The sequence below is a fragment of the Microcaecilia unicolor genome, chromosome 5 (assembly GCF_901765095.1).
Source record: "Microcaecilia unicolor chromosome 5, aMicUni1.1, whole genome shotgun sequence".
NCBI lineage: Eukaryota > Metazoa > Chordata > Amphibia > Gymnophiona > Siphonopidae > Microcaecilia > Microcaecilia unicolor.
In genome coordinates, this window is record NC_044035.1 from 127,081,839 (window position 1) to 127,153,927 (window position 72,089).

A 72,089-nucleotide genomic window follows, 5' to 3' on the forward strand; every position below is an offset into this window, starting at 1 on the left:
AAACCGTATTATCGGAAAAAAGATGGACGCCCATTTTTTTCGATAATACGGTTTGTCCCGCCCCTTCACGTACCCGTTCTCGGAGATAGCCGCCCATGGAGATGGGCATTCGCATTCAATTATGCCCCTCCACCTGATCCCCATACATTGCATGCATTTCAGATTGACACCTTTGCTAGAACAGGCCCAAAAATAAACTACTGACCAAAGCTAATTTATTAAACTATTACATAGTAGTAGCACTCAGCATCTAATAGGAAAATTAATTGTTTTATTTGGCTAAAATCAGCAGGTCTGTGCTTTACATTATTAAAGTTTTAATTCAAACCTTTCTTTTCCATTGCTTGCTCCCTGTAAAGAAATGTTTCATGTATCAGAAATGGCTTCATGAGCTAAATGGATTCTATGGTTTGCACTTTCACTTTTATCAAGCTTTAGATTTTTTAAAGCTTTTTCATATAACAAACAACTTATGTTAAATATCATGAAGAAAAGCAGCAAAAATATATTAAAAAACAGTGACATCTTGAAAAAGATCTGCAAATGAATCCAAGTCTACAAATGAATCCAACATTACGCAATACAACTTGGAATGCAACATTTGTTCTGCATTAAAAAATGAATAATTGGAAACCTGAAATGATACAAAACATTTGTTCTGGACACTTCAAAGAGAATGTCTATATGGGGTGGATTCAGTGTGGGAGTATGTCTAAACAATTTAGCCCCACATCAGGGCTGGAGGTTAGGGGGTTACTGGACCACTGGAGTTTTGAAGTCCCCATGGAAGGGTCCAGGGTGACCCTCTTTAAACCATGTATGTCTCATATTGGGGTTGAAAAGAAGGGGAAGGGGAAGTAGATGAAAGGGCACTAGAGTACTACTGAACCTCTCCGCGTCCTGTGGGACTTTCTGGGTGGTTCAGGGTTGGACAGGAGGGTTGGGGGGGGGGGAAGGGAATTGAGGTTTTGCTACCACATCTCTAATAGCTGTAGAGAGAAGGGATGGATCCCTTTCCACTACATAGCAGTGGGGGAGGGGAGAGGGCTCTATTGCTGATACAAATTTTTTCTTTAATAAGATTGGGATAGATATTTTGATTACTTTCATTCATATTTCTCAGGTAGAACATTTCAAGTTTCTATTAATGGACAACTTTCTTCCATATCTCTGATTTCATTTGGGGTACCATAGGGCTCTGTTTGGGCACCAATCCTGTTTAATAACTTTATTTCACCTTTATCACTTTTTATCCAAGTTCTTAGAATGCATGCATGTTGTTATGCAGAATATATTCAGCTGGCAAAAGCACCCAAATCCTGGGACCCCTCATTTCAAAATGTCTTAAATCAGAAACATTGGACCAAATTAAGGACTGGATGGATGATCATAACCTATTTCTAAATCCTATAAAATGCCAGGCAGTGTGGGTCTCAGATCTGAAGACTCCACCATGTATGCCAATGATCATGTTAGATTGGTAAAGAAATAAATTAACCCTTAGAGAGTTCTGTGGGATATTCAGTATTCTTTTCTCTGTATATTTCAAAAATTATCTATATATTAAGAAACATTCTTTCTTGAAGGCATTTTCTCAATATAAAGGCAACAAAAATTTTACTACATTCAGGGATGTGAAGAATTGATTATTATAATTCCTTGTTAGCAGGATATCTTTTTATATTAGATTAAAAGGTTGCAATTGAAACAAAACACAGTTGTAAAATAAGATTAGACCATCAGATCATGTAACACCTTTACTTAAGGAACAACATTTGTTGCAAATTCTGGCTAGAATTATGTTAAGATCTTAAACTTATAGGACTTATAGGACTTTCTTCTCTGGGACTCCAATTTAAACACATTCATTATTACTTATCATCCAACTTGACCTTTGCACTTGTCCCAAGTAAATTATTTAACAGTTCTATCATACAAGAAAGCAGAGCTTGATATATCACAATATACTGCTTTTGGGCCTCTTTTATCAAGCTGCATATTTTTGGAGGTGTGGCACATCTGATTAGGGGGAGGTTGGGGTGCTCATTGGAAGAGGGGTTGCTCATAAGGGAGCTTGAGAGCATTGATGGCCCCTTTAAGATGTGGCCTGGAAGCATCGGGCCAAGGCTTTGAGGACTGATGCTTCCAGTACAATAAAATAACCCCAGCTTTTTGCTGAGGTTATTTTTCCAGCTATAACATGCTCCCCAGTATCTCTCCACACTCGTCCTTCCCTACACCCCTTCCCGTGCACTCCGCTCCATGGATAAATCCTTCTTATCTGTTCCCTTCTCCACTACTGCCAACTCCAGACTTCGCGCCTTCTGTCTCGCTGCACCCTACGCCTGGAATAAACTTCCTGAGCCCCTATGTCTTGCCCCATCCTTGGCCACCTTTAAATCTAGACTGAAAGCCCACCTCTTTAACATTGCTTTTGACTCGTAACCACTTGTAACCACTCGCCTCCACCTACCCTCCTCTCTTCCTTCCCATTCACATTAATTGATTTGATTTGCTTACTTTATTTATTTTTTGTCTATTAGATTGTAAGCTCTTTGAGCAGGGACTGTCTTTCTTTTATGTTTGTGCAGCGCTGTGTATGCCTTGTAGCGCTATAGAAATGCTAAATAGTAGTAGTAGTTTGTGGTATTCATTGAAAACCGCATTATGGCATTTGCATAGTAATAAGATATTTTGCACACATTTGCATGTTTTACATCTCATTACTGTTTACCCCACAGTGACTTCACCAGTGTTGTGTTACTGTGATATAACTCACATTAGTGCCCTTTAACACTCATTAAAGGGTAAATTACATGGGTTATTGCCATAACACAGCTTGACATCTCCCCATTCCTATTATTTTTGTAATAGCTCCAGGTGTGCTCAGTGAATGATTCTGTTTGGCTGACTGTCATGCCTCCATTCAATGGAAGAGTCATTTCTATTTGCCGCGACAATATCTTTTTTTATTTTAATCTTAAAAATTACCTACAAATATGAGTTCAGATAATAATACAGGAATATGTATTGGAGGAATTGTCTTTAAGTGGTACCTCACAAGCTTGATCCTAACTTACACAAACAATATATACAATTAGAGCAGTGGTTCTCAACAAGTATGTCGGGACACATTGGTGTGTCACCAAGAGCTGGGAGGTGTGTCACCAAAGTGCTTTCCTTAACAACTATGATTGATAACTTAACTAGTCCTTACTTCTGCCACCAGCCCCAAATGGAGTTGTTGAAGGCTTCCAGTCCTCCTCGTAGTCACCACCATTGCTTCTGAACTTTCCTTGTTTTATTGTTAGCAGCAATGAAATGATATATAGGAAGGGGGAGAGGGGTTAAAACATTTGTTCAGCTGTGAATTATAATGTTCAATGTGACATGCAGGTAGGCAATGTCTGTCAGGTGTGTCACAACAGAGGAAAGGATGTGTACCACTGAATTAGAGGAATGGCTTCCACATAATATTAATTTACAAATTTCTGTCAAAGAAGAAAATTATTCGAGATACCACTGGAGATATGCTGAATCCTGTGTAAACTACGGAGTTCCTATGGTGGATAGAACTTTGTGATCTCATAGTTGATGAGTTCATTGTGATGTCATCAATTTTTTTTCCAGCAAGCAGTGACTGATATTCCTCAGCTATGCACTTAAAACATTTTCAGTTACGGAGCAAACCAAGAAAGAACTTCCAAATTTAAGCATTGAAGCATGAGAATATAGAACCTTCACACATTCCCACGAGAGAAAGCTGCACGGCAAGAACTCCATTTAATTTTACAAGTATCTCACCAGAGGTGAATGAAGTTTATCAATATCTGTGTCTTGCGTCTTCCACAGTGAGCTGCTTCCTTGTATTAACTGCATATGTGAGCAACTAACTTCTGTTTAGTACAAATTACACTTGCTATTGATGCTGGCCAGGATAACATTTAAACTTATAAACTTAGTTTTTAAATACTTATATTAAGGATATCTGTCATATTTAGCAGGTCTTTTAGCTACATATAAGCTTGCTAAAGTGCTTGATTTGTCACAACAGGCTTTGTCAGTGCCGTTCTTTTCAGCAGTCTGTCTATCTAGAACTTGATACATGATTTTAGCTGTGTTGCACCGAGTTTATGGAATTAATTCCATTTGAACTCAAGACAGAGACTAACTGCTCGCGTTTTAGGAATTTGATAAAGATATGACTTTTTAGTCAGGCTCTTTAGGGCCCCTTTATTAAGCTGTAGTAAGTGCTAGTGTGTGCTTACCACATCTTAAAATGGTTTACCACAGGACGTAAAGCCAGAATCCAAGGATGAGGGGACAAAAGAAGAGGAATCCAAAGTTAGATCAAATTAATAAGTCTTCATTGTTTCCAAAGTACTGTAAGACTCGACACGGCTGTGTTTCAGCTGGCATGCCTTTGTCTGGAGCCTTAACAACCACAGAAACAGTATTGATATAATGTAATATTCATTGGACTAAAATATGTCGTGCAGCACCACCGAACATTAAACACTCAGGTGTCCTGTGATACGTTCCAAATCAGTGCGTGCTAATGTGGAGCCTAATAATGAAAAAACAATTTTGGTTGCAGTGAGTGTGTCAGGAGAGTGGATGCCCATGCATTAATCAATTAACCCAGATACATTACTGCATGCTGACTGTTTTGCACAGCATTAATAAATGTAAAACCTCTTTGGTTGTACCACAGAAAGGCGGAACACCAAATCCATGACCATTTTCTTACAGTATGAGCCCTTACCATCTCAAAATAGGTGTTGGTAAGTGATCAGGCAGTAAGATTTTTTAATGACCATGCACTAATGACAATGTTAGAGCATGACCATTAATAGAAAAAAATAGAAAATTGTCTATTTCATGTCTGCAATAAAAAAAAGGCCTTAGCGCATGGGAAGACCTGTGTAAGGGTACCCTAAGGCCAATTTGTACTGCAGCTTATTAAAAGGACCCCTTAATTTCTGGATTTTAGTTTTTTGACAATTACTACATCATTATTATGTAATTTTATTTGCAGTGCATGGAATTTTAATATTTTGTGTACACCTTGACGTTCTCTGGATGCAAGGTGAGTCACCAAACAATAAAAAATATTGTTTACACACATACACACTGAGAGGAAAGAACCAGGCACACCCATTAAAGGGGGGCCGACCACAACCGGGCTGAAGGCCAGCGAAGACAGAAGTGTGGGGGAGGGTACAGGGAGGGCCTAGCTAGAGAGCAGAGGTAGTAGTGGGAGGGAAACAAGGGGTAGCAAGGGGAGGGGGCAGGAAAGAAGGGGAGGAGCAAGGGAGGAGGAGAGAGGAATTTGAACTGCACTGGAAGTCCTTTTGAATTTGGAAGCAGGAGAAGAGCAACCCTGGGCAGCAGCTCCTGAAATTTTTGCAGGCACATGTTTTGTGTCTGCCCTGGGCAGAGCTTGTGCAGAGTACAGCCAAAGAAGCTGTTACAGCAGAGCACGATATTCCAGCAAATTGAGAACAAATTTTACGGTATGTAGACATTTAAAACTTTGTGCAGCTGCAAGGCATTTTAGCTTTCTCCTGCCGACCCCCATTTAGCTTTTCCAGGATGGCCGGCCATCTCGGGTTAGCTGCCTATCTCACGGCATTACGTGCACTAGGCTAGAGTCCCACATACGCTGCCCATGGCGCATGGCAGATGGGTTTGCCACAGCGCGGTTGCCGTTTGTGTACACCTTGACGTTCTCTGGATGCAAGGTGAGTCACCAAACAATAAAAAATATTGTTTACACACATACACACTGAGAGGAATGAATTGCTTCTCTTGCATCAACAACTACAAATCTTACAGAAACTTAACAATGATCTCATTTTATAGTAATTAATGCAGATCAGTACATTTTTACATTTTTCATCTGAGATTTCAAAACTACACACCAGTTTCTGCTTTAACAACTTTGAGGGTTTTAAAAAATAAAATTATTTTTGTTTTTCTTCCTAAATATTTGTAACTAAATTCATCTAAAGTAAGAAAAGAGAATGTTACTGGTACAACCCCAGTTTTCCCTGATTTGCATTTTAGATGCATGATTGGGAAGTCCTGCAGAACCTCAGCATGCTTTTCTCCAGCCAGCAGTATACTGGTTGTTAAGACACAAACCAAAAGGGTCTTCAATCTTGGAGCACCCAAGATCTGTACCAGGGAGATTTATGGCCTGGACGCTACTGGCAAAGATAAACCAGCAGCCTGGGGATCCAGTGCACAGAGAAGGGGCAGAGGGCATGTACAACAGGAATAAGTAAATAATGTAGACCAGGAGAATAGACACCACACAAATTTCTAATAAACTGTCAAAAACAAAACCCACAACAAGAACAGACTTGCATGTTGTTAAGGGCATTGATCAACAAAACAAACCATAGAAAAGGATTTTGCAAATTTTTCTCAGGGTCCCCAGAGTCTGCCATTTTTCAGGATACCTGCAATGAATATTAGGGATGGGCTGTCATTTGCTACTACTACTACTAACTATCATTTCTAAAGCACTACTAGCTATGTGCAGCACTGTACACACTATCCCCTGGTTTCTATATATTGCACTGAGATTTCTGTACAGAAATCGAAGCGTATTACATAGCAATGCGTATAACCTAATTGGTTAACAAGCCATCAGTGCTGATTATTGCCAATTAGTAACATTTATTGACACTAATTGGCATTAATTAGAATTTACACACATAACTGTCTAAGCGTATTTTATAATGTGCTGAGCGAAAACTCTAAGTCACATAGTTGAAAAAGGGGTGTGGCCATAGTCATGGAATGGGTTGATATTGGGTGTTTCTAAAATCTATGTGTATTGTTATAGAATACACCCAATCCGAGCTAAATTTAGGTCTCAGCATTTACACCTGGTTTTACTTGGTGTTACTGCCCATAACTAAATTTAGACCAGTGCTCAATGTATTCTATAAACTGCATGGAAATTTAGAATTATTCTATAAATCAAGGTATACTTTATAGAATGTGATTAGGCTCCCAATCAAATTATTGATGTTAATTGGTACCAATTAGAATTAACATGGACATCTGGCTGCATGCTATTCTAAAACATTGGACACCTAAATCCCATAGTATGCAACCCAATAGGAGGCATGGCCATGGCAGGGGAATGAGAGGGCCATTTATTTATTTATTGAATTATTTAGCCTGTCCTTCCAATAATGCCCAGAAGGGGTTACAAGGTTACATACATAGAGAGGCCCAAGTTTTCCTGAGGACGTCCTTGCGAAGGGGTGGGGAAACCTGTATTATCAAAACAAGATGGACGTCCATCTTTCTTTTCAATAATACAGTTGGGGATGCCCAAATCTCAGCATTTAGGTCATCCTTAGAGATGGTCATCCCCAGTTTTCAGCGATAATGGAAATCGAGGATGCCCATCTCAGAAATGACCAAATGCAAGCCCTTTGGTCATGGGAGGAGCCAGCATTTGTAGTGCACTGGTCCCCCTCACATGCCAGGACACCAACCGGGCACCCTAGGGGGCATTGCAGTGGACTTCATAAATTGCTCCCAGGTGCATAGCTCCCTTACCTTGTGTGCTGAGCCCCCCAACCCCCCAAACCCACTCCTCACAACTGTACACCACTACCATAGCCCTTATGGGTGAAGGGGGGCCCCTACATGTGGGTGCAGTGGGTTTCTGGTGGGTTTTGAATGGTTCACATTTACTACCACAAGTGTAGCAGGTAGGGGAGGGGGGTAGGCCTGGGTCTGCCTGCCTGAAATGCACTGCATCCACTAAAACTGCTCCAGGGACCTGCATACTGCTGTCAGGGAGCTGGGTATGACATTTGAGGCTGGCGTAGAGGCTGCCAAAAATATTTAAAAAGTTTTTTTTTAGTGTGGCAGGGGGTTAGTGACCACTGGGGGAGAAAGGGGAGGTCATCCCCGATTCCATCTGGTGGTCATCTAGTCAGTTCGGGCACCTTTTTGAGGCTTGGTCGCAAGAAAAAATGGACCAAGTAAAGTCGGCCAAGTGCTCATCAGGGATGCCTTTCTTTTTTCCATTATCGGCTGAGGACACCCATTTGTTAAGCTCGCCCTAGTCCCGCCTTTGCTATGCTTGCAACACGCCCCCATGAACTTTGGTCATCCCAGCAACGGAAAGCAGTTGAGGACGCCCAAAATTGGCTTTCGATTATGCCGATTTGGGAGACCTTGGGAGAAGGACTCCCATCTCCCGATTTATGTAGAAAGATGGTTGCCCTTCTCTTTCGAAAATAAGCCTGATAATAAAATAAGACATACAACATAAAGATCACAGGATAAATAATATAAAACTAAATAAAAATTCCAACTTGTCACGGATTGAGTATACAACTTATCAGAAAAATATTAATTAAACAAATAACTTTTACAGCTCTATGAAACCTTAGTACATCAATTGATCTTACAGAGAGAGGAACTTTTTCTATAGACAGGTTGTAGAATAAGAATATGCTCGAGAATGAGCACACTCAAGATGAAAAGACCTAGCAGAGGGCAAAAGAAAATGCCTTTCACTCTGAGAACACAGCAGTCATCCAGGAATGTAGCTTGAGAACTTATCTGAAACATATTTTGGTGCCATAAAAAACCTTAAATGCTAACACTAGCATTTTAAAGATACAATATTCTCAATTGGAATCCAATGTAAAGAGAAAAGAATTGGTGTAATGTGATCACGCAAACCCAAGTTCATCAAAAGTCAAGCAGCTACATTCTAAATACACTGAAGTTTCGTCAACCTCTTATGAGATAATTCAACAAACAATGCATTACAATAATTAATACATGGAATCAAATAGAGCAACTGAGTTCTGAATGGGAATGGTCTTAGGGTAACTAGAAATTGTTTCACACTTGCCTTTCCTTCTCTTAGACAGGTGAAAGCTTTTCATCCCCTCAAGTCTTCTTTTTCCTATCAAGCGTCAGCTTATTGGAATATGCTACCACTTCCTATTAGGCAACTGGAAAATTATAGTTTATTTAGAAAAATGTTGAAAACCTTGCTATTCAGGAAATCATCTGAGTTGATTATTGTTGCTATGGTTTGTTGAATATTGTGTATTATATGTATTTTCTTGAGGAATTCATCAATATCTTGATTGTAACCCACACTGAACTTGTTGGTAGTTGCAGGATATGTGACTGTAATAATAATAATAATAATAATAATAATAACAACAACAACAACAAAATCAGACACAGCAAAATAGGGGTGAATCCTATGGAGTTGTCCTTTCCTGAAAACAATGTACCAATTGATTTAAAGCTAAAGAAGATACATTTCCAGAATCAGTTACTTAAATCAATAAATCCAAAGTAGAATGGATTTTTTCAATCTTTTCATTAAAAAAAATCTGAAAAAGTTTCACAACTCAATTGAGTAGATAAATATTGTGAAGTACTTTGAAAAGCAGTAAGTTAATTCTTTGTCAGTGTAAAAACATTCCTAGATCTATTAGGAGCTTTCACCATCATCTGAGCAACATAAGTTTTTTTAGTCTCAAACAAATGGCACTTATACTCATCAGCTAATCATTTCCAGTCATATCTATCCTCAGAAGTTTATGATCTACTTCTCTCAGCCTCCCTCACCCCTCTCTTCAAAGCCCTAAGTTGATCATTCCAAAACGTTGTGCGCAGTGTTAAAGAGTAATGGTTAAAAGTGGCCTGCGCTAGTTTTGGTGCATAGAATTGGAATGTGTGCTGGGCCACTTTTATCGTGGCAGGAAAAGGACATTTTTAAAATGATTGTGCATGCACTAAAATTAGTGCAGCTATTTACTGCCTGAACCTAACCACGTGGCAATTGGGACAACATGTGGCAATGTGGCCGTGCTGCCCCCCTGTGGTAGAAAATAGAAAAATATTTTCTACCGAGGGAAACTGTGCGAGACAAATTCTGAACCACTGGGCTCCTGAGCTACTCCTGCAGTAGAGCCGATTTGAAGCATGCTACCCATATGATAGCCCTACTGCGCCTTTGTAAAAGGGCCCCTTAGTCTGTTACCCGGAACTGGAGATGGAAATTGGTGTTACGTGCTATTCTATAAAGGTCACATGCCCTGTATAGAATTGTGCTTAGTGCTGAACTTTTCTTATGCACATTCTTGAGTGACATTTATAGAATTCTGCCCTATGTGTAAAGAGGACATATTCTTCTCAAGGAGTGCACACTCCTCCCTGACATTGCACTGACTGTATGTGCAATGGTTCATGCATGCACGGGAACAAAAAAATCCTGGGAAATAAAGACACACTTTTTTTTTTGGCTGCTCATCACTACTGAACATGCATGTGATAAATTTGCATACACTGCATGCTGTGCATTTATAAATTGATATCATGCATATTCATTGTGGTTATCCCAAAAACTTGACTGGCTGTGAGGATCCTAGGACAATTTTGTGATGCCCTGCCATAGGAAGGCCACTGAGGCAGAAGATTATTATTATTATTTTATTATTAGAATCTTGTTTCCTTGGGGATTACAATCCACTGGTATGTCTTTCTGACATTCGTTCAAAATAACTTGTATTCATAACCATCTTTAAAGAATAGAAACACCCACAAATGTCAGAGGTTGCTCCCAACTTTAAAGTAAAGATACCTATAGAATGATATATAAGTGTTACCAGATGTAAAAATTCTAGAAGAATATATATAAAATTCAAATATTAAATATGTTAAATAAATGTTAAATATATTTCTTTTATTAACTGCATCTATCTTCAGATGCTTTGTTTGAAGTGTGGGTGTGGTGCCTGTGACTTCCCTATAAATTGTCAACATTTTTGTGGTTTTGCAAGTGTATAGCTAATAAGAATTGTGAAACAGTAAACAACGTGGTGTCTTTTGAATCAGAATATGAGCAGTAAAAGATTTTAGTAAACACCTCATAATGTTGCCCTCTTCTGTCAATTTTAGTCATCCTTTCAGTAACTTCAGGGAATGCTGCTTCCTTTAACAGAGACAGAGACAGGGCCAACATTCTAGTCCTTCTACAGCTCTGTCTCAAATCCACTGTCTGCAATAACCCTAATTCCTTCTAGGCTGGCCTTGGCTCTGAGATGTCACAGTCTAGAAGGAAACAGGTTTATTGCATAGAGTGGACTTGAAGCCACTCCCTTTTACCATTATTACATCACCTGGTAGATAATGTCACAGCTATTTGATGGTCAAGGGCTATAGAAGTGAGACTCCTGAGCACTGCCATTTCCATCTCTCTGCTGGATTAAAACGCACAAAAACATGATGCCTCGCAGAAGCGCAAGGATTAAAGCTTTGTCAACCTATCACAATTATACCAACATCAGCAGCAGCAACAGCAGTAGCAGCACTAGCATAAGTAGCACTTCACTACGAGCTATCGGCTACTCAGAGGCTTCTGGAAAAAGGTACGCCACCACTTTATTCTCCTCTATTTTGGGATTCACGTTTTCCCTACTTGTTCTTAATTTTTAAAAATGTTGGCAGCATTATTAAGTAGGGGTTGGGCATAAGGGTGATGGAATGGGAGGGCCTGAAAACATTAAAGATATATATTTTAAAAAGCAAGAACAAGAACAATCTCCAGCCACTTCCACTTTGCTGTACCTTCATCAAAAGTAGTGCTGGCAGACCAAATGTTCCTCTTTACCCCCAGGAACAGAGCCAGGGCTTCTGATGCCTTATACAAACTGAAATTGGCACCCCTCTCTCTCAGAGGAAGCAGCTGCCATGGCCTCTACCACCCTACCTCTACTATCAGTACAGGACGGAACTCACAAGTCTTCAACTTCGTGAGACTTGTGCCAGAGTTTCTTTCTGCACTGCATGGCTTAAAATAAAGGAGCTGATCCATATGTTTAGACAGGGCTAGCACAAGCAATCATAGAGCAGTGCTCATGGGGCAGGTTTCTGTGCCCATATATCAGCAACCTCCGCCATGTTTACTGAGCTTATCAAATGTGCTGGCCTCATTTTCCCCTCACAAGTAGGGCAAAGGGTAGCCTTGTGTCATTTTAGATGATGACACTATTGGGACAGGAGCCAATGAGAATTGGCCCAGCCCTTTTTCTATTTGGAAACTCTGCCAGTTAAAGGATGATTTGGTGGAGTGGAATGAGGACCCCAAAACATGAGAGAAGAGGTAATTGTTTGCATTTTGTCTTAGGTTTGTCAGCTTGGCTCACTATTTTCAGTTGGGGACAAGCTATGATATACATTTTGGAGAGGAGTATTTGATACAGTTGGGGGGCGTGTTTTTTAATGCATGAAAAGTCTAGAAGATTTGACTGCTTGCCTGTTAAGCATTACCAAGATGCTGGGTGGTATGTTCCTGCAGGCAGAAAGGCGTAGACATTATCATCACTGAAAACGATTGGTTGTTCTTGACTATGGGAACCAGTTATCTCAATATTTACTAACCTCCTTTACAGAATTACTATGGCCTAGTGAATATTGTAGGAATTAAACTACACTAAAACAAGGCCTTAAGATCTGTAACAAAGGGGCCCATCTACTGAACTGCAGTAAAATTTGCAATTATTGCATCTTAACTCAGGATTTTACCATATGATAGCTGCAAATTTAACACAGCACCTATTGAGGATATTCCCATTATTTTTTTAATGGGGAAATTCTGTATATGGTGCCGAACATTAGACACTTCTTCCATACCAAATTTTCAGAGCAGAAAAGTGTTCTAATGTGGATGCAAGTCCCTGAAATGGGGGCAGAAATGGCAGATCTGTACAAAAACACACTTACACGCCCATTTAAAGAATAGCACCAGTGTTTCCATGCAGATCTGCAAAGGGAGTGTGGCCATGGATGGGCCATGGGCATTCCCTTAAAATGTGTACAGTGTTATAGAACAGCGCACATCTGTGCTCAACTTGTGTGCCAAGATTTACACTTGGTTTCAGTCAGAGTAGATCCTCGCTTCCAAAGTTGGGCTCGGATCCCAGCGCTATACGCTATTGTATAGAAAACACTAATGTGGAACACCCATTATAGAATACCGTTCAGTGCCGATTTTTTTTTGCTGCTGAGTTTTCAGCACCACTTACTGAATCCAGCCCTAACTGTTTATGTTCATTTTATTAACTCTGCATAAAGTGCCCTTTTACAAAGCTGCAGTAAAAAATGGCCTGCAGTAGTGTGGGTGCATGAAAATTGCCATGCGCCCAGCAGGAATTTCCATTATTTTAGAAAATGGCCGTGTGCTAATAAAAATATTGGTATGTGGTGATTTCCTGCCTGAGCCCTTACCCCACCTCAGGCTCACACGCTTACGCGGTGATGGCCGATTACCGCCAGGCATGCCTACTGCCTGCCCACATGCTAGAAAATAGAAAAATATTTTCTGGCGAAGGAAATGCTGCACCGAAAACACAGAACTTGGTGTACCACACAGTAGTACTATTTTGCCATGCGCGATATAAATCTTATTTATTTAATTAAAAATGTATATGCCGCCTATGACTAAGCGGCTCACAGTAAAACATACACAATAGAGTAATACACAATAAAACATACACAATAAAATCAACTGTCTTAAGTGATTAAATAGGTATACTTTCCACAAAGGGGGATACATAAATGAATATGTATATATGTATAGATAGATAGACAGATATAGATATATTTTAGTTTTCAATTCTAGTCCTGAAGAACTAATAAATATAACATATGTGATGACTCTTGTTCTCTATTCCTATTGTATATAATTGTAGACATTTGGGGGTCCTTTTACTAAGCCGCGGTAAAACGTGGCCGACTGGAGTGTAGGTGTGTGTGTAGTGGGCGCGCGCCGGGCCAGTTTTTACCTCATTTACAAAAAATGACTTTTTTTAATGGGACAGGAAAAGGACTTATGGTAAAAATGAAACCAGCGTGCGCCCAAAACCATCCTGAGCCCTTAATGCTACCCATTGATCTGGTAGTAAAGGCTCACATGCTACACATGAAGTGACCAGTCGGTGCATGCCAAGTTTCGATTACCATCAGAACTGCCATGCATAGGCGGAAATAAATACAAGATTCATCCACGCATTATGGGCGAATGCCAAATCTGAAATTACCGCCAGGAGGATGCACTGGCCTGTTGGTAGTCTCATTTGAGTGCGCACTGCACGCGCGTAGAGCCTACTGCGGCTTACCCTTGGGAACATGTGTGCACATTAAGTCACAAAGAGATCCTTTTACTATGCTTCAGTAAGTACTTACTGTGGGACGCACTCAGGTATCCTGCTGTAAGGTTTGGATCTGCACCTTGCAAAACACGTGCTGAAAGATATTTTTCAATTTTTCTGGCAGAGGTCGTGTCTAAGGGCAGAGAAAGGGTGTTTCTGCACTAATCAGTTAGCACATCTACATTACCATACACTAAGGGGTCTTTTTACAAAGGCGCACTGAAAAATGGTTTGCGGTAATGTAGGTGCGAGTTTTGGGCGCGCGCCAATCCATTTTTTAGTGCACCTGTAAAAAAGGCCTCTTTCTTTTTTGCTGAAAATGGACGTGCGGCAAAATCAAAATTGCTGAGCGTCCATTTTGGGTCTGAGACCTTACCGCCAGCCATTGACCTAGCGGTAAAGAATCTGGGCGGTAATGACATACGTGCGTCAAATGCCACCTGGCGCACATCCATTACATGCACTAGAAAATAAAAAAATATTTTTCAGATGCGCGTAGCAGACGTGCGCCAAAATTGAAATTACCACAAGGACCACGCGGTAACCAGGTGATAAGTCCAATTTGGCGTGCATTCAGCACGCGTAGGTGCCTATGCGGCTTAGTAAGAGGGCCCCTAACTGATTATCGCAGGATTCATGTATGAGCCCATATCATCTATAAAATAGGTAGTGGTAGGTGCTCACATGCTAATCTTTGTTCATAACCGCATTCTAATAGCAAAATGACTGTATAGCCATTAATTGAAAAAATGGAAAATTTGCCATTTTACTGCAGCTGTAAAAATGGCCTTAGCGTGCGGGAAATACCCACATAATGTCATTTTTTACTGCAGGTTAGTAAAAGGACCCTGAATAATCCTGCCATTTAGATTTTTTAATAATAATATTTATGAAGTTTTATTCATGGCCTTTTTTTTATCTTTGTAGGAAGTTTGGAAAAAGACACAGATCTACTTCTATTACTGATCCTACAGAATTAATCTCGAGTAAGATATGACATCTATGTGGAAAGGAATCAGCTTCAATATCAAAGCTAATTTTTTACAAGTCAGATTGATAATTGTATTTTTGATTTCATTTATAAGGGTTGATCATTTATTTCTGGACAATAATAACTTGAGATGCATTCTTTTTCTAGGTGAGTAAGGGGCCCTTTTACTAAAGGGCATTAAGCCCTTAATGCGCAGTTAGCATACTCAAACACTCTGGGGCCCTTTTGCTAAGCCGCATAAGTGCCTATGCACGCTCAACATGCGTCAGTTTGGAGTTACTGCCCGGCTACCACGTGGCCCTTGCGGTAATTTCATTTCTGACTAATGTCCACTACGCACACTGGAAAATAATTTTTATTTTCTTGTGCGTGGCAGAAACCAGGCGGTAATCGTTATTCTATGTGCGTAGACGATTACAGCATGGTTAACACGTGAGACTTTACTGCTAAGTCAATGGCTGGCGGTAAGGTCTCAGAAGCAAAAAGGAAGTGCACCAATTTTGATTTTGCCGCACGTCCATTTTCGGCAAAAATAAAAAAAGGCATTTTTTGCAGACGCACTGAAAAATGGATTTGCGTGCACCCAAAACACGTGCCTACACAACCGCAGGCCATTTTCAGAGCACCTTAGTAAATGGGCCCCCTCTACCACAGAAATATTTTAAAGCATTTTGCGGTATTTGCCTGTTTGTGCGCAGTAACTCGTGAATTAAAATTTCAATACTTTTTTGAAATAGTTTTGAGAGGGGTCTCGTCATGGGTGGAGGAGTGGTCAAGGAAACATTAATCAGCTAGTGTATTATACTTAACCTACTCTAACTGGGTACCACAATGTTAACGCGGGGGCACTTACCTCCTGATTCTTTAAAGGTTGTCAAAAATTGCATGCACAAATTTAAGCGTGTTCTCAATTTATATGTACAATTTAGTAGAATAATGAGCCAATTAAATGCCAATATTTGGCATTTTAACAGTAATTATTGGCACTAATTAGATTTAATTGGGGCCTAACCATGTAAAGTTAGGCACGAGATCCATGCCTAAAATTTACATGTGGTCTAAAAATGAGGGTGCAGAAATTGGAGGTCATGGGCATTTTGGGGTGGATAGGGGGCATGATTTTGAGATACGTGCATAACTGTAGAAAAATGGTGCTTCATTTATAAGTTTAGGAGCAGGTATTTAAATGTGCCATATTTTCATTGGTGCATATGGCCATGTCTAAATTAACATGTGACCTCTCCATTTAAGCGTTAATTCAGTAAACTGCACTGAATTTTAGGTGTGGGATTTTCGGCACCATGTATAGAATCTAGTCCTTAACATTTCCTAAATAGGAGGCAGTAAGTGCTCTTGCATTAACTCTATGCGCATATCATGCGCTAAAAGCAATATTACCACACAATCTGCAATAAAATATATTTTAAAAATCCCCTACCAGTGCTGCATTAAATCTGGGCTTAGTGCATTAAGCCCAGATTCCAGCACATTTTAGAAAAACGCCCTTAAATGTTTAGAAAATAAATTCATTCTAAGATAATTCTATTTAATTTATAATGAGTTACATCCTTGATTCATAGGTGTGATTTAAGGGCTCTTTTACTAAGACGCGTTAAAGGATTTAGCACATACTAATGATTGACACGTGCTAAATCTGTTAGCACACCTTAGTAAAAGGACCCCTTAACCTGCAATGAATTTAACCCTGTTCTTGGAAAGAGTTCACTTTATTAGGACTTATCCTTAATTTTTTGAATCTGTAAGTTAAGGGTTTAGGGGTCCTTTTACAAAGGTGCACTAGTGTTTTTAGCGCACGCTAAAAATAAACATGCAATAAATATTAGAGACACCCATATATTTCTATGGGCATCTCTAGCATTTAATACATGCCCTTGGCCTGGATTGGTCATGGACAGGATGCTGGGCTTAATGGACCCTTGGTCTTTTCCCAGTGTGGCATTACTTATGTACTTATATACTTATGCTAATCATAAGCACACACTAAAACTGCTAGCATGCCTTTGTAGAAGACCCCCTAGGTAAGGTATTCCCTAGATTTGGCCCCAATTTGTATCTAAGGGCCCTGTTTACTAAGCAGTTTTAGAGGAGTGCTAACAGTTTTAGTCCACGCTAAACATTAGCATGCACTAACCAATTTTTAAACTTCACAAGCATTAATCTTGTTACAAGCAACATTAGACATATATGTGAGACATATAGTACAAATGTACTTCCTATAAAGAAAAGTCAAAAATCCAAATTAACTCACAATATGTCTACCTTAGACCACAATTTAAAGCAGAGGGGGGGGGGGGGGGGGGGGAGAGAGATATACAACCATTCAGGGAATCTAAATAAGAAATAAATATAAAGGAAAGGCTTAGAGCCCTAACATCCACCATCTTCATTTATAATTATACTGGTATCATGTCTTAACAATCTTTTTCAGGGTTATGAACTCTCTTAATTGATTTGGTACAAAAAACACATATTTTATGCCTAAATATTTTACAATACACTTGCATGGGTACGCTAGCAAAAAAGTTGCACCCAATGACCTCGTTTCCTCTCTCATTTCCAAAAACTGTTTCCTTCTCTCCTGTGTTATATTTGTTACATCCGGAAAAATCCATAATTTCTGTCCACAAAACGTTTGCTGAATATTTTTAAAGTATAACTTTAATACTACCTATAGTATTCTTATGGGTGCCTACATGGTTAGCACATGCTAATTCTTAGGGCGCACTAAAAACGGTAACACACCTTAGTAAACAGGACCCTAAATGATTTTGATACATGTTAGTGCTTAAAATTCTTTTGTACGAAGCTTGGTTTAATGAAATGCTTGAACTGCAAAAGTTATATTCATGCATTGGAAAAGCATAAGTGGGGATAAAACTATTTTGATCAGTGAAAAGAAACAGGATTAAAAGATTCATAGCTACAGGAAAAAAGTTTTGATAATTTTATAGAAGTTATAGGACACTTTTCTGTTTTAGACTAGGACAACATTTTAATCTGTTCATATTGGAGTCAGCCCAGTTGTAAGTACAGTGCATTGGCATGTGGAAAACCTGGGTATGATTCCTGGGCTAGACTGAGGTTCTGCTTCTGTGTCTTCTGCATTACAATATGCTGGAGAGTTCTTTGGGGGAGGGAATCTGAGGCACTGCTGAATTGCAACACCAGGTGGCAAGACTTTGGGTCCACATCATTAGCAGGCTTCGGAAGGATGTTATAGTTTGTGGCTCCTGGTCAAGGATTGACATTGAGATAGATGGAGATTTAAGAATAGAGGAGAAACCCAGGGTAACAGAAAATGAAAGCATGTGACACCGTGGCCCAATAGAGTGCTATTCCTATTGAGCCAGAAGGCTAAAGAAACAGAAGGAAAACTGTTGAACCAAAATCAAGGGAAAAGGAAATATCTACCAAAAAGATGCCCTAGCAAATTTTCCAACAGGCCAGTTTTGGAGCATAACTCTCATAGGGGTCCTTTTACTAAGCTGCCATTTCAACTTTTGTAGTGTTGGTGTGTACTCGGAGGTCGGTTAGTGCTGGGTTAGTGAGGGAGCCCTTACCACCACCTCAATGGGTGCGGTAAGTGCTCCCCCTGAAATGGCCATGTGGCAAGTGTTTCACTTGCCGCACGGCTATTACTTGAAAAAAACCTAAGACCTGCCTTTTACCCGCTGCGGTAAAATGGGGCCTCAGTGTGCATCAAAACACGCACCAATGCCAGCACAGGACCCCTTTTTCTGCAGCTTTGTAAAAGGACCCTTTAGGGATCCCTTTACTATGCTGCTGTAAAAAGGGGCCTTAATGTGCTCTTGTGCAAGTTTTTCCCACGCAGTAAGGCAATTTGTTATGCAACCATTAAAATGTTGCAATTAGCTCATGGCCATTTTAAAACATTAATGAGTGTGCACTTACTGCCACCCATATTGTAGGTGGTAAGGACTCATGCACTATTCCTGCGCTAACTAGTTATGACTAAATTCTGCACATGCGTCAAAAAATCAGCGCCAATAAAAATTACTGCTAAGAGCTATTTTATAAATGGTGCTCAGAGTTGGGAACCGTTTGTAGAATAGCATTTGGTGCCAGGATCCATGCTCAGTTTTGGCCATGAGGATTTATACCAGCTGAAACCTGGTGTAAATTCTCATGCCTAAATTAGGTGTGGATCTCCCTTATTCTGTAACACTGTGCGCAAATTACAGGAATGTCCATGATCCATCCATGCCCCTCCTATGGCCATTCCCCCTCTTCTGATCCACGTGTAAATTTTACACACAGATCCCGATGCCTAAAGATGCACATGTAAATTTAAATTAATGTCAATTAGCACCCAATAATCGGTGTTAATTGACTTATGTTTCAGTTAAACTGAATGTGCAAATTGAAGGGTCCTTTTACTAAGCCACGGCAAAAAGTGGCCTGCGGTAGTGTGAGTGCGTGTTTTTGGCACGTGCTGGACCAGTTTTTACTGCGTCTGTGAAAAAGGGCATTTTTCAATGGGCAGGGAAAAGGGCCTGCAGTAAAATTGAAAAAAACAAGTGCCTATTTATGACCTGAGCCCTTAATGCCACCCATTGATGTAGCAGTAAGGGCTCATGCACTATATAAGTGGTGACCGGTCAACGCGCGCCAACTGCCGATTAATGCCTGAAATGCTGCACATGGTAGGAAATAAAAAAATAATTTTGTCCTGGTGGTATGGTTGCACGCCAAATCCGAAATTACCACCAGGGGGGTGCGATAGCCTGGCAGTAGTCTCATTTTGGCATGCTCTGCACATGCTAAGATCCTACCATGCCTTTGTAAAAGAGTGTGTGCCCAAATTTGCAGGCACAATTTTGAGCTCCACATATAGAATTAGGCTGCAATTTTGCAGTAATGTATCTGTGCTAACTGATTAGTAACAGCAATGTCCACTCTGCACCCCCACCAGACACAGCCCCTCAAAAACCATTACAAATATTTTTTTAGCATGTGGTTAGCCTGCAGACATTTGGTACTTACCTCAGGATGCCTGTGTGCATCCTGCAGTATGCCATTTTAAACTGCATTAGGAGTACATTAGCACCTACAACAGCTTAGTAAAAGGGCCCTTAAGACATTGTCCAAGACTCTTGAGTAGTGCAGTCTCATAGAACTCAAGCCTATGACATTGCTCGTGTTGCCTTTATTGTTTTGAAGTTATTTTTACCAAAATGTTATTATTTTGTTCACTCTTTTTCTTGTTAGTAATTTAGATATCGATAGTAATCCTGATTCCTTCATAGAACTGTAAGCTTACCTTAATTCTTAAATGGAAAAAAATGTATATGTCAATCAACTTAGTCAGGATTGCTAAAATAACATTAAGGTTTGCTTCAATGAATTTATCTTGCCCTATTTCTAACCCCATATACATTAAAAAGAAATCCTGTTTCACTGATAGCAGTTAATTATCATTTATATTCACACTGTGGCAGCTATTTAATTCCTGGCTAATTAACTGCCATGTCTTGAGTAGATGTACCTAACACGAGCAGCAGCAGCAGCAGCAATACCACCAGCAGCAGCAGTATCAGTATTTGCATGGGCATCTGCAATCCGACAGACCTTTCAGATCTTGCAAAGCCCATAAATCATAGAGATCGGGCAGAGCACACTGGTAAGCAGAAACTTTCTCCCACTGATATAAAAAGACATTGAGCTCTAGTGCGGTAAATAGAAGAATGTTATTTGTTATAATCTATTACATGGATTATGATTGTATCATCATAAAAGTTATCTATCTGTAAACCTGGACAATACAACTAGGTTGTGCACATCTTAGAGCTGTAGTGCTGAAATTAAAAGAGGATGACATCTTCATGCCATCTAATGTTATATGCTAAAGAATAGATGTGTCATCATTATATAGCCAAAAACTACTAGACTGATTTTCAATAGGAAACTTAAGTCTAGCTTATCTATCTGTAACCCTGGACTATACAACTGGGTTGTGCACACCTTAGAGCTGAAATGCTAAAGTGAAAGGAGGATGACATTTTCATGCTATCTTATGTAAAGCATAGATGTGTCATCATTATATAGCCAAAACTACTAGACTGATTTTCAATAGGAAACTTAAGTCTAGATGAATACGTTTTAACCCACTAAATTTAGGAAAAGTGTCGGCCACAACCTAAATGGCCATATTTCTCTATTCTGCTGGGTAAGGTTTTCAAAGTGGCTGACCTACTCTAGTTGCCTAGCTCCATAATCATTATAGGAGGTCAATAGCAATGTCCAACATTTCAGTACATCCAAATAGCAAGGGGGGCATGTTCTGGGCATGATTTGGGCGGGACTAGGGAGGGCTTGAAATCTGGACGTCCAACAGCAATTACCAAAGGGGAAGAAATGTCCATGTCTAAAGAAGGACATCCTTATTTAGACCTGTTTCAGGACCGTTCAGGTTACAGAACGTTGCTCTGAATGAGCAGTTGCACACTTTAGGAATTAAGACATGACACCTCCTTAATCCCCAGTGGTTGCTGTCCCCCTCCCTCTCCCCTGAAAGTGAAACCAGAAGGGGATACCAGATGCACAGCTTCAGGTATTATGGGCATTCTTAACAGAGCAGGATGCAGGTCTGAGGAGTAGCCTAGTGGTTAGTACAGTGGACTGTAAACCAATGAACCCAGGTTTAAAGCCCTCCAGAAACAGAAAAATACCTTCTGTACTTAAATATATGACACCTGAAAGTCTGAAATCTATTGAAATGGTGTACATTCAGATACAATAATTTGTTTTTTTGATCCCTGAAGGGCTCACAGTTGCACAAAAAAATCACAAAGAGCTGAAGTGGGATTTGAATCAGTGTTCCCTGCTGCTCATCTAAACATTAGTCTACTCAGTTTATAAGATGGATGTTCCTATGCTGCCACAATGACATCCATGCCCCTTGTTTTGCCCAGTTCATAATTTGAACATTTCAGTTTATAAAATGAATAGCCATGTTGGATGTACCCAGCACATGGACATCCATTTCTCATGTATTTTAGAGCAGGATCTGCCCATATAGAGCCTGTTCTAAAATACGTCAGAGGAGGGCGGGCCCAGGAAGAACAGAGGGATGTTGGAGAAGGGAGCACTGATTGCCGATCAGCTGTTCTTGTCTGTGCAGCGTCTTCACATAGAGGAGAGAGGCGCTGCGTTGGGCCAGTAAAGCGGAGGGGGTGTCCAGTAGAGGGGGGGGAGTGGCGGCGACAAGCTCAGGGGGGCGGGGCACGGGGTGGAGGATGGCGGGAGGCGGAGCTGTGGGAGAAGGAGAAAAACAGAGAGAGGAAGGGAGGGGGACCGGGGCTGCTAAAATTTGTTTTTTGTTTTTATTTTTAATTTAATACAAGCGGAAGCGGGGAGCAGCGGCGACCTCGGGGGGGGGGGGGCAAGGGGTCCATACAGGACGCTCCTGACGAGAGCCTTTGCCCCTTTATTTTCAACGTGTTTTTTTTTTTTTTGTTTTGGGTTTTTGACGTTTGTGGCATGCGTAGAGCAGCCAGCATAACTCTTGCTGCACTGCGCATGCTTTCCGGGCAGATTAACGACGGAGATTACACTTCTGTAATGCATTCGACTTTCAAATACCGAACCGGACATGTGGGACTTCTGTTTTTAGTGCATTCTTCGTTTTTTCAACTTTGGTAAGGACTTTTACGTTTTTGATTTTTTAACGTATGGTTGATGCACTGGGCCATAGAGGTTTTAAATTTAGTCCTGTATGTACTGGTAACCAGTGAAGTTTTTGCAAAAATGGTGTCACGTCGTTTGCAACCTTCTATGAGTCTTGCTGAGCTGCATTATGAATCAACTGGAGTGGTGCAGACCCTTTGTAGTCAGACCATTGTATAGTGCATTGCAGTAATCCAGTCTTGATGTTATCATGGCTATGAACAACTGGGATAAGATTTACCTTCACAATGTAAGGAGAGAGGCAGCATAGCTGTCACAATTAATAGAAGCAGCTCTGAAGGTTGCTTGGATTTGGAGAATCAGAGTAAGTGTTGAATCTAACTGTATTCCAAGGTTCCTGACTTGTGATTTGAGGAGGAGTTCGCACTTCCCAAAGGGGGTTTTGATGTCAGGTATGTATCCACTTTTGTTAGGGAACCCAGAGAAGCTGGTTTTACTTGGGTTCAGACAAAGTTTGTTGTGTTTAGCCCATTCTTGAATTGATTTTAGACAGGTAATTGTTTATTGAAGGCTGTAGGTAAGCCAGGTTCAATGGGCATGAGTAGCTGCACATCATCCGCATAGATGTAGAACTGAGTGTCCATTGCCCGAATCAGCTCAGCTAGTGGCTTGAGGTAGATATTGAACAGAATAGGTGACAGTATTGATCCGTGTGGTACCCCGCAGGTCAGTGTCCGTCAATTTTGCAAGATATGGAACTCTTTCCCCAGTGCAAAACGCAAGTCTTTCAGGGAATTTTCTATTTTGTGAAGCATTGAAGACTTATGTCTTTAATAATACTTAAATGCTTGATTAGTAACTCTTTTTTTTTAATCTCTGTAAATTTCTTTCTTATGCATTGTTTCTTTGTTATGTATCCTATACTGTTTATTGTAAGCCACATTGAACTCAAATTTGGGATATAAATGTCACAAACAGACCAAACAATACATAATAAATAAAAGTGAGGAAGGATAATGAGATAAGGACTGAGGTAAATGACAGTCTCTTGTCTTAACTATGATCGCCCCCCTAATTATTAAAGAGAATGATGTCTAGATTTTGAGGATGATCTTAGAGTTGGAATTATACAGCCTTAGATTAATGATAAATAAAAGTTGATAGCTGTCAGTTATGAATTATTTATTATTGAGAGCTTATTTGATTCAAAAAGGGTTAGCACCGGGTGTGTCAAGCATTAGCAATGAGCCGTTTTGATTACATAAGTACATAAGTAATGCCACACTGGGAAAAGACCCAAAGGTCCATCGAGCCCTGCATCCTGTCCACGACAGCAGCCAATCCAGGCCAAGGCACCTGGCGAGCTTCCCAAATGTACAAACATTCTATACATGTTATTCCTGGAATTGTGGATTTTGTCCCAAGTCCATTTAGTAGTGGTTTATGGACTTGTCCTTTAGGAAACTGTCTAGCCCCCTTTTTAAACCTCTGCTAAGCTAACCGCCTTCACCCCGTTCTCTATACCATGTTATTCCTTGTAAAAGACTTAAAGAAATGTCTAACAATAGAATATGGCCTGTGCAATATTTACTGGACTGAGAATGTCTGATTTTAAATAATCATCATTGACTACAAGTAGTCAGAGGATAATTTTAAAGGTTTTTTTTTTTTTGTTTAAGTTGACCTTTACAGTGTTAGCACATGGTAAACAAACTTCTCTCAGGATTGTTATAGCTGTATGTGCTTTTTAGACAGCTTAGATTGACTCAAGATTTGCTTTTAGTAATTCCAATTTATGCAGAGTGAAAAACAGTTGAAACCTGGACACAATTAACGTTTTTCAGTTGTGTTCATCCTGCGGTTTATAGTACAATTCCTAAAGGACTGTTGCTTTGTGCAAGAATATATTTTAGGAAAAAGATGAAAAATTGGATGTTCAACTAAGGTATTTAAGAACTGATTTTATATTGTTTGTGTGCTAATTTTAAGATTTTCTATATATAAGTACACCACTTGAGTTCTTATTAAAAGATCAGCAACTTCTAACTAAAATCAATAAATATACAATATCATTGATAGAACTTGAAAGAGGTATTCCTCCAGCTTTGGGTTGGTGAGAGTTTTAGAGCTGCTTCAGGCATGATCTCTTGGAAAAAGTGAGACAATTTCAACGGTAGATGGTAAAAAATAGGAAAAAGTCCAAAATAAAGTTCTTGTCATAGGTGTGACACATTTTAGATTTTGAAGGTGTGGGGTGATATATGGAGTAGCACTGGTGCATTGGTTGCAGAGACGTGTGGAACAGCAGTCATGATGGCAGTGGGACTGTCAGAGTGAGAATGGTGTCAATGATAGAGATGGAAATACATGAGTTGTTGTGGGTTTGAAAACCTGGAACATCAGTGGTTAGAAAATCTGTGGAGTAGTACTGTAAGTAATGAGTATATGGAGGATTTGAGGCAGAGACAATGGAGATATTGGAGAAGTTGGAGCAACAGAAGTAGGGTAGTGGCAATGGAAGGGAATGTTTATAGGAGCTGGTAGGGTAGTGTGGAGTAATATGTGGAGGGCCTCTGCTAGCAGAGATGATGGTCTATGGAGGAGCTAATGGGGGAGCTATAGAACAGGGGTTCTCAACCCAGGCCTTGGGACACAACCTTCCCCAGTCAGGTTTTCTAGATATACACAATGAATACAAAACACAAAGCAGACTAGGAGTCCAGAAGATTTGTGTTAAATAGTCCCAATATTCTTTATTAAAAAGTCTCGACGTGGCCACGTTTTGCCAATACGGCTGCATCAGGCGGTATTACAGAAACACTCACCAGGGACTGAAAGAAAATTTCCCATATTCAGTGGCATACTGAGGGAGGGGTGGTGGGGGCAGTCTGCCCTGGGTGCATGCTGCAAGGTGGTGCGGGGAGCAGGCGCGTGGCTGTCAGCTCCACCTGTTCCCTGCTCTCTCTGATGTTACTTCCTGTTCTAGGGCAGGGAATTGGCAGAGCTGACAGTCATGCAACTGCTCTCTGCATCCACAGGAGGAAAGAGCAATGCACCGGGGGGGGGGGGGGGTGAAGGTGATGAAGCCAAGAGTGGAGGTAGTGTGCTGGGGGAAGCGATGCATCGGGGGAGGTGATTTTCCGGGGGCATGATGCACCAGGGGATATGCGGCGGCAATCCGCCCTGGGTAGCAGCCAACCTAGGAAAACTACTGCCCCCGATAAGTAGTAAAACATCCAAGACAGCAGTGTATTCAAGCTTTCAATAATAGCCATTTTCTTTATTTTCCCAACTCTTCAGAAGTTTATTCCAGCAAAATAATCCTGTACCTCTCCGAAACTCTGGTAGTCATAATGATTGGGGAGAGGGGAGGTTAAATGGATTGCAGCTGTATGATGAAACTTGGCCACGTAGGGATTTTTTAAATAAAGAATATTAGGACTATTTTAACAAAAATCTTCTTGACTCCTAGTCTGCTTTGGTGTTTTGCATTTGTGATGTTGCAGACTTGAAGAGCCTCTTTTGTGCTGCTGATTATCCACAATGAATATGTATGAGATAAATTTGCATGCACTACCTCCATTTCTATACAAATCTATCTCATGCATATTCATATGTGTATCCTTAAAACCTGATGGTTAGGTGTGTCCCAAAGACCTTAAAGAGTTAGCAGGGGGAATGTATAGAAGAGGTAGCATGTAGAAGGGGTGTATATGTGCATATGTAAGTGTGTAAGAGCTGCAGCAACTGTGATGGGTGTATATATGAACAGATGTGATAGATAGAGGGGCATAATTGAAAGGGGCGCCCAAGTTTTCCTGAGGAAGTCCTCGCAGGATGTCCGGCGAAGGGGCGGGAGAACCCCTATTATCGAAACAAGATGGGCGTCCATCTTTCGTTTCGATAATACGGTTGGGGACGCCCAAATCTTGACATTTAGGTCATCCCTAGAGATGGTCGTCCTTAGACTTGGTCGTTTCTGATTTTGGCGGTAATGGAAACTAAGGAAGCCCATCTCAGAAACGACCAACTGCAAGCCCTTTGGTTGTGGAAGGAGCAGCATTTCATAGTGCACTGGTCCCCCTGACATGCCCAGGCCACCAACCGGGCACCCTAGGGGGCACTGCAGTGGACTGCAGAAAAAGCTCACAGGTACATAGATCCCTTACCTTGTGTGCTGAGCCCCCCCAACCCCCCCCCAAAACCCACTACCCACAACTGTACACCACTACCATAGCCCTGACAGGTGAAGGGGGGGCACCTAGATGTGGGTACAGTGGGTTTCTGGTGGGTTTTGGAGGGCTCACATTTACCACCACAAGTGTAACAGGTGGGGGGGGGGGGGGGGATGGGCTGGATCCACCTGCCTGAAGTGCACTGCACCCACTAAACTGCTCCAGGGACCTGCATACTGCTGCGATGGACCTGAGTATGACATTTGAGGCTGGCATAGAGGCTGGCACAAATATTTTTAAAGTTCATTTTGAGGGTGGGAAGGGGTTAGTGACCACTGAGGGAGTAAGGGGAGGTCATCCCCCGATTCCCTCCGGTGGTCATCTGGTCAGTTCAGTCACCTTTTTGTACCTTGGTCAAAAGAAAAACTGGACAGGTAAGTTGTCCAAATACTCAACAGGGACGCCCTTTTTTCCATTATGGGTCGAGGACGCCCATGTGTTAAGTATGCCCAAGTCTCGCCTTCGCTATGCCTCCAACACGCCCCCAAGAACGTTGGTCATCCCCACGACAGAAAACAGTTGGGGATGCCCAAATCAGCTTTCAATTATGCCGATTTGGGCGACCCTGTGAGAAGGATGCCCATCTTCTGATTTGTGTCAAAAGATGGCGTCCCTCTTTCGAACAAATAAGCCTGGTAGTGTGCACTGTTGAGGTGCAGCAGGAGGGATTATATTGAGATGTGGTTAAGGTCCTAGTACAAGGTGTGCAACCTATGGTCACTGCACTGGTGTGTTAGGTATAGTGGCAGTGCATTAGTCTAATGCATATGTAGAGCTTTATATTCATTGCAACCCTATTCCAAGACAAACATATACAACATATTTCATTATTGTGTTCTGCACCACCTCTGCTGTTTCAGTGTGTTTAAATTTGAGGATAAAATGATCTTTTTACATGGAAGATTCACAATTAAATTTAAGTTAATATTGACAATTTATTCTGGTGTTGTTCTTCCAGATCACCTTTTGTCGTGTCTCATATTGGACTCAGAAACATTTTAGCTCATATCCATGACCATGATGTTGAGGTAAGTTGTGATGGATTCTTACTCTGGGTCGTTTGAGAATATAAGGTCTATCAGTATGTGCAAAATATAACTGTCATTAAAAATGAATTTGATGTAGGATCTCTGGAACAGAATAAAGGAACATGGGTAACATAACAATATAAGGCTCATTTTCGAAAGAAAAAAAATGTCTAAAAAGTGGTATTAAAGCAGCATTTGAACATTTTTCTCACAAAGCATCCCAATCAGTAGTTTTCAAAACCTTTTTTTTCAGATGTTTTTCTTGCTGTTCTCAATGTGGTGCATTGGAGGCATGTTAGGGGTGGGATTTGGGCATTCCTAAGACTTGAATATTTTTCAGCCATATTGGAACAAAACCAAACCATCCATAGTAACATCGTATATGACGGCAGAAAAAGACCTGCATGGTCACACCAGTCTGCTCAACAAGATAACTCACATGAGCCATTTTTGTGTATACCTTACCTTGATTTGTACCTATCTTTTTCAGGGCACAGACCATATAAGTCTGCCCAGCACTATCCCCACCTCCCAACTACCAGCCCCGCCTCCCACCACCGGCTCTGGCACAGACCGTATAAGTCTGCCCAGCCCTATCCCCACCTCCCAACCACCAGCCCTGCCTCCCACTACCGGCTAAGCTTCTGGGGATCCCTTCCTTCTGAGCAGGATTTCTTTATGTTTATCCATGCCTGTTTAATTCCGTTACCGTTTTCCTCTCCACATCTCCTGCGGGAGGGCATTCCAAGCATCCACCACTCTCTCCGTGAAAAATACTTCCTGACATTTTTCTTGAGTCTTGCCCCCCTTCAATCTCATTTCATCCAGGACTAAGATGTTTTGAGCTAGACCTATTTTTATAATGAATAAGGCACAAAAAGGTGCCTAATGACCAGATGACCACTGGAGGGAACCAGGGGTGACCCCCCCAACGAAAATGTCCCTCCACATCAAATACGATTAAAGAAGAAGAATCATTCTTCAGGATTAGGGCAAACTATTGGAAATTTGAATATGTCAACCCAAGGCTTAATCCCGGGTAGCAAACTCGAACACCATTAGGAATGGGCATTCATTTGAAAATATTATGGGAGATTTGGGATTTTTCCTGTGTTGTAAAAAGTGATCACTCTTCAGAAGAGTGTGCACTATAAATGATATTGCTTCTAAATGAAAACAAAGGGCCTGATATTCAGCTGGTGGTAATCAGTGTTTTGGTGATGGCCGCCAGCGCTAAACCAGAAATTCAATGCCGGGGCATGTATGGGCACCGGCATTGAATTTTTGTGTTTATAGAGCTGGCAAACACATCGCTAGGTTAAGTGTGATACTCAGCACTTGGGGGGTCCTTTTACTAAGGTGTGCTGAAATGGCCTACGGTAGAGTAGGCACGTGCCGATCCATTTTCAGTATGCCTGAGTCTTATACAGGGGCATCATCATCTCCTTTTTCCTACTGGACATTACTCTTCCTATACACCCAAGTATCCTTCTAGCTTTCACCATTGCCATTTCTACTTGTTTGGCCACCTTAAAATCATTACATACATTCTTACCCAAATCCCACTCCTCTTTCAGTCACAAAAGTTCTTCACCTCTTAAACTGTACTGTTTCCCTCTGGTTTTTGCTGGCCAAATGCATGACCCTGCATTTTTTAGGATTAAATCTAATCTACCAAATTCTAGACCATCCCTCTAGCTTCGCTAACTCCTTCCTAATGTTATCCATACCATCAGGGGTGTCTACCCTATTGCAGATTTTGGTATCATCACAAAGAGGTCAAACCTTACCAGATAGACCTTGAGCAATATCGCTTTACAAAAATGTTACAAAGAACCGACCCAAGAATCAAACCTTGCGGCACACCACTCTGTAACATCCTTAGGATCCATACAAGTTTATTTATTAGTTATTATATGGAACGGTGTCAAAGGCTTTTTAAAAATCTAAATACACCACATCTAGTGCTCTCCCTTGATCCAACTCTCTGGCACCCAGTCAAATAAATTAATCAGATTTGTCTGAAAAGACCTACTTCTAGTGAAACCATGTTGCCTTGGGTTCTGTACTCCAGTGTTTCCCAAATCAGTCCTGGAGTACCCCCTTGCAATTCAGGTTTTCAGGATATCCACAATGAATATGCATTACATGATTTGCGTACACTGCCTTCATTATATACAAAACTGTTTCACGCATGTTCATTGTGGATATCCTGAAAACCTAACAGGCAAGGGGTACTCCAGAACCGACTTGAGAAACATGTTATAATTCACTGGATTCCAAGAACTTTACTATTCTTTGTTTTAAAAGGTTTCCATTAATTTACTTAACACCAGAAGCAGACTTACCAGCCTGTAGTTCCCAACCTCTTCCTTAATTCTGCTTTTGTGGAGAGGGACCACAACTGCCTCTTCTTCAGTTCTCTGGGACCACTCCTGACTCTAGAGAAGCATTCAAAAGTCAGTCAGCGGAACTTCCATAAGTTCCTTCAGTACCCCTCGGATGTATGCCATCTGGCCCCATCACTTTGTCCATATTTAGTTTAGCCATTTCCTCACAAACGCAATCCTCTGAAAATAGTTCAGAGACTACCATCATTTGGAAAACAGGAATAATCCAGTTTTTACAGCATCTTACAGTACAACATGTCAATGGATAGTAATATTTTTAAAAATAGTACTTTTGTTCTTGGCTTATTTGAAAAAATATTGCTGGGGTCCTTTATTTTTCAGGAAACATCTACCCACAGAAAAAGCAAGTGCAAATGTCCTTGGGGTACTTAGTATGCTTAACAAATTTCAGCATTTATACCTACTTCAGAATAGATATAAGTGTGCGTATCAATATTTGGGTGCTATTGGGGTTGGTTCTGGGAACATAGGACATCACGTTGCCTTCCACTATATGGCCATCTGTGGGGAAATGTGAATAAAGTCACCAGAAACAAATGTGATGTTTTAATGTATTCTGCTAGAGAAAGCAATTGTAATACAACAGTCCAAACCTCATCCTTTTATATGGAAAAATAAGTTACAGAAATTCAACCATGTAACTTTTTCAACCTGCTTATGGACCCATGACATAAAAACTTTGGCAATTCTCAACATTTTGGATCCACTGCTTTAGTCACCTTTTCCCAGAAAACAGTCACACATATAGGCTTAAAATAGGTGTCTTTTGGGACTTCTCAGTTAGGTATTCTATAATGAAATCAGGCCCCTTATGTATACATAGTTGTTTCCCGAATGCCCTTATGCTTCTCAGTCCTGTGGTGGGTTGCTCCATATCACACTGGATTTGAGTTTCTGCCTTATCAAAAGGCAACTTAAAATGGATTACAGTTCATTAAATGAAAACATGTTCTACACTTGCAGTGCATGTTTGGGGATTGTTGCTTGCTAATGATAGAATGTTAAGATGTTATTTTTTTAATATAAAAGCAATGTCTCCAGCAATTCTGATAAAATAATGAGGGCAATGTAACACATGCTAACAGATGTGCGATATGATCTCTTTTAACCTAATTAACTTGGTTTAATGCATGGAAACAGGCCTTTGAAAATCTTCCAGTTTGTTTATCTTTCTCTCCATATAAGTGTTGCCCTCATTTTAAATCTTGAATTGTCCATCCAATTTAATTCATATGCAGTCCTCATCTACTGTGAAGGGCAGGAGCTGGTACTCTACTCCCCTGCCCCTGGGTACCATGATAAGTTGGGGGGGGGGGGGGGGCTTCCAAGGTTCTCCTGCTAGAGTACTCTTCTTTCTCATATCAAGACTGAAAGCTACAGAACACTCCGTCTCAAAAAACAATTTCTTCAAAACTTGCACAACAGCAATACTATTCTTTTAGACCGGTGAAAAAGCACAGTGAAGCAAGAAGATCTATAGATTTCTGAATTCTCTCCCACACTCATTTTTAGCTTTGGCTCAAAATGAAAAGGCATTTCTTCTCCTCGGGTCCCTGTAATCTTGGTTTCATAAACCAGCAGATCAGTATACTGATCTGCTGGTTGTTTTCCACGTTGGATTTTGCAGATCGTTTGCCTTGTTGCTTTCTGGGACCCATCTTGGTTTCACAGCCAGAACTCTGCTGGCAACCCTCGCTCCCTTTTTTTTAACTTTGACTCCTTTATTCATTCCTTGTCTCCCTAGTGGACTCCTTGCATCACTTCCCTCACCTCAGGTTTCTCAATCCATCTCCTGGAATCTGGTCAGAGACAACCTCCAAAAGAGTGGCCACTTTTAATTCTTGTCTTTAGAACACTAGGTCCTCAGGACCCTTTCTTCAGAGCCTAACTACTGCCTCCAAGGAAGGTTGGATAAGGAAGTACAAAATCATCCCTCAGCAAAGGGTTATACTCTCATATTGAATCATTTCCCCTCCTATCTTAGAACAGGCTATTTCATTAACAATCTCACTGTTCACTGGGGATGGGTGAGAAAAGCACCAAAGTCATTAATAATCCTCAGGAAGTTAAGACACCAAATACCCTTACAGAAAATGGAAAAAAGAATAAGGTCTGGAGAGCCTTGTATACCATTGCCCATAGTATGGGAAACAAATACCTAGATCTAGAGGCTGCAATGATAGAAGCCAGCTTAGATATAGTGGGAGACATGGTTCATGGTGGATCATGACTGGGATATAGTTATACTACTACTACTACTACTTAACATTTCTAGAGCGCTACTAGGGTTACGCAGTGCTGTACAATTAACAAAGAGAGACAGTCCCTGCTCAAAGAGCTTACAATCTAATAGACAAGTGAACGGTCGGTCCGATAGGGGCAGTCAAATTGGGGCAGTCTGGATTCACTGAATGGTAAGGGTTAGGTGCCGAACGCAGCATTGAAGAGATGGGCTTTAAGCAAAGACTTGAAGATGGGCAGGGAGGGGAGCTTGGTGTAAGGGCTCAGGAAGGTTGTTCCAAGCATAGGGTGAGGCGAGGCAGAATGAGCGGAGCCTGGAGTGGCGGTGGTGGAGAAGGGTACTGAGAGGAGGGATTATCCTGTGAACGGAGGTTATGGGCGGGAACGTAAGGGGAGATGAGGGTAGAAAGCTTAGTGAGGGGCAGCAGGACTGAGTGCATTTGGTAGTAAGAAGGAGAAGCTTGAATGAATGCGGTATCTGATCGGTAAGCCAGTGAAGTGACCTGAGGAGAGGGGTGATATGAGTATATCGGTTCTGGCGGAATATGAGACGTGCAGCAGAGTTCTGAACAGATTGAAGGGGGGATAGATGGCTAAGTGGGAGGCTGGTGAGGAGTAAGTGCAGTAGTCCAGGCGAGAGGTAATGATGAGCGTGGACGAGAGTTCGGGTGGTGTGTTCAGAGAGGAAAGGGCGAATTTTGCTGATGTTAAGAGAAGAAGCGACAGGTCTTGGCTATCTGCTGGATATGCGCAAGAGAAGGAGAGAGAGGAGTCAAGATGACTCCGAGGTTGCGGGCAGATGAGACGGGGAGGATGAGGGTGTTATCAACTGAGATAGAAAGTGGAGGAAGAGAAGAAGTGGGTTTGGTGGAAAGACGATAAGCTCGGTCTTGGACATGTTCAGTTTCAGGTGACGGTTGGACATTCAGGCAGCAATGTCAGATAAGCAGGCCGATACCTTTGCCTGCGTCTTCACGGTGATGTCTGGTGTGGAGAGATACAGTTGGGTGTCATCAGCATAGAGATGATACTGGAAACCATGAGATGAGATCAGGGAGCCCAAGGAAGAGGTGTAGATTGAGAAGAGAAGGGGTCCAAGGACAGATCCCTGGGGAACACCAACAGATAAGGGGATGGGGGTGGAGGAAGATCCATGAGAATGAACTTTGAAGGTGTGGTGGGAGAGATAGGAGGAGAACCAGGAGAGGACAGAGCCCTGCAACCCAAATGAGGACAGTGTGGCAAGAAGTAAGTCATGACTGACAGTGTCAAAAGCGGCGGATAGATCGAGGAGGATGAGGATGGAGTAGTGGCCTCTGGATTGGCAAGGAACAGGTCATTACAGACTTTAGAGAGTGCTGTTTCTGTCGAGTGAAGAGGGCCAAAAACCGGATTGAAGCGGATCGAGGATGGCATGAGAGGAGAGAAAATCAAGGCAGCGGCTGTGGACTGCGCGCTCAAGTATCTTGGAGAGGAAGGGTAGGAGGGAGATGGGGGCGGTAGTTGGAGGGACAGGTAGGGTCTAGTGATGGTACCTGACTATAATCTATTCAGGAAGGACAGGGTAGGGAAAAAGGGTAGAGGAGTGGCATTATAGGTTAAAGAATCATATTCAGGTGACAGAACTGCAGAACATACAGGGTAAGGAAGAAGCGTTGTGAGTTAAACTGGTAAGACATAAAGGAAAATATAGTCACAGTCAGAAGAAATGAACAGAGACTTAATTGAAGACATCTACAAGATAGCTAGGAAAGGGGAATTACTCCTTTTATGTGATTTTAATATGCTGGATGTCATTTGGGGTGTCTCAGCTGCAGGGTCATCTAGAAGCAAGGGATCTTGTAATCTCTACAGGAAGAATTGTTTCAGTAGTGGGTAACAGAACCAATGAGGGATGGAGCTATTCTTGACCTGGGGCTTGCAAATGGGGACAATGTTTCTGAAGTTGTGGTGGGAGATCATTTGGCATCTAATGATCACCAAATATTGTGGTTTAATATTGACAAAGGAGGAGAGGGCTTATTCGAGATTGAAGGTCCTAGATTTCAAAAGAGCTAACTTTGCAGTGTGTGTGTGTGTGTGTGTGGGGGGGGGGGGATTCTCATGGAAGAGTAGTTGGAAGGGAAAAGCTGAAAGACGTAGAAGAACAGTAGGCAAAACTGAAAGGTGCTATTTTAAAGGCGACAAACCTTTATGTTAGAAAATCACGTAAAGAGGAAAAGAAGGCTGTTGTGGTTCTCAAATGTAGTAGCTGAAAAGGTAAGGGAAAGAAGAGTAGCCTTCATGTGTTACAAGAGGACTCCGAAAGAAGAAGACAGGCAAATATACCTGGAATAGCAAAGAGAAGCTGGAAAAGCTATCAGGAAAACGAAGAGGCAAATGTAAAAAATATAGCCAATATGATAAAATTAGGGGACAAGACAATTTTCAGATATCAAAGCTGATGGTGAGAAATATGTAGAAGCTGATAAGGATAAAGCTGAACTGCTTAACAATTATTTTGTTCTGTGTTCATGGATGAAAGGCTGGGGGTAGGACCTCAGAAAACATCTGCTAAGGAGGATGGATATATGGTAGACCAGGACTGATTCTCAGAAGATTGTGTTTATGAGGAGCTAGCTAAACTAAAGTGGACCAAAGCAATGGGGCCTTTTGGAATACATCTGAGGGAACTCAAGGAACTTGGAGATGTTTTGTGGCTCCGCTGTCTGACCTCTTCAATGCTTCCATAGAGTCTGGAATGGTCCTGGAGGACTGGAGAAAGGCAGATGTGGACCTTTTGCACAAGAGCGGAAGCAAGGAGGAGGTTGGGAATTACAGACCTGTCAGTCTGACGGTGGTGAGTAAACTAATGGAAACACTTCTGAAGCGGAGGATTGTGAGGTTTCTCAAATCAAATGGACTACAGGACCTGAGGCAGCATGGCTTCACTAGAGGCAAGTTGTGTCAGATAAATCTGAGTTCTTTGGACTGGGTGTCTAAGCAGTTGGATGTGGGAGAAGTGCTAGATGTGGTATACTTGGATTTTAGCAAAGCCTTTGACATTGTCCTGCATAGGCGAATGATAACTAAACTGAGTGCCCTCGGTATGGGACCTTAAAGTGGCTGACTGGGTTAAAACTGATTAAATGGGAAGAGACAGAGGGTTATGGCAAATGGAGCTTGCACTCAGGAAAAAGATTTTATCAGTGGTGAACTGCAGGGGTCGATTCTTGGGCTGGCTCCTTTTAACATCATTGTGAGTGATATTGCAGAAGGACTATCTGGTAAGGTTTGTCTCTTTGCGGATGATACCAAGCTCTGTAATAAGGTAGACCCCCCAGAGGGTGTGGATGGCATGAGGAAGGTTCTAGTGAAGCTTGAAGAATGGTCCAAAAATTGGCAACTAAGATTTAATGCTAAGAAGTACATGGTCATGCACTTGGGTTACAAAGGGAATGCTACAGTATAGGGGTTGAAGTGCTTCTGTGTACAAAAGAAGAGCGGGACTTAGGGGTGATTGTGTCTGATAACCTTAAAGTGGATAAACAGGTAGAAAAGGCAATGGTCAAAGCCAGAAGGATGCTTGGGTGCATAAGGAGAGGGATGACCTGCAAGAAAAAGATTTGATAATGCCCTTGTATAAGTCTCTGGTGAGACCCCATTTGGAGTACTGTATGCAATTCTGGAGATCACATCTTCAGAAAGATATAAACAGGATGGAGTTGGTCCAGAGGGCGGCTACAAAATTGGTAAGAGGTCTCTGCTATAAAATATATAGGGACAGGCTTATAAATCTCAACATGTATATGGCTGGAAGAGAGGTGGGAAAGACGGGATATAATAGAGACATTTAAATACCTCAGTGGTGTTAATGTACGGGAGATGAGCCTTTTTCAAATGAAGAAAAACTCTGGAATGAGAGGGCATTTGATGAAGTTAAGAGGAAATAGGCTTAGGAGGAATCTAAGGAAATACTTTTCACGGAAAGGGTGGTAGAAGCATGGAAAGGCATCCCGGTGGTGGTCATGGAGACGTGGACTATATCAGAACTTAAGAAAGTGTGGGATAGACACGTGGGATCCCTTAGGAAAAGGAGGAGGAGTTAGTGGTTGCTGAGGAATGGCAGACTGGAAGGGGCGTTTTGGCCCTTCTCTGCCATCATTTTTCTATGCTTTTATGTTACTACTAGCAAAGATTGGATAAATCTCTGAAGCTGCTACTGGTAAGGAGAATGTATGGTCCCCTTTCACATATTTCTGTTATAGATGGCATAGCATCCAGGGACCTGTAGCTCATATGTTTGCAGTCAATGCTTACCTATAATGCTGGCTTGATATTTTACTTATAAAGAAAAAAAATCAGTACGATTTAGTTTGCATCCAATTAGTTGTGATCTTAGAGAAGTCAGAACACAGTGTTGAGTCATTAAGAATTTTCTAAAGTACCCAGCCATTGCTTGACAACAAGCTTTAAAACAAAATACATTTTTATTTATGAATTTCTCAATTTACTATCAAGCATATCACACTTGAAAATTTGTAATACATCAAGAATGAAAAAAAATTCTATCAAATGATAAGACAACAATCCTTCCATCAGACCACAAACCATAAGAAATGTATAATAGACAGTCAAACAACCATCTCATGCAAAGAAATTAAAAAAGAAAAAAAAAAGAAGTGAAGCATAGCCAGGATAAGGCCTATACTTCTGGAGATCTACCAGATATTAGTGTCTGAATACCTTCTTGAACCCCAAAAAAGTCCAACAGTTGTTTGGCCTCAAAAATGTATATATATTTGCAAGATAAGTAATTAGCAGGAAAGTTGGAAAGATATGTGGCTCCTAATGCCAAGACCCTTGGTTGTAAGGCCACGAAGTCTTTCCAGCGCTAGAGACAAAACACGAACAATATGTACAAATGAGTTCAAAAACTGTTCACATATATGATGAAAATATAAACTCAATAGTAAGTTATGATCTGGCTCCAAAGCAAAGGTCGGTAGGAGAGTAGTTCGAGCTGTGATGACATCCAAAGAGTTTTCCATAAAAGCTGTAATACTCAGATGATCTGAGTAAAGCTGGAGTAGAACTACTTTTTTTTTAAACTTTTTAATATGAAATATTGGGCCCATACAATGAGTGGCAAGGTTTCAGCTGGCATTAATAATATTTTCTGGAGGTACTTCTTATCCATTCAACAGGACATATCAATGGAGACTTAGAAAAGTTTAAAACCTTAAATTATTCCTTCAAAGCTGATTCTCCATATACTCCATTTTACTGTCCATATTAGGGGTTAGATTAGGGGCACCAAAAAATTGGAACCAAAAAAAACCTGCTATTCTATAAGCTGTGCTTAAAGTTAGCACATTTTATAAAATAGCCCTTACACCCGGCTATTCTATAAAACGTGCTAAAGTGTCTAACTTTAGGTGTGGCCATTTGCACCACCTGAAACATTAATTTTAGGAATACCCCTGTTCTGCCTATGACCCTTCCATTTCTGCACCCCCATTTTCAGATTGCTCATAAAATTTTGGCATGGATCACACACAAATTTACACATGTAACATTCAATTAATTTAACTAGTGCTAAAAATTGCTTGTTAAAAAGCCAATTATTGGCAGTAGTTATCTTATTATTTAATTACATTGTGCAAGCAAATTGGGCATATGCCCAAATTTGTGTATGTGATTTTTAGTGACTTTTACAGAATTAGGGGATATGTTTTTATCTTTCAAAAGTCATCTCCAGATTTTTTCACCTCTCCCAATTATTCTTCCATTGTTCCCAATTTACTAGCATGACGAATTAGCTGCTTCTCATGCAAATTTATCTTGGCCACCACTTCATCAGTATTTAAAAAAAAATACCTTAAAAATTAATCTTTAGAGAGGGGTCCAGACTCTTAATAGCATTCCTGAGGGCATTCATGTTAACCACCCTTGGCTTCTGCAAACCTCCAAATACAATGTTTTCACCAATGGAGCAAGAATCTTCCTCAGCACTAACTCTCTGATGATGTTCAGCTCCAACAGTTGCAATACGCTGGTGAAGGCTCTCTCCCAAGCCAGGAAGCCTCTCAGCTACTATCTTCACCAGTTCTCCTGACGCAGCTACCAGCAATGCAAAGAGAGAAACAAAATATCATGAAATGTCACAAATCTTTGTGTTTTCATTTCACATACATATAACTCTAATATCCTGCGTATAATTATCTTCATGTATTTCTACTTCTGTGGCAATTTCAGGGGGAACAGCTTGGGACAAGTTTATAGTACTTCTTTCAGACTACAGAGCAGAAGACTATTATGCTAGGCAGCTTGCAGGAAAGAAGGGTGTGTGTGAGTCTGGAGCAGAGCAGACTGTTTCTCTTCCCTTATCCAGGCCCTCTTCTTCTGTGGCTCCTTCCCCCTTCCCCCACCCCCACCAACTGCACAATTCCACTTCCTTTTTGTCTGCAAATTAAACTCTGCATTAAATATAGATTTTTAATTGTGTTTTCCTTTTTTATCTATTGATCTGTATGTGGTAGTGATACTTAAAGTGTTTGAGAAGATTTTTAAATGAGGAAATGAGAGAGCTGGTCATTCCATAAGAGGAGCTACATTTTAGATGCGGAATAATGAGATGCATGCATGTAATAGTATTGTTTAGGATTTTTTTTCTTTAATGGCTTTAATATGAATTGTTGAGACAAAACTCTAGAGCTGCTGCATTCACTATGAATTCTCAACCTCCCTGCTCTCTTGCAGACTGATAAAGGTCATGCGTGGAACCTCACTTGGCCTGATGATGGTTCTTTTTGGTGAGTGTAGCATTCAAAGAGAATGGCGATTTTATTTTTTAAAACTTTTATGTGATAGATAGATATATTGCTCAAGTAAATGGCACATCAAATTAAAGCATCAAAGAAGTCAGAAGGGTGCACTTACTCCCCCTGTTTACAAAGTCATGCTAGCGGGCGCTGCACAACAATGCCAACACAGCCCATTCAAAGAATGGGCTTTCTTGGCATTGTCATATGGCAGCCGCTAGCGTGGCTTTGTAAACAGGGGGGTTAATGTGACCAAAAACCTATATGATGACAATAATTTTTTTTTAATGTACATATTGAATAAGCATATCACACATTTATCATTTAAAAATTTTAAAATAACAACCTATAAACACACCCCAAAATGTCTCATCAACCCACCTTATTTAACTGCATTTAGGCTGGTTACAGCTTACAAACAGTCTTAAGAACCAAAATCAGAAGAATAGGTTCATACACCATTTCAAAATTTTCTATTTTATTTCTCCTAACCCACAGTTTATCTATGTTTATAAATTTGCTATATATAGCTTATTCAATGCTTGTTAGCCAGCTAGTGTTCTTTTACTCCATGTACTACATATGCTTCATTGGGAGCTACACCTGTGGGCACTTTTTTTCAGAAAGACCTTTGTGCGAGTGCCTTCTATTTCCTGCTTCCCTAATGACAACTTGTCAGGGAAGAATAAAAGTGAAACGGAAGCGCTCTGTCGAGCTCACCGCATACATAGCGACAATTCCATATAAGTGCCTTTTCTTGTTACTTGACAACAGTATGAGAAACTTGTAATATAAAATCTATAAGAAAATATACCAAAAATAATATACAAAAAACAGAAAAATCATAGGAGGTTTTTTAGACCTATGAGAAGGTTCGCCCAGCTACTGTGGTACAATATAAATTCCACAGGCTGAGCTTCTGAGGTCTTTTCCTCCTTCACTACACTAAATTTGTTTATGTAGTACACAGAGAGGGGCATAATCGAAAGGGGCGCCCAAGTTTTCCTGAGGACGTCCTCGCAGGATGTCCTGGCGACGAGGCGGGGAAACCTGTATAAACAAAACAAGATGAACGTCCATCTTTTGTTTTGATAATACGGTCGAGGATGCCCAAATCGCAAAATTTAAGTCAACCTTAGTGATGGTCATCCTTAGAAATGATTGTCCCCGATTTTCGGCGATAATGGAAACCGAGGACATCCATCTCAGAAATGACCAAATCCAAGCCATTTGGTCCTGGGAGGAGCCAGTATTTGTAGTGCACTGGTCCCCCTCTCATGCCAGGACACCAACCGGGCACCCTAGGGGGGCACTGCAGTGGACTTCAGAAATTGCTCCCAGGTACATAGCTCCCTTACCTTCTGTGCTGAGCTCCCCAAACACCCCCCAAACCCACTCCCCACAACTGTACACCACTACCATAGCCCTAAGGGGTGAATTGGGCACCTACAGTGGGGGAAATAAGTATTTGATCCCTTGCTGATTTTGTAAGTTTGCCCACTGACAAAGACATGAGCAGCCCATAATTGAAGGGTAGGTTATTGGTAACAGTGAGAGATAGCACATCACAAATTAAATCCGGAAAATCACATTGTGGAAAGTATATGAATTTATTTGCATTCTGCAGAGGGAAATAAGTATTTAATCCCTCTGGCAAACAAGACCTAATACTTGGTGGCAAAACCCTTGTTGGCAAGCACAGCGGTCAGACGTCTTCTGTAGTTGATGATGAGGTTTGCACACATGTCAGGAGGAATTTTGGTCCACTCCTCTTTGCAGATCATCTCTAAATCATTAAGAGTTCTGGGCTGTCGCTTGACAACTCGCAGCTTCAGCTCCCTCCATAAGTTTTCAATGGGATTAAGGTCTGGTGACTGGCTAGGCCACTCCATGACCCTAATGTGCTTCTTCCTGAGCCACTCCTTTGTTGCCTTGGCTGTATGTTTGGGTCATTGTCGTGCTGGAAGACCCAGCCACGACCCATTTTTAAGGCCCTGGCGGAGGGAAGGAGGTTGTCACTCAGAATTGTACGGTACATGGCCCCATCCATTCTCCCATTGATGCGGTGAAGTAGTCCTGTGCCCTTAGCAGAGAAACACCCCCAAAACATAACATTTCCACCTCCATGCTTGACAGTGGGGATGGTGTTCTTTGGGTCATAGGCAGCATTTCTCTTCCTCCAAACACGGCGAGTTGAGTTCATGCCAAAGAGCTCAATTTTTGTCTCATCTGACCACAGCACCTTCTCCCAATCACTCTCGGCATCATCCAGGTGTTCACTGGCAAACTTCAGACGGGCCGTCACATGTGCCTTCCGGAGCAGGGGGACCTTGCGGGCACTGCAGGATTGCAATCCGTTATGTCGTAATGTGTTACCAATGGTTTTCGTGGTGACAGTGGTCCCAGCTGCCTTGAGATCATTGACAAGTTCCCCCCTTGTAGTTGTAGGCTGATTTCTAACCTTCCTCATGATCAAGGATACCCCACGAGGTGAGATTTTGCGTGGAGCCCCAGATCTTTGTCGATTGACAGTCATTTTGTACTTCTTCCATTTTCTTACTATGGCACCAACAGTTGTCTCCTTCTCGCCCAGCGTCTTACTGATGGTTTTGTAGCCCATTCCAGCCTTGTGCAGGTGTATGATCTTGTCCCTGACATCCTTAGACAGCTCCTTGCTCTTGGCCATTTTGTAGAGGTTAGAGTCTGACTGATTCACTGAGTCTGTGGACAGGTGTCTTTCATACAGGTGACCATTGCCGACAGCTGTCTGTCATGCAGGTAACGAGTTGATTTGGAGCATCTACCTGGTCTGTAGGGGCCAGATCTCTTACTGGTTGGTGGGGGATCAAATACTTATTTCCCTCTGCAGAATGCAAATAAATTCATATACTTTCCACAATGTGATTTTCCGGATTTAATTTGTGATGTGCTATCTCTCACTGTTACCCATAACCTACCCTTCAATTATGGGCTGCTCATGTCTTTGTCAGTGGGCAAACTTACAAAATCAGCAAGGGATCAAATACTTATTTCCCCCACTGTACATGTGGGTACAGTAGGTTTCTGGTGGGTTTTGGAGGGCTCACATTTACCACCACAAGTGTAACAGGTAGGGGGGGGTGGGCCTTGGTCTGCCTGCCTGAAGTGCACTGCACCCACTAAAACTGCTCCAGGGACCTGCATACTGCTGTCGTGGAGCTGAGTATGACATATGAGGCTGGCAAAAAAATATTTTATAAGTTTTTTTTTTTTAGGGTGGAAGGGATTGGTGACCACTGGGGGAATAAGGGGAGGTCATCCCTGATTCCCTCAGGTGGTTATCTGGTCAGTTTGGGCACCTTCTTGAGGCTTGGTTGTAACAAAAAAAGGATCAAGTAAAGTCGCCCAAGTGGTCATCAGGGACACCCTTCTTTTTTCCATTATCGGTCGAGGATACCCATATGTTAGGCATGCCCCAGTCCCGCCTTCACTATGCTTCCGACACACCCCCGTGAACTTTGGTCATCCCCACGACGGAAAGCAGTTGAGGACGCCCAAAATCGGCTTTCGGTTATGCCAATTTGGTCGACCCTGGGAGAAGGATGCCCATCTCCCGATTTGTGTCGAAAGATGGGTGCCCTTCTCTTTCTAAAATAAGCCTGAGAGTAAAAGAACACTAGCTGGCTAACAAGCATTGAATAAAACCTATTGAGCACAGCAGCCTGATAAGTTAGCAACTATATATAGCTTAACCAACTAGTTCATGGGTGGTGGCGCAAATGTATTCCAAAAAGAGGCAAGATTAAGCTATGAAACATGTAGGCAATATATCTGATTTTTTTGGCAATAAAAGAGACCAGCATCGTGGTGAGGAAATAGTAAAAACACAGGGTCCCCGGGTATATCTCTAGCAGTCATCCATTATATTCTAAACAAAATGGCTTTCCAATACTCCTGAATTTTGGACTCTTGCCACCTTAAATGAGTCAAATCCCCCTTTCCCCTGCACAACCTCCAGTAATAATTGGTTGCATCAGGTAAAGAATAGGCCAGCCTAGATGGAGTCATATACTATCAATATAATAGTTTTTAATTATTCTCCTGTACGTGGACTGCATTTGGAAATATCCTTTTCTTTCTGAGTCCATTGCCCCTCTAAAGTATTCACATCCTAATTCTCAATTCTAGGCATTTCTGTAGTGTTTAAGAGGAGGGCAGTGGGCACTGAGAAATCGATATAAAATAGTAATGAAGCCTGTGGTAGAGGATGCTGCTTTACACAGTTCCACCAACTCAGACCCAGGCTGATAAAGCCAATGTCTTACTAAGCATCATTTATAGGCACAATGTCTTACTAGGCAATTTTGCTACGCACTCATATCCTAATCCTATAACTGTGTACCTGCATTTGCATGCTACTTGTGAACATAAATGTAAAGAATACCAGCACTTTCATGGGTAAGTGTACCCTTACGCACATTAATAGAAGCAAATCAACTAAGTACTATTTTGTAAGGGCATGTAACTGGCGCAATGCATAAGTGCAAGGGGCCATTCACATAGGCAGAGCATGAGAGGGACATGGGCACTGCTGTCACTTACATGTGAACATTATAGAATACTGTAAGTGATATGCACCCTTACCATATTTAGGTACCTCAGTCACACCAAGTCCATGGCTGGTGTAACTGTAGACTCCAAAATGTTAGTCAAGCTGATGCCAGTTTATACTAGTATTCTATGGTGGAATCTGGGTGTTCAGATGTCATTATAGAATAGGCACTCATTACATAGCATTTAGGAACTAAATGGAGGCACCCACTGATACAATTGCTTCCAAAATGTACATCACAATGGGTAGGGGAAAATTGGTAGTCTCTTTGCAAATCAGCAAATTAAATCAAATTACTATCCTCATTGATCTATCACAAGGTCTTAAGTACTCTATTTTTCCACTGCTTAAATATGGATGATTTTAGGCCTGGTAGGAACAAGCCATTATTACACATAGAGATTGCCTAAAGTCCCTTAAAAATAATCCTATAATAGTAGTGTATACTGTATTTAGGGAGAACAACAGCTGATCCCCAGCTCTCTGCCTTCATAGAAGCCAAAGCATGTCTGCCAAGGGCAAAGATTCCACCAAGTGCTGCTCTGTGGCCACCTAAACCTTCATCCCTGCAGTCATAGACCAATCAACTGCCAATCTAAGCTAAGTAGCCTAATGATGCAGCAAGATATTTGGAACCTCCAACCCTCTTTTTGCTTTGTCAAGTATAGAATCTACATGGATATGTACTCCCCCCCCCCCCCCCAGAAAGGTATTTGTCTTATTCTATGCATACAATAAGGGGCCCTTTTACTAATCTGCAGTAAAAAAAAGTGGCCTTAGCGTGCCAAGACCATTTTACTGCAGCAATAAAATGATCTATTTTCCAATATTTGAATTAATGGCCATACGTTAATATTGTCATTTGCGCATAGCCATCAAATAAAATGAGTGTTTGAGCAGTTACCAACACCTATTTTGTAGGTGGTAAGGGCTTATGTTCTAATCCTATGATGAACAGTTAGTGCATGGTAATGTAGGTGTGCTTTTTTACCCCCAGATATGCAACTCCATGAAAAACATAAAATTATTTCTAGTGCAGTTTGCGTATGCAGATTGGGATTTTACTGCAAGTAGTCTAAGCACGTGTCTTTCCTGGAAACATTTATAGGCAAGGTCTGAAAAATACAAAGCACTCTGGGTAAGACTTTTATTTGTAAGGTAGCTATTCTCTCAAACCATGAATTGGCAAACCTATATTGAACTTCCAGATTATGGGAGCCATTGATAAATGAAGGAAGATAATTAACCCTATAATGTGATTTTTCAGTATTGGTTAGATATATGCCCAAATATTATTATTTATTTAGATTTTGCTCACACCTTTTCAGTGGTAGCTCAACCCAGCACCATAATGCAGAGGCAAATGCCACAGGAAAAGTTCAGTATCCAATAATTTTCAATAATATCCAAAATATCCAGCAGATATCTTTTGTAGCCAATACTCCTAACAGGGGAATTCTCTGTTTTGCTTGGTACTGATTCAGAGGATAAAATTATTCCACTCTGGAAAAGATTTTTACTCAGGATGGCCCCTGAAGCAGTGTCAAGCGGCTGCAAAAAACATATCTGTTGTAAATTTTGGATATTTTCATCGGAATGGTCAATCTCAAGCATCCCGTGGTAGTTCTTAGATCGGCACTTTTTTTTATTTAAATAACACTTCATCTTCTACCTTTCAGTGCATGTATTACTGTCTGATGGTGGTTTCCACTGATTCATGGTGATCACCACTATTTTTTAATTATTTTTTCATGTTCTCCTTCATATTGGTTCATATTTGTCTTTTCAGTTCATTTTTGCGCTACATCATCGCTGTTTGCATCCATTAACATTCTTTTTAAAGGTACGTAATCCCTTTCATCATAGATATTCAGTTTCATTTCAATATGTGTTTATATATTTTTTCTTTTTTTTTCATTTTTCACTTAACAACATAGTGTTTATGTAGCACATCCCCTCGGACATTTTTTTCCTTTCTCCTCTCATTTAGCTATGCCTTACAGTAATTTCCTCCTGATTATCTTTTTCCTGCTGACTAATGTTTAAGACACACGGTGGAGAGCAATAAAATAGCAGACACTGCGAGAGGGCAACAATAGCGGAGGTTCAGCTCCTAATGAAGCGAATGCGAACCAGGAGCTAGCTGTAGAGCGAACCTACTAGATAATGCCCAAATAGATAAGTGCGAATAGTTGCATATAAAATATAAAAAGTGTATGCGAATTAGCAACACAAAGAGGATTTTAGACTGATGAGGATGTCCGCCTGTAACCTTACTGGTAAATCGACGAACCAACGGCAGCGCGGAGCGGTGCTTTTCAATACAGAGTGAATTTGCACTGGGTATCTGAAGTCTCTTACCTCTTAACAAAAGACTGTGTGGTACTTTGTAGTTTGCATTAGAGATATTAGATTTTGAATGTAATGTAATATTGGGGGTAATTCTACAACATGTACCTGTGTAGGTGCCTACTTTCCTTTAAAAATACTAGCGTTAACAGGTGAAATATGAACTTATAATTTAGGTACAAGTACTTACAGCAGCCATAGAACTGGTGTAAGTGGTCATACCTAAATGCCAGAAATGCACATGTAACTTATACTATTCTATTTTTATGTTTCCATTTATTGAGATTTACCTATCACTTTTTGGGACAAGCACAACAAAGTAGTATACAAACTAACAACAGCTAGAAGAAGAAAAGAGCGGCAAAACATTTGACAGTCATAGATGTGGTCAAGCCTTTGAAAGGGAAAACCACAAATGACAGCAGATATAGAGGCTTGTAAAAAAAGGAATCACACAGTCTGCCATTTCCCCTAGGTACCACACTTACTCAGTGAGTCTTGAGGGCAGATTTAAGTTTGGTTTTTGTTTTTGTTTTTACGATGGCTCCACACAGAGGGAAGATGGCAGCATATTCCAGAGGGCTGCTGTAATATTTAATAAGGCACCATGCCTCATGGAATCTATTTGGACATGAGATACAGATGATGGACAGACAGAGCTTGTGAACTGATCAAAGGGACCAGGCTGCAGTATATGGAGTGAGTAAAGAAGTCAAATAGAGCAGGGTAGCAGCCACAAGCCTTTGTGAATTAGGGTCAAAATCTTAAATTAGACTCCAACCTGGATAGAGAGCCAGTGATGTTGGCACAGCAATAGCGTGGCATGATCAAACCTCCACGTGTGATATAGGACTCTAATAGTGATATTCTAGACAGATTGAAGCTGCTTAATCAGTGCAAGAATAATCCCAGCATATATCACAGTACAGTAGTCAAGACATGAAGTTAGAAGAGCATAAAGTAGATTGAACCATCTTCTCAAGATAGCAACACACTGACCAAAACTGTCACAAAGTGAGAAAACTGCTTTTAATAACAAAGGTTTGAAACAAGGTTTATGGTCCACAATAACTTGGTGAACTAAGTAACGGAGGAGCAAAGGATGGAAAAAATAGTCAACCAGTAATCTAAAATGCAACTGTTTTAGCTGGATTGAGGATGATGTGGTTCTCATGCAACCAATCAGCAATAGTAGCAAGACAATGATGCAGCTGTATAAGATGCTTTAACTTATGCATGTAAATGTGCATCCTGCTTATGCTAAATCCAGAACCTGCCTATGTGTATACCTCCTTGTCAATTACACACTATATAAGATATGCACATTTTACAGAATAGTGCTTGAGTGGATTTTTGGTATTTCTACACATATGTGTGCACATATATGCATATATGCTGGTATTCTATACATTTATGCAAGTAATCAACACAGAAATATTAGCACCCACTTTATAGAATTACCCACACTGTGCCTAAAATGAAGCTATGTAGATTTACGCTTGCTCAAATTCATATCTAAATGATTACACATAATGTAAATACAAACACTAGTATTTTATAAAGTACATGCTTAAATGGTGAACCTGGCCACCCAAACCCAATCCCCAAGCAAATCTAAAACTGGATCATGTGAAAACATACACTTTTGGCCATTGCACATATTTTGAAGAGCAAACCCATGTGGTGGAATAAAACAATATTTAATCAACACAGATAAGTAAAAGCAACATACAACTTTCCTCTAACAGCCCTTCATATATAGGCCATGCAAAGTCAGATGGAAATCTTGAACTCCTTTTCCAAGAGTAGAACTGCATTGCAAACTGAGGGGCCATTTTACTAAGCCGCGTAAGCGTCTACACATGCCCAACGCGCGCCAAACTGGAGTTACCGCTTGACTACTGCATGGTTCTTGTGGTAATTTCATTTTTGGTGCACGTCCGATATGCACGCCTGAAAAAGATTTTTTGGTTTTGGACACGCGTAACAGATGTGCGCCAAGAGGCATTTGGCGCGTGTAGGTCATTAACACCCAGTTACCGTGCGAGTCTTTACCACTTGGTCAATGGCTGGCAGTAAGATCTCAGACCTAAAATGGACACGCAACAATTTTCATTTTGCTGCATGTCCATTATCGGCAAAAGTTTTTAAAAAGGTCTTTTTAGCAGGTGCGCTAAAAAATGGATCGGCGCACGCCCAAAACCCGCACCTACACTACCGCAAGCCATTTTCAGCTTGCCTTTCTAAAAGGACCCCTGAAGGTTAAATTCAAGCCAGATGGATTTCAGCCTCTTTGAGTTCTATGGATATTTTGTTTGCTTGTTTCTGAGACTCAGAAAAAAATTAACTGATATTTTCCAAGCAGATCTGGAGAAATGTGAGCAACATCATTGTAATTTGCCAAAGGTTCAACAATTTTCAGGAATCCACATTAAAATCTACCTCTTGGATTTAGAGTGAATCTTGTCAAACTCAGATTTACCAATGGCCAGGACTGAATCAATTTTTTTTCTTAGATTAATATTTAGACTTTCCCTTCAATTAGAATAATGTTTCCAGATCTTCACCCATGTTCTCCTGAATCATAATCCAATGATTCAACTGCCCACTCTCTAAGCTTTTGTGAAATTTTAAACTACAGTAACTTTATATCATGCAACTGAAATCCTCAACAACTGCACCTGGAGCTCTGTTACCCTGTGTTGCAGGAGCACCCTTGCATTATCTTAGTTTTCTCTCATTTTTGTCACCTACAGGCTTTTGGTTTGTCTTATCAAATTCAATGATTCCATTTAACTTTCATGGCATAGGAGATACACTGAGAAATGAAAAATCAGAACAGATTCTACAGAACTGCCAAAGAGACCTTGAAACTGAGAAGTAAGGCAACATCTTTGTTTCCCCGTTCAATTTTATGCTTAGAAGACTTTTTTACATGCACTCACAACTTTGCCCTCTTATTCATGTGCAGTGACTAACCAGTTTCCCTTACCCTCTCCTCACTATGGAGAGAATTCTGTGAATGAACACCAAAATATTCAGTGCTAAGTGTTATTCTATAAATGATTCATGTCTTGTATAGAATAGCGTTTTGTGCTGATTTGCATGTCTAACTGTAAGTGCCAGATTAACACCTGCTGAAACCTGGTGTAAATGCTGGTGCCCAAGTAAATAAGCATGTAACTTTTCGAAATGCCCCTTGCACCTCCATGCCCATGTTCCCTTTTGAGTTTTGTGGCAGTAGAGTTAGGCGCCATGCTTTATCACAGTGTTTCCGAAGTCCAGTCCTGGAGTACCCCTTGCCAGTCAGATTTTCAGGATATCCACAATGAATACGCATGAACTTGATTTGCATACACTGCCTCCATTATATGCAAATCTCTTTCATGCATATTCATTGTGGGTATCTTGAAAACCTGACTAGAAAGGGGTACTCCAGGACCAGACTGGGGAAACACTGCCTTAGAGAATAGCACACAACCAGATGCGTGTACAGATCCTGATTGGTGCCAATTAACTGCAATAATTGTTTGTTAGCACCCAATTATCAGTAGTTACTCAGGATTCTTTTACTAAGCTGCGCTAGCGTTTTTGGAGCACGCTAAAAATAAGATGCCTATGGGCATCTCTAGTGTTTAGTGTGCGCTAATCATTAGCACGCGCTAAAAATGCTAGCGTGGCTGAGTAAAAGACCCCCTCAATTTGTGTGTGAATCTTGGGCATATGACCAAATGTGCATGCAAAACTGGGCAATATATATAGAATTTTATATATCCATGTCCCAAAATGCTAAGAGCTCGGTGCACTGCAAACTTATACATTTGTACTGTTATTGTCCTGAACTTTCTTTATGGCGCTACAATGTTCAGGTAGTTTTGATCAGAAGGGCTCATCCATATGTAAACAAGGCTACAGTGCATTAAGCAGTTAAAACAAATTAACATACACTATTATGGCAGGAGTGTGGTAGCTGTTACCTCTGTGTTGGGGGCAAGAACTGAGGAGCCCTTTTACGATGTGGCGGTAAGCCCAACGTGGGCTAACCACTCACTAAAAGGAAAGTACTGCCAGGTTACCACAGCAGCCCGGTGGTAGTTCCCTCCCCCAGAGTGTGCCATTTCCGGCGCTGCAAAAAAATTCAATTTTTCTAGTGCCAGTCTGTACCTGGCGGTAATTGGGCAGTGCTGTGAACCGCCCAGATACCGTCTGGTTAGCGCAGGAGTCCCCAAAAATGGCTGCACGGAAAGTGCTTCACTTGCCACACGGCCATTTCTTGAAAACCCCCCCAAAGAGCAGAATTTTACCCACTGCGGTTAAAGGGGGGTCTTGGCACACATCAAAAACACGTGCCGATGCCAGCGCAGGCCCCCTGAGTTATGGGCAGAGAGTGGACATGGAGTTCACACTGCAGTCAATTGTTCAATTTGTGTCGTGGCACTTATTGCTACCTCAAGTTGAGGCATTAAGTACATCTACGCTAACTGTGAATAATCTTAATGAGTGGTAACGGATAGTAAGGTAATTGCAGAGGACATGCTGGGCACACCCCTATCAGTTACCACACAGACTTTGGGGAGGTGGGGGCATGGATTTAATATACAATCAAAGCAATTTACATATAATATATTTAGGTATTCAGGTAACTTCTTTGTTTTTTTGTACCTGGGGAAATGGAGGTAAATCTACGAAATAGATGCCAGTTACAACATAAATGTTTAGAATATTAGCATACTAGTAAAAAAAAGGCCCATTTCTGCGGCAATTGAAACGGGCGCTAGCAAGGTTTTCCTCAGAGTGTGTACGTTTGAGAGAGAGTGAATGTGCCAGTGTGTGTGTGACAGAGAGTGAGACTGGGTGCGAGTGTGTCTGTGTGAGAATAAGAGTGTGTTTGCCAGGGGCCCTTCCTCCTCCCCCTCCCCTCTCTCCCTCTCTCCCCCTCCCCCTCTCCCTCCCCTCCCTCCCCTTCCCCTCTCTCTTCCACGCCCTACCCTCTCCCCTCCCTCCGAGTTTCAGGGTCATCCCCTCCTTATGATGCCAAAAAACAGTACAGTACAGTTCGAGCCTTGGGGTTGAATGGGCTGGAGCCAGTGTCCCGGTGGTGCGTTGGCGGCGGGAGGGAGGAGGTTTAGGCAATTCTTTGTTTTTTTAGTGGGTTGGCCAAGCATGGGGTTATTGGCGGGTAATAGGAGGCTAGCATGAGGGCAGGCTCTGCTGGGTACGGGCGGTTCCTTACGCTCAGGCGGCGCGTGTTATTTTGCGCAGGCTGGGCCGGCCCGGTTCTACGGAGACGCTTGTTGCATGTATTTCTGCGGGGTCGCCCTCTGCCGCCATCCCCACACATTTGTGAAATGTCCGCTGCTGTTCCTGAAGGGTTGTGTTTGAAGAAGTGGAATTATGTGTACAGATAGGACCACTCCGTACAAAGTTATTAAGTCATCTTCACTCCTTCACTTACCTGTTCGGGTCGGGAGGGCGGCTAATTCGGGAGGCATGGGAGGGCGGCTGTTGAGCACGTGGGGGGGGGGGTCTAGCATTGTTGGCGACCTGGGAGGGTGTGTCGTGTGTCTATCATTGTTCCGCCCTCGACGTCATGATGTTGTGACATGAGGGCGGGGCAGAGAGACATGGTGAGTCGGATGGCTTCACCATTACGAACCCTTCACTGAAGCCACGGAGTCAGCTTCAGAACGTTGAGGGTGCGTTTTATTATAGTAGATATGTGCATACATGCCAGATGTGCACTAAGCACTATTGTATAACCACACAGATATCACTGATAGAATGCAATTTGTAGGTGGATCTACATCCGGGCAGATCTGAGCAGAGCACAGGTGGGCGCGAAATGGCTCATGTCATTTATAGAATACTGTAAGTTACACATGTATCTCTGGAACATAGTCACACACATTTACACCAGCTCTATAGATGGCATAGGTGTTGGCACCTAAGCACATATACATGTATATACATGGTTACACCAGTATTCTATAAAGAAAACTAGGCATCTAGGGGGGGAAATTCTGTGTAGGCTGACTACAGTTATGCACTTGGATGATCTGTGCTAAGCTAGTATTCAATAAAGGTCATTCCACAAGGACCTGCCTTTATAGAAGACTAGCTTAGCATGCATTTTCACCCTTAACTTTGGGTGCAAGCATTTACACTTTCTAAAGGATAGTGTAAATACTCACATTCAACTAATGGCAATTAGACACAGAAATGGCAGTATTCTATAATTCTGTGCCTAAATCTTGGGAATGCCCCTGACCTACCCATGGCCATCCCTGGGCCACACTCCCTTTGGAGTTACATACAAGATAAGTTAGGTGCGTAGGTGTTGGGCAGATCCGTGTGTAGCTACTAATGACTACCAATCAGTACTTGTAAATGCCAATAATTGTTTGTTATCACCTAATTAGCCAATGAATTTATGTGCAGATCTGTAATCTGTGATTAAAATTGCATGCCCAACTTTGGGCGACCAAGACAGAATCTGGCCGCTACTGTATTTCCTGTTTTAGAATATGCACCAATGAGGTGCCCCATTATAGAATTATCCCTTTATCTTGCATTATTTGCTGTGAAAGTGCTGTAGAAGTAAATCTTACGACACTTGAGTAAAAGGAGCCCAACGTATTTTCTTATAGTATCTCTTCTCATTTTTCTTTTATCTCTATCAAGGAACTATGAAGAACTGGCATATTTTTTCCATCAAATCCAGCCCCTGCAACAACATCTGGTAGAACTGAAGGCAGAAATTGTGACTATAAAAAATAATATCAAGGACTTTGTCATCCAGACAGTTCATAATGAAATGCAAAAGGCTCAGGCTGCTGAAATCATTTCCAAGGAGGTAAGAATTTTCAGTTTTTTCTTAACTTTTACCCATCTTCCTGCTAAGTCATTCTGCAGCATACTCCTCTGTTCCTCTACTGGAACTCCATATTCAGCTCTGCAGTTGAATCTTAAATCTGACCCTTTGATGTTTCACTGATTGGACCTCTTCCACACATGCTATTTGTGTAGTGTTTCGCTTTTTAAGTTTTTTTTTACTGTAATATAGTGTTTGTTTTGCCACTGGTCTGTGAGGAAAATACTCGAAACGGGGTACCCTGGATGGCGTTTTTGGCACTCTCCCCTCTTTTTTGTGCATAAGTACATAAGCATTACCATACCGGGAAAAGACCAAGGGTCCATCAAGCCCAGCATCCTGTATCCGACAGTGGCCAATCCGGGCTTCAAGAACCCGGCAACCCCCCTCCCCCCCCAAAAAAAACCAAAAAAAACTTAATGCTTAATAATGTTCAATGGACTTTCCCCTCAGGAATCTGTCCAAGCCACCCTTTATAAGATATTTTAAATAATGTATTGATATTTTTGTGGGGTAATTTTGAAAGGTGTGCTTGACCATGAGTGATTTTCTTATGTGTTTATATTTCACACTGTTAGATGGTTAGTTAAGGTTTGTTGAGAGAAAGTTCTTATGATGTATTAACTTTTATGAGATAACTAGTAAAACAGGCCCGTTTCTGACACAAATGAAACGGGTGCTAGCAAGGTTTTTCTCGGAGTGTGTATGTTTGAGAGAGTGTGTGTGAGAATGACTGTGTGTGTGAGAGAGTGAATGTGCAAGTGTGTGTGTGTGACAGAGAGAGAGAGAGTGAGACTGCTGGGTGCGAATGTGTCTCCTCTGTCCCCTGCCCCCCCCCTCCAGCCACCCAGCGATTCTCCTCTCTCCCCTGCTCCCCCTCTAGCCACCCAGCGAGTCTCCTCTGTCCCCTGCTCCCCCTCCAGCCACCTAGCAATTCTCCTCTCTCCCCTGCCCCCCCAGCCACCCAGCGATTCGTCTCTCTCCTCTGCCCCCCCTCCAGCCACCCAGCAATTCTCCTCTCTCCCCTGCCCCCCTCCAGCCACCCAGCGATTCTCCTCTCTCCCCTGCCCCCCTCCTGCCACCCAGCGATTCTCCTCGCTCCCCTGTTTACCTCCATCGAAGTGGCCTCGTCTTTGAAAGCCCTGTCCATCTGTAGCCTTCCCTTCGACTTTGTTCCCTCAGAGTCCCACCTGCTGATGTCATTTCCTCTTTCCGCGAGGGCAGGACTCTGAGGGAACAAACTTGAAGGGAAGGCTAAAGACGTTGAGGTTGTGCCTCGTGCTGCTATCCTGTGGTTGGTCAGTGCTGTTTGTGACGAACCCGGAAGTACGTGACGTCAGTTCAGGAGATGGATACAGTGTTACAGACAGCACGAACCCTTCAAACCTTCACTGCCACGGAGTCAGCTTCAGAATGTTGGAGGTGCTTTTTATTATATAGGATAAAGCCGCAGGGCTTAGTATGTCTCTTGAGTGAATTAGTACCGGTGCCAGTGAGCACTTTTGTGCACTTCAGATACTGATAGACTTTCTTTCTTGTTTTATAGAGTATTTTTATAGAACATTTTTCTATGCTATGGCATTATCTAGCCTCCCACAGTGGTCTGTACACTTTTGTTTATCTTTTGGGGGGAGTTTGTATAGTTTTGGTAGTTTATATGTCTCCCTGTATTTTTTTGTGTTGTGGTTTGGAACGTCCCCAAATATGCATGATATCCTTTATGGAGGTGCATGAGATAAATTTGAATTAGCTGGAGTTATAGCCTATGAAAATATATGTCATTGTGGATATCTTAAAAAGCCAGATGGCTCTGGGGTCCCCTGCATGGGTTTGGAAAGCCCCACATTTGTGGCTTTATTGTATTATCTTGTCTTCTGCTCATTTTGTTTTCTTCACAGAAACTTATAGAGATGTTGAACTTAACACTTAAGAAAATAGCTGAGGATCATGTACAGGTAGCAGATTATGCCCTGAAATCATCAGGTATGTAAACACATAGATACAAAACACATAAAACATTTAAGCAGCATATATTTACTCTTCCCCTTTTCTCCTTTTTTGTTCAAATCTTGCATGTTTTCATTCTTTTCCCCTCTCTCCTTTTGATTACTTTTCCTCTTTCCTTCCTTCATTGTTTTATTCAGAGATGGGCAAAAAGAAAATCAGGAAGTAGGGGTGGACCCAAAATTTTTTGTAGCCTGAGGTCAATAAAACCAACTTAATTCAGCACCACACCAGTGTATGATCCAGATGATAAAAGAGACTGTATCAAAAAATCATAGGGATTAACCTTACTGATGGGGAATCACAAAATATGGGTGCAGAATAGTACAATTGGTGATCAAAAGCCTAGAGAGACAGCAGAAAAGAACTTCATATGTAAATAACAAATATACAGGATGAGAAACATGGGAGATGATCAGTGGCGTTCCTAGGGGCGCTGACACCCAGGGCAGATCGCTGATGCGCCCCGCCCCCCCCAGATGCAGCGCCCCCCCCAGTGCAGCGCGACCCCCCCGGCGAAAGAACCCCCTCACCCCGGGTGCCCGCCACTGGGGGGGGGGGGGGTGCGGCGCGCCGGTCAGCGTCGTTCCTTTCCATGCTCCTTCTGCCCCGGAACAGGTTACTTCCTGTTCCAGGGCAGAGGGAGCATGGAAACGAATGACGCTGACCGGCACACGGCACCCCCCAGCAGCGTGCACCCGAGGTGGACCGCCCCCACCGTCCCCCCCCCTTGGTACGCCACTGGAGATGATGATCCTAATGAAACTTGAGCGTAGCAAACAAGACCATCTTCTGAGGATAAGGGAACACAGCTAAAACTTAGCAAACAAGAGTCAACGTACTCTTGTTGAAATCCATTGTCCCAATGTATATCATCTGGTGTAAAGTTTCAGGTTCCACTAAAACTGATAAAAACAGTTCCTCAGCCTGAGTTCATTTGGAAAAAGGCTGAGGAACTGTTTTTTAGATTAGGTTAGGCTATCTTTATTTAATATACTGCCCTTCACTAACTTGCAGACCAAAGCAGTTTACAAAGACATCAATTTTTAACAAAGAAGAAAAGAGATATTGTATTACATAGGACAGGCAACAATCATTCAAAGACAAAAATATTGAAAATAGTTTTGCAATAACACAATAGTCTGTAGTATATAGTATATAGAATAAATATACAGGCCTCTGACTGCATCCTAATGCCTGGAAAACCATAAAAAGTACAAGGAGCCTTCAAGAGTGGGGGCATCAACTCAACATTTTATTGATCAGACCCAGCATGGTCTGTGTTTTGGTGAAACCGCCTGCATCAGGGGTCTAGCAGTGGTCACAGACTTCAAATGTATCAGTCAGTAAATGGAAAATACAATCTTACCAAATCTCAAAACAAATAAGACAAATGGTGTAGGTATACAGGTAATGATCCAAAATTGCTACCCACACAATTCTTTCTCTGCCATAAACCTGCAGAGTGTCGGTTCTGATTAATAAAATATTGAGTTGATGCCATTATTCTTGAAAGATCCTTGTACTTTTTGTGGTTTTATGCTCTTTTGGGTGTGCTCTGGATTCCATCTCCTGCAGTCTCTCCATCCAAACTTCCAACCTGAGCATTCAAATGCTCTCCTGAAAAAGTGGGCTTTCAGTACAGACTTAAATCTTGCAATAGATTCTTCAGCACAGAGATCCCTAGGTAACTGATTTCGTAGCCATTGAGCTAAGAAGAAGGTAGCAGACTTCCTGGTAGTGTCTAGACATGCTAGTGCTGGAGCGCACAGCACAAGGTGCTGTTCCTGGAACATTATTTATAGAATAGATTTTTCCTGATGCCTATTTCTGAGCGCCATTAATAGAATACTCCCCTTTACATGCAAAATTGTTCATGCAAGTTATAAAATAAAGTCAGTTGTGTGTACAACTTAATATAATGATGAACTGGTAATTGATGCTAACTAGCAATAATTGACACTAATTGATATGAATTAGTAGCCATGCATGCAACTGACTTTAGTCGGTATTTATAACAAGTGAATGCAAAATTCATAGTACGCAATTGCAAGAGGGCATGGACTGAGTAGGGGGCTGGGAGTCAGAGGCATGCCCAGAGCTTGCATGTACATGTTATAGAATACATACAGTTATGCGCTTAACTGCTACAGTTAGACACGAGCACTTATGCCAGCCTTTGAGCTGGCATAAGTGCTCACACCTAAAATTAGGCACATGATGCGGACTTACACTACTACGGTATTCTATAATGGCAATTCTGCAAATTCAGGTTTTTCCTTTCATTTCAGGACAAAAATGACATGAAGTGTGTGGAAAATCTGTTTGAAATGACTGAATTTCCCAAGTATTTAGAGAAGGCTTTTGTATTCAAAACTCTAATAGCAAGTTGATCTATAAATTCTGAATAGCATGCAAAGTCCAAACATATTCTGTATAGTAAAGTCTTGCATCTCCTCATTGTACTCATGCAGCCACTCAACACTCAGTCTTTCCTGTATGAGGTCCAGAACTCTGGAATAGACTACCTCATAATCTTAGACTATGATCTTCTCTCCAACAATTTAAATCGGAGTTTAAGACTTTTTTTCTGACATCTACGGGTAATATTCTCCCCATTGTGGGCACGCTGGATAGCAAGTCTGGACTGCACACCACCTCTCCTAATGTGGATTCCCTCCTGCTTTCCTATCGACCTTCTATATCCTCTTTCTCTGTCTAGTCGTTCCCCTCTTCCCCTTTTTCTGAGTTCTCACCTTCACCATTAACTGTTACATGTAAACCACCCAGATGTTTGATGGGCGGGGTAGAAGCCCTACATATACTTGGAAACATAAGGGCAAATCTAGCTGTTCATTGTATCAAGAACTTGATATCCAAATACCCTCTTCCCAGTTTAGAAGTATTTAAAACTGTGCTTCAGGCTTTCATTTTGAATGTATAATTTTCAGGTGCCAAGATTGATTTAGCTAGAACAAGCAAAAGCTTCATAAGAGAATCTTCATTGTTTCCATGGAGATATTTCAACTTTGGACAATACAAATCAAACCCTAATTCCATTTTGCAGGTAGGAATGTGTTGTAGTACATAGGACATCCCAAGGAATGAAATTTTCATTTTACAGAGACACTGCTCCCTTCTTTTGAAAATGTTTAAATCAACATAAAAAATGCCTATTACCGATGACACATAGAGGGGCATAATCAAAAGGGACACCCACGTTTTGTTGAGGACTTCCTCGCAAAACATCCCGATGGAGGGGCGAGGAAACCTGCATTATTGAAACAAGATGGACGTCCATCTTTTGTTTTGATAATACGGTTCGGGACGCCCACATCTTGAAATTTAGGTCATCCTTAGAGATAGTTGTCCCTAGACTTGGTCGTTTCTGATTTTCGGCGAAAATGGAAACCAAGGACGCCCATCTCAGAAGTGACCAAATGCAAGCCCTTTGGTCATGAGATGAGCCAGCATTTCTAGTGCACTGGTCCCCCTCACATGCCAGGACACCAACCGGGCACCCTAGGGGGCACTGCAGTGGACTTCATAAAATGCTCCCAGGAACATAGCTCCCTTACCTTGTATGCTGAGCCCCCCCAAACCCACTAGCCCCCCAAAACCCACTACTCACAATTATACACCACTACCATAGCCCTTACGAGTGAAGGAGGACACCTAGATGTGGGTACAGTGGGTTTGTGGTGGGTTTTGGAGGGCTCACTGTTTCCTAAAACTGCTCCAGGGACCTGCATATTGCTGTGATGGACCTGAGTATGACATCTGAGGCTTGCATAGAGGCTGGCAAAAAATATTTTTAAAGATGTTTTTTGAGGGTGGGAGGGGGTTAGTGTCCACTGGGGGAGTAAGGGGAGGTCATCCCTGATTCTCTTCGGTGGTCATCTGGTCATTTCGGCCACCTTTTTGTGCCTTGGTCGTAAGAAAAACAGGACCAGGTAAAGTTGTCCAAGTGCTCGTCAGGGACGCCCTTTTTTTCCATTATGGGTTGAGGACATCAGTGGCGTACCAAGCGGGGGGCGGTAGGGGTGGTCTGCCCTGGGTGCACACCGCTGGGGGGTGCCGCGGCGCGCGCCTGCTCCGAGTACGCTAAACCTTTTTGCTTGTTCGCTGCAGCTCCCTCTGCACCGGAACAGGTTACTTCCTGTTCCGGGGTAGAGGGAGCTGCAGCGAACGAGCAAAGAAGTTTAGCGAACTCGGAGCAGGCGTGCGCCGCGGCACGCCCCCCCTAGCGGCATGCACCCTGGGGGTGTCATTTTGCCGGAGGGGGGGAAGGTGTAATTTAGTGGGGGGGGGGCGCTGCACCCAGGGGGGGGGGCGCATCGGCGCTCCGCCCCAGGTACCAACCAGGCAAGGAACGCCACTGGAGGACATCCATGTGTTAGGCATGCACAAGTCCCGCCTTCACTAAGCCTCCGATATGCCCCCTTGAACTTTGGCCATTCCTGCGACGGAAAGCAGTTGGGGACATCCAAAATTGGCTTTTGAATATACCGATTTGGACGACTCTGTGAGAAGGACGCCCATCTTCCAATTTGTGTCGAAAGATGGGCGCCCTTCTCTTTTGAAAATGATCCTGATAATCTCCTACGAAATAGCCTTATGCATGCAACTGAAAATATTTTTCCTTTGTACAGTATTTGTGAAGCAGAATTTTAGGCTTCATTTAATATATTTTTCATCAATTCTATAACTTCAGCACCTATATATAAGCACCATTTGTGTGCTAAGCTTATGTAATACTAGTTCACACGTATATGTGCTAGTTGGCTGTTAAGCAGTATTATACAAGCTTAGCGCACAACCCACATAGGGGGAAATTCCATAAATGATGCTGAAAAATCATCAGCATAAAAAATTAGTGCTAAGTACTCTTCTATAAAGGGCATTCTGAGATAAGCACCTTTATAGAATAATGCTTAGAGTCAATTTCTGTACCTAACTTAGGCACCAGCATTTATGATTGTGAAAACCTGGTATTAATGTTGGCATTTAATCTCTGGAAGCTGAGCACACAAATCATAGTATTCTAAATCATCACGCCTATCATCTAGGAATGCCCACTGATCCGCCCATACTCCTCCCATGACTGCGCCCCTTTTCAGTGGTGCTCTTATGTTATAGAATAGCACCAAGGGCAGGTATATATGCAAATCCAAATTGATGACAATTAAGTGCAATTATCGATTGTTTAGCTTGTTTATTTTCGAAAGAGAAGGATGCCCATCTTCCGACACAAATTGGGAGATGGGCGGCCTTCTCTCAGGGCTGGCTAAATCGGCATAATCGAAAGCTGATTTTGGCCAGCCTCAACTGTTTTCCATTGCAGAGATGGCCAAAGTTCAAGGGGACGTGTTGGCAGTGTACCGAAGGTGGGATGGGGGCTTGGTTAACAGATGGCCGTCCTCGGCCGATAATGGAAAAAAGAAGGCCGTCCCTGACGAGCATTTGGCTGACTTTACTTGGTCCCTTTTTGTTCATGACCAAGGCTTGAAAGGTGCCTGAACTGACCAGATGACCACCGGAGGGAATCGGGGATCACCTCCCCTTACTCCCCCAGTGGTCACGAACCCCCTCCCACCCCCCCCACCCCCCCAAAAAATGTAAAAACATTTTTTGCCAGCCTCTATTCCAGCCTCAAATGTCATACCCAGCTCCATCACAGCACTATGCAGGTCCCTGGAGCAGTTTTCAGTGGGTACTGCAGTTCACTTCAGGCAGGTGGACCCAGGCCCATTCCCCCCCCCCCCCCCACCTGTTACACTTGTGGTGGTAAATGGGAGCCCTCCAAAACCCACCCGAAACCCACTGTACCCACATGTAGGTGCCCCCCTTCATCCCTAAGGGCTATGGTAGTGGTATACAGTTGTGGGGAGTGTTTTTTTTGGGGGGGGGGTTGGGGGGCTCAGCACACAAGGTAAGGGTTTTATGCACCTGGGAGCAATTTAGTCCACTGCAGAGCCCCATAGGGTGCCCGGTTGGTGTCCTGGCATGTGAGGGGGACCAGTGCACTACAAATGCTGGCTCCTTCCATGACCAAATGGCTTGGATTTGGCCGGTTTTGAGATGGCTGTCCTTAGTTTCCATTATCAGTGAAAACCAATGGCGGCCATCTCTAAGGACAGCCCAAATGTTGAGATTTGGCCATCCCTGACTGTATTATTGAAACGAAAGATGGCCGCCCATCTTGTTTCGATAATACGGTCGGGGACGCCGCTTTAAGGGGCCATGCTTAGAGAAGGGCGCCCTTATAGATGGGCACCCCCGTTCGTTTATGCCCCTCTATGTCTCATTACCTAACTGATTTGTACATGCATCTGCTCTTTGCATGCACATTTGCACGCTGACATTTTGGCAGCCTCTACAGAATCTGTGGGATAGTGTTAAGCTGCAGGAGGGCATACATGTGGGTGAGGTATGGCAGATCCAACACTAACATGCATAATTTATAGAACACTGTAAGTTATGTGCTAAAGTACAATATTTATGCTTGTCTTTAAATAGTATGATAGTGCTTAAATGTTGACACACAATACACTGAAATCTTCTGCCCAGTATGTGGCAGCAGCCAAAAAAGCAAACAGGATGCTAAGAATTGTTAGGAAAGGGATGCAAAATAAGACCAAAAATATCATGTCTCTGTATCGCTCCATGGTGTGACCTCACCTTCAGTGCTACATTCAGCTCTGGTTGCCATATCTCAAAAAAGATATAGCGGAATTGGAAAAGGTTCAAAGAAGAGCAACCAAAATGATAAAGGGGATGGAACTCCTCTCATATGAGGAAAGGCATGCTGGAATAAGTATAGAACGAACAAAAAGGCAAACAAGGATTGTTTCTGCCAATTCACAGGGTGATAGATAGCAGTGCTGGTCTTCTATTAGTTTCCTTAAGTTTTGATCAGTGTGCCTTAAGGTAAAACTAAAATGAAAATTTGAGCTGATACTTTCCTGTGTAATATTCTGACATTGGAATTGATGTTAATTTGTTTTGTATCATGTTCCGGTTTTAGCCAGATGTCTATCCGGGCAATTGCTGGTCCTTCCCCGGGTCTCAGGGTGAGACTGTAATTGAACTGGTGGAAACAATACAACCAAAGGCTTTTACATTACAGCACATTCCCAAGGCAATCTCACCGACAGGTGACATAAATAGCGCTCCCCGTGACTTTGCTATCTATGTAAGTAATGAGGAAAAGGAAGAAATCAATGCATTAAGCTTTTTTTTTTTGCTGCACAACTGCTCATTGTATATGTTTTGACACAAATTTTGTTATGTATGATTCACTTTGCCTCCTGTGAATATCCATACAACTGTCTTACATGGATTAAAAAGAAATGCTCTGAAACCCATTTGTGTTATATTTTATTGGTTCATTACCCTTAGGGACTGAAAGATCAAAATGACTTTGAAGGAACCCTTCTAGGAAACTTCACTTATGATGCAAATGGAGACCCCATACAGACGTTTCATCTGAAGGTAACATTACAGCAACAGGGGAGAATAGTAATTTAATTTATAGACATATTTTGCTTTTCAGCCAAAAGCAGTACAAAGTGGATCAAAGCATTGCAATAGCTAGCAGCTGCAGCAGAAAAAGAATAAACATTTCAGGGCGAAAATGTGGCTTTGTACATAAAGAGATTATATAATGGAAGAAAAAAAGTTAGACTCAATATTTATTTAATCTTTGGCTCAACTGCTGAGGATTTCTCTGTTACAATTCCATCGCAGCACCATCTGCGAATAGTTCTGTTGATTGTAACAAGCTGGATCCCCTGGCTACACAAGAAATACTAAGGATGGTCATGAGGGGGAGGACTTTCTTACCATCTTATGGAGTCAATCATTGAACAGCTCTCATTCATGCAAAGTCTGAGAACATTTTTGTTTTTTCCATGCAGTTTCAAAGGGAAATTTCATGAGGACATTCCTTTTGAAAAATACCACAGGTTAAAAAAAAAAAAAGGAAACACAAAGATTTGTGTCTGCTTTTTGTATGAGTAACATTTTGATGTAAAGCATCTCTCTCTGTACTTTTCCTCACCCAAACTACACACTACCTCAGGAAAGCCTCTTCTCACATATATTTTTCAATGCATCAGAGTGGGGAATTTTCAGACATCCTGTTTACATACCTTTTTACTAGCAGAAATTGCTTTCAAAATTGCTCAATTTTCAAAATAATGCAGGTACTTGAAAATTCTACTTATCCTTTAGCCTGTGGAGTTTACTGGTTCTCAAAGGGAAAGTACATATGTGCTTTCTTTTTAATAATTTCCTAAAAAGAAAGGCTTTACAAGAATTTGCACCTGCTTTGTCTGAGGATACATTTACCTTCAAAACTATAAATGAGGATGGAGTTCCATAGAAGGCAACAGAAGGCTCTTTGCTTGTTCTCCTTTCCTTGTAGGGTAAGGAATTTGTGTTTTCTCTCCCCCTCCCCCCACTTTTTTTGACAGAAAATGGTTAGCTTGCCTTTCTGGTTTCTTCCAATTAGAGACTGACCTGGGGACAAAGTATGTCCCGTCCCCGTGAGCTCTGTCCCTGTCCCATCCCTTGAGAGTTATGTCCCTGTCCCAGCCCCACTCCATCCCGCGGACTCTGTCCCCATCCCCTCCCCGTAAACCATGAGCTCTGTCATATCCTAGCTACAGAAGTCTCGAACAGTTAGGATTTTATATTAAAATCATTTTATTAAAGTATAAAAAGAAACAATATTCTTTACAACAGTCATTTATAAATCATAACCAATACAGAACAAGGATTAAAAAAAAAAAAAAACGGTCTCCCCTGCCCCTCACAAATATCTCCTCCACTACTGAGAAAACCGAACAAGCCAAATTACTACAGAATGCTACATAGAAAATTCATGCTAACAGTATACCTCAGACACACACACAGAACACATATGCCAAAGACATAATAGCTGACCAAAATTGATAAACATATATTAAACCAAAACCCCAAGAAGCCACACCAAAGAAATAGAAAGAAATGCATTTCTTCCTAAATCGGGCAAAATGTAAAGATCACATATTCCAGAGATGGTGTTAGGGAAGTGCAGTGAGAACAACTGCCCCCTGGACAGAGAGAACCATAAGCTTCTGAAAGCTGAAGAAGGCATTGCCTGGTAGTGGCTTTAGGGCTCCCTCCCAAACCTCTGCCCTGGGCCCTAGCCACGTCTAACACCAGCTCTGGCAGGATACACATTTCAAATTTGATATATTCTAACCACAAAATAGAAAATACATTTTTCCACCTTTTGTTGTCTGGTCATTTTATTTTTCAAATTATGTTAGTTCCAGGCTCTGGTTTCTGTTTCCTTGTGTCCTCTCAACTCACTTGCCAGGGTCTCCTGTCCATTTGACAATTCTCTTTCACCATGCTCACCACCCATTTTCTATTTCTCTGTGTACCTATCTTTCCCCATGTTCAGCAAACCTCTTTTCTGTGTTCCCTGTACTTCCCTGTCCAGCATCTCCCCTGTGACCATCTCCTCACATTCATCATCACCACTCTATCTATGTACTTATCCCTTCCCACTGTGTCCAGCTGTCACTCCTGTGTTCCTATCCCCCCAAGTCTAGCATCATCCCTCTGTGTTCATATACCCCCCTCCCATGCCTAGCATTGCCTCTGCTGTGTCCACTCCAAGCAGCATCTCACCCTTCCTTCCTCCACACCTTCTCCTCCAACACTGCCTCTGCTCCCTTCGGTTCCAGTCCTCCCTCCAGTGCTACCTCTGTCCCCTTCAGCTCTGGCCCTCCCTCCAGTGCTGCCTCTGTCCCCTTCAGCTCCAGCTCTCTCACACTCCCTCCATTCAGTGCTGCCCCTCACTCAGTTCCAGCCCTCTCTCTAGCTCTGACTTTGCCCCTTCAGCTCCAGCCGTGACCACCTCAGTTCCAGCCCTTTCTCCAGCACTGCCCCCTTCTCCCATGTGGGTCTAGCATTGCCCCCCTTCTCCAGCATGAGTCCAGCACTATCACCCTTCTCCAGCATGGGTCCAGCACTACCTCTCTTCTCCAGTATAGGCCCAGCACAAACCCCATTCTCCTGCGCGGGTCCAGCTGTACCCCTCCTAAAAAATAAAAATTGCAATTACTGCAGGTCCAGAATCTCCTCTCTCCCCCCTTCCTTTATTCTTCCCTCCTTTACCTTCCTCCCATTCTTGACGTAAGGAGATTCCCCATAGGCTTCTTCAGGGCTTTTCTCCTTTGGCTCCTGACTTCTGCTGTAACTTCCAGTTTCGCAAAACAGAAAGTTGCATCAGAATGTGGGAGTCAGCATTGGAGGGAAGGAAAGGCTCCAGAGCAGGCCTATGGGAAATCTCCTTGCATCACAACAGATATTTAGAAAATGTGTGCATATTAATTACAGGTGTTAATGTATACAGGGGTTAATTGAAGTAACTTATGCAGATGCCTGCTATAACTCTTTATATTAATTTATCAAGTAAGCATTATATAATAGTGTATTCTCATTTCTTTCCAGGGAAAAGGCTCATTCCGTTTCATTCAGCTAAAAGTTCTTAGCAACTGGGGGCATAATGAATATACATCACTGTACCGTGTCCGTGTCCACAAGGAGTTGCCCAACTCTCAGATCATCTAAGGTTATATATCTTTAGTGGCTGCCAATGACCGAGGAGCACCATGAACTAAAAAAAAAAAAGATGGATTTGTTTGTATCTCTTTATTTGAATAAGAATAATAAAGTAAGATTTATAAGGATGTTAATGTGTTATTATGATGTTTGGTTTTGGCATTTTATTTTATGTGTTGTATGATTAAAGTCTGTAATGTTAATTTGAAAACGGTTTTGGCTGACTTTTTTTTTAAGTTGGTGAGTCATGCATCAGGCTGATAACCGGGGATGCCAGGCTTAAATACTGCACACTTTGATCTTGAATGAGTCATTAGGACTCCTTTGTCAAAGGTATTGCTAACAAATATGGGCAAAAAATTAGTGTGTGTTAAATGCTAAAAACCTATAGATATACAATGGACTGTGTGGCATTTAGTGCATGCTAAATCTGTTAGAGCACCTTAGTAAAAGAACCGTTAAACCTCTATTGCCTCATGAACAAACAGAGGGGCCCTTTTACCAAGCTGCGGTAAGTACTAATGGTGCTTACTGCAGCTTAAACATGCTGAGGAGTCCTGCGGTATTTTTCACATGGGTGCACGCTACTAGCATACTAAAAAATAACATTTAACTTTTGACTGAGGGGGCATGCCTGAGGGCAAAGAGTGGTAATGTAGCTGTGCTAACTGATTAGGCACAGGATTAGCAAGTGAACCCTTACTGCTTACAAAATAGGTAAACATTCACGTGTTAATTTTTGTTAATGGCAGCATGCTAATGGGAACATTAGCGCATGGTCATTAAATCGAAAAAATAAAAATAGTTCATTTTCCGGACACGGCAATAAGTGGCCTTAACACACAGGAAAGACCCGTGTAAGTGTGCGCTAAGACAACTTTTTGCTGTAGCTTTGTAAAAGTCACCTTAGATTGTAAGCCATTCAGGGACAGGGGAATACCTAGAGTACATGACTGTAACTCATCCTGAGTTATTACTGAAAAGGTGTTAGTAAAATCCAAATAAATAAGTTTTTGCAGATTAGTGCAATCATTTATAATCCTACTATACAGGATAATCTTGACTGACTTCAACAAAATATTAGTGGATCAAGTAGTTCCACCTACATGCTCAGCCCTGACTAACCATTAGGCAGACTAGGTGATGGGATTTTGATATACTGCCTTTCTGTGGTTATAATCAAAGTGGTTTACATATTATATATGGGTAATTCTTTTGTTCCTGGGGCAAAGTAGAGTTAAGTGACTTGCCCAGAGCCACAAGGAGCTCCAGTGGGAACTGAACCCATTTCCCATGGTTCTCATTCCACTGTACTAAGCCAGAGTATGGTCTGCGATCCGAAGTTAGCCTAGGGGTAACTCACCACTCACTAACTTTCACTGATGTAAACAGTGTGGATACACGTACCACCTCCTAAAGCACCTGCCAACCAGTAAACAATTTTTTTCTATATGGTAAATATATAGGACAATGTCCTTCAACAGTTACCATACAAGTTTCATACTTACCACACCATGTAGTAAATATAAAACTTTACCACAGTTTTAAAAAGATCTTCAAAATTGAATATTTAAAAGTAAATTGCCCAGTTCTGCATTTTTTACAGGATTGCTTTTTGAGGAGTAGTATTGAGATGATGACTTACGAGATGATCAAAATCTCAGGGAGTGAAATCCAAGGGCCTGCAAAACAGAGGGAGTTGCAGAGCTGAAGATTTGCCCTGGGTATACTAGTTACAAGTACATTTTATTTTTAACAGATTATTTTTCTTTTTGTTTACATACAGGGCCTTACTATCAACCACTTGGTGTGAAATACCCATACTTGCATTCATCAGCTTGCCATAATAGAAACTTTTAATACCATTTTTCATAAAGTAATTTAATATTAAGTATATGGAACCTTTTAAAATAGTCAACAACATGACTGTAATTACATATACAATCATTTATACTTCCCAAAACGTTGGATTATATTTCTGTAATTTGGAGGGCTTCAATTTATTTCAATATACCCAGGTATTTATTGCATTATTGCTTAATAAATATTTCTGTGCTGTGCTCTCAGATGAAGGACTGAGAGCAAGACTGCAGAAAACACAAATAGATATGAAAGTGTCATAACCCTTGAACAATTTTCAGAAGACTCTGCTCATGAGGAGCTAAAGTGATGGGGCAGATGGGATACATCTAAGGGTATTGAAGGAGTGGCCTAGTGGTTAGGGTGGTGGACTTAGGAACTGAGTTCAATTCCCACTTCAGGCACAGGCAGCTCCTTGTGACTCTGGGCGAGTCACTTAACCCTCCATTGCCCCATGTAAGCCGCATTGAGCCTGCCATGAGTGGGAAAGCGCAGGGTACAAATGTAATAAAAAATAACTTAGGGAAGTTCTGGCTGCTCCAGTGTCTGACCTTTTCAGTGTTTTTTTTTTTCTTTACAGTTGGGAGTGATCCCAGAGGACTGAAAAAGGGTGGATGTAATCTCTTTCTATGAAAGTAGAAGTGAGTTTGGGAACTACAAGCCAATTAGTGTGACCTCTGTGACAAGTAAATTCGTAGAAATACTTCTGAAACAGAGGATGGTGGAATTTCTGGAATCCAGTGGACTGCAGACTTGAGGCAGCTTGATTTTACTAGAGGTGTATCTTGTCATACAAATCTGATTAATTTTTTTGACTGGGTGACCAGAGAGTTGGATCAAGGAAGAGCATTAGACATGTTTTAATTAGAATTTAGCAAAGCACTTGACACAGTTCCACATAGCAGATATAAATAATTTAAAAGCCAGCTGTATGGGCTCTTAAGTGATTGACTGGGTTAGAAACTAGCTGAGTGGAAGGTGACAAAGTGTAGTAGTAAGGGTAAGTAGTAAGGGTAGAGTTCATTCTAAGGAAAGGGACATTACCAGTGGAGTGCAACCAGGATCGGTTTTTGCCATGGTTCGTTTTAACATTTTTGTAAATGATATTGCAGAAGAATTGTCTGGTAAGGTTGCCTCTGTGTGAATGTTACCAAATGGCTGAGAAGTATACAAACTCCTTTAGATATGTGTAAAGGCAGAACAAATTAGATCAGTATGTGTTAGATAACTAATGAGATATTTATTTTCATCCTAAAATTAATAAAGACCCTCAAACTAAAATAAGTAAATAAATAAATAAAATGGGATTTGTTATAATACATCTAAACAAGCACGAGATTGTAATTTAGTTGAAAAATACTTTAATTACAATCCTGCTATGTTAATATGAAAATTTTTGACAAAAATTGTTTTTTTTGCTATGTGTTAACATGTTTTTCTCATCAGAATTATTAATGAACAGTTTCCCCTGGTTTCTAAATCAAGGAATGAAAGACAGCGATTCTGCTTATCAAAACTAAAAGTAGTCATATTCTAATGATAACTAATGCTGCTGGTTCAAAAATAAAAACCAAAAACCAAAGGGAATTAATTACCTGACTTTTAGGAACAGCAAATACTACAATAAAGCTGCCTCAGTTAGTGTGGTGACTAAAGTAGCATCTTTAAGAGACTTTTCCCTCTTCCACTACACTATACCAATTGATATTGCTATGATGTTTGCAAAGGAAGGAAGCTTATTCCTTTCAGGGTGACACATGAAAATAAATGAGCTGCACTCTACTACTCTGATTAATGATGCTTCACTGTCTGCAAGGGGTGGAGCTTCTTCCTTTTATAGTTGAAGATTTAAAATTAATGAGCTTGCTGCACATTGTTTACAGCTCAACTGTGAAAATACCATTACATTTATGAGCTATGCTTTCAGAAGTGTTTAAATTCCCAGCACCTTCTAACTCAAATAAAAAAATATAGGTCGCACTATTTAGCTGGCAGAGGTCAGTGTTTTTTGAATTCTGATCACTGCCAGTTAAATAAGACCCCAGATATTCAATGCTGGTCCATGTCCAGGCTTCAGCACTGAATATCTGGACATATGTGGGAATGTGCTGACTGCCTACACCAGTGGTCGGCAAACTCATTAGTCAACAGAGCCAAATATCAACAGTACAAGGATTGAATTTCTTTTGAGAGCCAAATTTTTTAAACTTAAACTATATAGGTAGGTACATTGTTATTAACTTAATTAGGGTACTCCTAAGCTGGCCTTTGCTAAAAACTCAGTCCTGGCCAGCATTGTGCAGTAGGACTGAACTCACTCAGTTGTCTTGGCCAGTGGCATAGCCACAGGTGGGCCTGGGTGGGCAGGGGCCCGCCCACTTAGGGCTCAGGCCCACCCAACAGTAGCGCACATTTAACAGTAACTGGTGGGGATCCCACGCTCCGCCAGCTGAAGACTTCCCCCTGATAGTAACGAAAACGCTACTCCCCATGATACCAGCACCTGCACATGCTCAGTTTTCAGCACATGCCTGCTGCAGACTGCTAAGGTGGAAAGAAGTGTTTTTCCACCAGCTGAGATATTTTTTTGGCAGTGGGGGGGGGGGGGGGGGGGGGGGGAACACTTGGTGCCCACCCACTTCTTGCCCTGGCCCACCCAAAATTTGTCATCTGGCTACGCCCCTGGTCTTGGCTATTTCAAAGTGCAAGGAACTTGTGCAAACAGTATCTACCATTCACTACTTTTAATAGAATTACAGCATTAAAACTAACCATTCAAAGAAACTGTATAACTCCACCCCCACACCCCACGCAGCATGAGTTTGAGGTGCACCGCTACCCAGCCCCGTCCCCACCTGCCTACCACCCTCAACTCCCCAACAGCCCTCCTCTCTCCATTCCTGCCGGCCGTGGCCACCCAGGGTTTAAACCTTACCTTTTTATTTTAAGTCGCAGCGACCGACGGCTCACTTCCAGGCTCCAGCTTTTCCTTTCGCGCTCAGTGACTCCCGCCCGCCCTCGCGGAAACAGGAAATACCTCATCAGGAAGGCGGGGCATTGAGTGGGAAGTGAAAGGCTGGACGAGGCGAGCTGTCGGCCCATCGCTGCAACTTAAAATAAGAAGTTTAAACGCTGGGTGGCCACCGGCAGGAACGGAAAAAGGACGGAGGGCTGTTGAGGAGCTGAGGGCGGGCGCCTATGGACTGACTGTGAATGCCGGACAGTGGCGGGGAGAGGACTCGCGGGAAGAGCCATACTCAAGGGGCCAAAGAGCCGCATGTGGCTCGCGAGCCGTGATTTGCCGACCACTGGCCTACACTGATCTGAATCCCAGCCAACATTCAGCAAGAACCCACAGAAGACACTTATGCAGGCCCAGCTGAATATTTGCTATGATCCAGATAAAGGGTGTCTGTCATTTGACACCCCTGCCAGACAGAGGTCCCTGTGCCTTGTTTCCTCATGTTTATAATCTAAGGGGTCCTTTTACCAAGCTGTGGTAAACCACAAAGGGTAAAAGGTTTTTTTTTCCAAAGTGGTTTGAAATGTTCATGCACTAAGTTAGCACATTGGCACATAGCCAATTACTCCCAAAGCCCTTTTCCTTATTACTGTGTTCCTTCCCCCCTATCCAATGTAATTGTAATTGATTAATCTGTACATTGTAAGCCACTTTGAGTCTGCTTTATGTGGTTAAAAGTGGAGTATAAATGTTCATAAATAATAAATAATACTACTGAGTATGATCTTTTTAACAGTCAGTTGGTTTAAGTTATAGTTATGATTTAAGGCACTGCATGGTGAGGCTTCTTGTGCTGTGGTTCAAAAGTTGCAGAAGCAGTATCCTATCTAAATATCAGTCAGTTGCTTAAATATGGTGTGCCATGCATCTACATTTTTTAATATTTTTATTATTATGGTTTTCTGAGGGGAGAGTTAAGCCTTCTGATGCTTAGTTCTTGAATTTATAGATTTGCTTTGTTTTTCCAAACGGGCTTCTTCATTAGCCTATTCACTCACCTCCTACCTCCCCTTTTTTAAATTAAATTCAAATTTTTTCCTTTTTTTCTTTATCATTCTAATCCTATGAATATTAATTTCCATGAAAGTATACAATCTCTTTTATGTATATGTTCATAATGTCTGTTTTATACAATATCAATTTGCTCGTTACTCAGCTTTCATTTCCTTTGTATGTAGT